Below are 53149 nucleotides of genomic sequence, written 5' to 3' on the forward strand. Positions count from 1 at the left end.
GCATTGTCGGGATCTTGTTTTTGGACCTCTAGAGCGTTTGCATTTTTATTTCTTTTATCGTGTCAAACCGCTTCCGTACTTTTATTTATTTGCTTCCGCACTTTTATTAATTGCAGGTCATTGTGGAGTTTGGAGATTAAAAAATATGAGATATTGTGTCATTTGCTTAAAAAAAAATATTGGCTTGGAGTCACGCATTTTATTGTAATAAAATATTAAGTTTTTCTTTATTTGTTTCAAGTTGTTAAAAATATTTTTAATTATGCTTCTTGTCCATTGATTGCTTCATGGTGCACGGCCAGTTATGCTCCCGGATTTGGGGCGTGACAACTGGTATGGCTCCTGTGGTTTTTTCTCGCGTTGAGATTTTTCATGTATATCTTGTATTCTTTCTTTTCTTGTTAGTTATGCAATATTTCTGTTTGCTTGCGATTTCTGTAATCCTAGTTTCCAAGATCCGTAGGACATTGTGAGTTGAACAAAGAGTTCAATTCCTAACAAATTCCCCTGCCTTGTAGCGACGACCCTTCCACTTGGCACTGTCGGACCACTCGAGTACTATGGTGGCGAACTCAATGGAGTTAACCAACTATTTCCTATTCTCCACTTGATATCGGTTTCCGAAAAGTATGACTCAAGCCCACTACTGATTGCCAAACAAAAAAAACTACCTGAGCAATTTTGGTGTACTTAAACATATATTAACAATAATTCTCAAACTGATTGGGCAAAAAGAAAATATATCATCTCATCTGTCTTAGCTAGATATCTCCCGTCTCCAAAATTCTGTCACATACCTCAGCACATTTTCAGCCATGAGATCGTGCTTAGAAATTCATACGTTTTTCATATTTGGATTATATGGCGTTAGTGCAAGTATTCATGCATTATAAGTCAGGTAGGCAACGACATTTCTTTGATAACAGGTGTTGGGGTCAACTTTCGCATACACCTCGATCAATCTCTGAAAGACCAATATCGCATTCACTAGTGCAGGCCATTTAGAGCCAGGGAAGGCAACGGGTAACGGAGGACCAAACGACATGATCCTATTGCTTGGCATCAAACTGAATGATATATAGCTCAACAATTAAGAAACTTACATCGATTCAGAGAAGAAATATCTGATTCTGAAGGCATAAATAGGCAACAACCCCACGCCTCCATTCGGAGAGCCTTCAATGCATCGTCCAAACTGTTGGAGTACCATTTTGCTATTAAGTCAGAGCAACCCCATTAAAATGTCTCTCCCCCCAAATCCGAATTTATTTTGGGTGTTCTTTTCGGAGGAAAATTTTGCATAAGTCCACTATAGCAATTTCAAAACCCCTCTAGTCAACTTCTAAGTTTCATAACCCCTTAAGTCCACTAGCCTACAAGAATACCAATATACCCCAATATATGTAGCCCTAATCACTATATGTAGCCCTATATATACCCCACTATATGTAGTTTCTTTTCCATTTCCTTCAAACGGGGAGAGAGAGAGAGAGAGAGAGAGAGAGAGAGAGAGAGAGAGAGAGAGAGAGAGAGAGAGCAGCGACAAATATCTCGTTGCAGCCTCCTGTCGTCGTTGCCATCGCCACCCACCTCTCGTCGCCGTCACGTCCCGTCCCTGCCGGTTCACTCCTCCTCCTCCTCACCTGGTCGTCGCGGGGCACTCCTCCTCCTCCTCGCCGCCCTTCGTTGCCATCCATGGCCGTTACCACCATGGCTGAGTTCCTGCCCTCCATCCCCACTACCACTGTCGCCGACACCTTCGTCATCATATATCTGTTCAAAACATCAGATGCCCTTTCAAATCGTAACAAATAACTCAATCTTCGTCACCTTGTGTCCCTCGGTATGGTTCTTTGCATTTGACGGGTTTATACACCAGTAAAAGCATAAGAATCCTTCTCTTCCTTTCTTTATCCTTCTCTGTGAAGGGTTATATATTCAGATCTGTTAAGGTTTTGTTTTTTGTACGTTTGTTTAGCTGTTGTTGGGTACCATATATGGTTATATGTTCAGATATGTTAGGATTTTTTTTTTATACTTTTGATTAGCTAATGTTGGGTAACATATATGGCTATATGTTCAGATTTGTTAGGCCGCTTCGCGGACTAATTCATATAAGGTTGTTTATGGTTATATATGGCTATGGTAACATATATGGTTATATATATAGTTATACATGGTTATGGTTGTATATTTATGTATATATAAATATATGGTTATATATTCAAGTCTATAAACGGTAGTCCAATTGCACTGAAACTGTTTTTTTGTTGGCTTTTGAATGTTTTTTGTACTTTTTTTTTTGTTGTTGTTGAGAAACATATATGGTTATATATTCAGGTCTATAAGCCGCTGTGCGGACCTATTCAATAACGTAAATTTAGTAGTTTATTAGTTTTTGTGTATAAATATATGTTAATTTATTTTGTACAGATAACCATATATCATGAGATATATAACATTTAGATTTTCGTTTAACAGCTGATATCATGAAACATATATGGTAATATACGAATTCTTGAATCTTTTTTTTAACATATAAAGCTATATGTTTCCATCTATTTAACTTTTTTCTTATATGTGCAGAAATGACAAATCCACAAGAAATAGGAGTATGGTTTCATGAAGTGCCTAATCCAATTTATTGCAAATTGGAGTATCACCACAATGACACCGTGATAATGGAGTTTAGGATGAACTCCAACCTCAGAAGAGCCTTCCACATCAAATCCTTCTACCAAAGGTACCTCATGACGTTGAAGAGCCACATTAGGATCGTTGATCCTGATAAGACAGTCAAGAACATTAGATTTAAAATTTTAATTTGGTTAAAGTCTTTTTGTGTAATTTTTTTGTCTTGTTTTCATATTGCTATTCAGAAAACTCTGAATCCGTTTTGTTGATCTATCGATCAAATTTATAACTACGTAGTTGAACAATAGCAGACACTGAATCCATTTTTATTTATTTATTTTGAACACAGATGTTTTGATTGGCGGATGTAATGGTTTCAATGATTGATACTTGTTAAAACTTGAACATATATATGCACAAGCATATAACCATATATATAACCATAGACAACCTTATATGAATTGGTCCGCGTAACGGCTTAACAGACCTAAACATATAATGTTATATGTGCAGCGACAGAGCGGGTGAGTGGTTTCAATAATTGTTACTTGTTAAAACTTGATCATATATATGCATAAACATATAACCATAATCATATATAACCATATATATATAACCATAGACAACCTTATATGAATTGGTTCGCGCAACGGCTTAACTCTTAAAAAGGAGAATATATAACGTTATATATAGTGTATCAAAAAAGGAGAATCTTCGATTGTTATATAACGTTATATAAGTACAACAACGTGATTGGCGTGATTTCAAATAGAGAGAGAGAGAGAGAGAGAGAGAGAGAGAGAGAGAGAGAGAGAGAGAGAGAGAGGCCCGTGATTGGCGTGATTTCAAAACTAGAAGGGATAATGGGCTAAATGGATAAGATTTGAATGGAAGAGTAATTATGTCAGGCATTAATTCTCTTTTTAATTGTAGAGGATTTTATGCCTTACCAAATACATATTAGTGGATTTAGTGGGTTAGATTTTTTATCAATGGACCTAGTGGGTTAAAAACATGCTATAGTGGACCCTGGGCCAATTTTTTATCTTTTCGGTGGGTAGGTGGAGATAGAAAGTGATTGATTTATCCCCAAATCTTGAGGTCTTGATATGATACTATGATACTAGTAGTAATTAAACCCTTTGGTTGGCTTTAATAGTTGATGTATCCATAATTAAATGGGCAGGCACAAGACTCATACTTATCGCGAAGTACAAATTCATTCCTTTTAATTAGCCCTCCTTGTTGTGGTTGGAATGACTATCAGGTCAGGAGTATCCGGGCTAGCTTACACGCACTGTGATTGAATCCGTTCCCGATTCTATCGCCATCCATGCCAAGTATAAAGAATTCACAAAAAATTACTTTCGTATGACCTGGCCTTAAGAGTAGAACCCTGGGCAATTATTTTGGGAGAAACATTCACCAACCATCCGGACTAACCCTCTGGTTTATGGATGCTTATTTAGCATCTGATACACAACACATCATGTTGTGAAATCGGTCATGTTACAGAGTAACCACAAACCTTGCTCCAGCTGTTAACTAATCAAAAGCTCTTGGTTGCGTGGAAATATAAATTTCCTAGGTTTGTTTTGGGGTATGTTGTAGACTAAATTTGGCAGCCACATCACTCTGGCCAATGGATGTGTATCAAAAAATAGATGCCTTTAATCCAATGGTTTTGATGTGAGATTGAGCCAAAATGGCACCAAACTGGTGCAACATTACTTTTCTTTTTTTCTTTTTTTACTTTTTAAGACCGTAACAAACCATAAAATGATTTTCGCAAACTTAAGGAAGAAAAGCCGTTTCTAGTGGTTCGTCCGGCTTGTGGATGACTACTCTGTACCCATGGGGCTCAGTGCTCTCTGATGTTTAGCCATTTTTTGCCCGCCAGATTCATAAACTTTCTCCATTTTGACAACAACAAAAAAAAAAAACTAAAGCAAGAAAAGAAATCCCTTAAAAGTTAAGAGTTCCTTTTCTTAACAAATCAGTGCCCACACAATGGATCATACTCATGTGCGTATTAACTGAAACTCCCAGCAAACTTCTTGACTCCAATCCCCACACTGAAAAACCCCACTCCTCCCAAGTACAAACTTTCAACAATATATATGTACATATCAGAAGGTTGAGAAAACAGAGGAGATGGCCAACACTAGTGCAACATTGTGGGTTATTTTAACTCAATTTCTTTTGCTAGTTTTTGTTAAAGGAAAAAAATAAGGTTCCAGCAATTATAGTGTTTGGAGACTCATCAGTTGATGCAGGAAACAACAACCAGATTCCAACCACTGCTAGGAGCAATTTTGAGCCTTAATTACGGCCGTGACTGCGACGGTGGCCGGCCGACGGGCCGTTTCTCCAATGACCGGATTCCGACTGATTTTATCTTGAGGCGCTTGGTCTTAGAACAATTGTGCCAGCCTATCTGGATCTTGCATACAGCATAAAGAATTTGGCGGTTGGAGTCACGTTTGCGTCAGCTGAAACTCGCTATAACAATGCAACTTCTGATGTGCTAGTGAGTTGCCAGTTATTTGAATCATATTGTTATTTGTAGCTTTTTATGTTCAGATTCCCATGTTTAAAAACCATGGTACTGGACTTCCACTTTTAAACTTTAGTATCATTGCCTTTTAGCAAATACAAAGTACCCACACAAGTAGTTTATTTTTTTATTCAAAAATAACACGTCTTTTCAGAGTGGGCTAATTTTTTGGGATGGGGGAAGTACTAAATTATGATCCTTTTATAACCTCGTACCCTTTGTTTTCAAGCCCATAATTGCTTATTATAAACATATCTTTAAACACCATGTACCTAATCCATTTGTACCATCTATATGCTTTCATTGCAGTCTGTTACACCCCTATGGAAGGAACTAGAGTACTACAAGGACTACCAAAAGAAATTGAAAGCCTATCTTGGTGAAGGCAAGGCCAAGCAAACCCTTGCTCAAGCACTATATGTGATGAGCTTAGGGACAAATGACTTCTTGGAAAACTACTACATACTCCCCGACAGGCGATCACAATATATATAACATCGATACCAAGTTTTCCTCATCGGAATCACCAAGAAATTTATCGAGAACCTCTATGGGTTGGGGGCTAGAAAAATATCCCTTGGCGGGCTTCCGCCAATGGGGTGTTTGCCGTTGGAGAGAACGACAAATTTCATGGGGGGAAATGAGTGTATGCAGAGTTACAACATTGTGGCTATGGCTTTTAATGCTAGGTTGACAAGTTCGGTGGCCTCTTCTTCTCCTGAGTTGTCTATTTTGGTTAGACAGGATAAGGAAAGGGCCCACATTCCACATTTCTCTCTTTTAAGTACTCTCAGTTTGTAGTTCTGTTGCTTCTCAGTTAATGAATTGATGTCCAAAAAAATACTCCTATATATACCAGAGTAAGTGAATATGAGTCTTTTCATGTTCCAATTTTACTTTGTCAAATTTAGATTCCTTACAAGGATTTGTGTTCTGTTTGTAAACTACTTTTCGAAACCATGGCTTGTCGTTGTGTACAGTTCAGATGGAAAAAGAAGGATCTCATGGAGGGAAAACATGTTGGGGGAAAATGGAAGGAAGAGAGAGAATAGTCAGGAAACAAAAATTGAAAGAAGGATCTCATGGCTTGTTGCATTGTCGTTTGCCTTGTGTCTCTAACCATTGAGAGCTGTTTTTTTTTTTGCTCGGCATATTCCCACTTCCCTTTATTTGAGATTTCCAAAAGGTGATATTTCACAACAAAAATGGGGAGAACCGCATCTATTCAAAGGAAATGTTTCGGCCTGCAGGAGAGGCATCTGACTTTCCTACTGACTGAATCACTTGAACCAGTTGAAGGAGGTTTCTACAGGAAGAGTTGGGACTCAGCGTCGGGGTGGGCGGGGGTTCATGACGAGTGGGCATGAGCTGTAACCAAACAAATGATGCAAGCTAGGTCTCAGTCAGGTGGTGCACTTTATACGTGATACAACTTTCCAATCTATCTACTCACTTACTAATCTATAGCACGACCAATCAATTGTCAATGCTTGTGATAAGTACGAGTGCACATCGTAGTCCCCTGCATTCTCGGTGAAAAGCAGAAATCGAATTCTCAACGAATTTCGGAAATATGAAGAGATTCCTGGATACTCGATAAGCAAGATAAGGTCTAAATGTTAGTGAAGGCGACCAAGCACAACAATGCCCTTGCAGATCATGCGTTAAAGACATCTGACTTTGGCAAGCTGAGGTTGGTTGTAGATCAGAGGGTGGTCCGAACGTGGAGGTGGGTTAGAGGAGAGGTTAGTACGAGCCCACCTATTTTCTGCTTTTCTTTCCAATAAGCGAGCATTCCGACCCAAATTCCAACACCTATGAGCATTCGCAATGTAATAATCAAAATCAAAAGTTTGCTAAAGTTAGCAATGTTTGCTCAAGAAGGTGCTCACATTGTAATAACCAAACTTAGCAACCTCTTAGCAATTGATCAAATTTTGGCCTTTAAATAATCAAAACTAACAACTTTTTGTCAATAATCAAATCTAATAGTCCTCACATTTTCTCAATCAAGTACACCCATCATTACACAAAACCTTCTCTCTCTCAACAATGTTTTAAAAAACTGTTATTTTGAAAAACTGTTTTCAAAAACCGTTTTTTCACCAAAAAAAAAATGATTTCTTTTTAAAAAAAAAACTAATATTTTTCACTAAACTCTTTTTTTTTAAATTATTATTTTTTCAAAAAACTATTCAAATTATTATCACAGTTTTTATTTTTTAGAATTTTGTAATTTGAAAAGGTGACGTGATAAGTTTTGGTTATCCAATTTTGATTATTACATTGTGGATCTCTACATTGCAAACCTTAACAATGTCTTAAATGAATAACCAAAAGGTGATGTGACAAATTTTGATTATTTAATTTTGATTATTACATTGTGAATGCTCTAAGAGGCCATAATGCGCAGATAAACAAATAAGACGCAAAAAAAGTGTAGCACAACTCCAATAAGGCCTAAAAACCTAAATACAAGGGGCAAAGCCCAACAAATAAGCCCAAAAGAACCCTAAGACGAAAATTGTAGACCCAATGCCAAAGCAGCCGCCGCGAAGTACCAAATCGTTGTGAACCAACCGTAAGCCACCGATCCCAAAAACGGTCAGATCCATCACCTGCCCCCGCCTAGCAACCAGCCATAGCAGACCACGCCATCATCGTTGCTGGAACCCGGGGAACTAACCCCTATTGCTGCCCCAGAACAACCGATGCCACCGCTGCTCCAAGCTGCCGCCACCACAAACCCCTCCAAAATCCACCACCTGCAAACAAAGATGCAGATCCCAACCCCCAACACCGTGCCACCAAAAACTACTGCTACCGCCGAATATCAAGCCTCCGAAACTCTTGCTGCTTCCCAAAAGCACTACAGATCCGGATCTGGATCCCCCACCACCGCTGCACCCAAAAAACCAGCACTGCTGCCACAAATCCACCATCAGCCACCAAAGAAAACCTGCAAAAACAAAAGCCAAAGCCCAGACAACAATAAAACCACCCCAACCGCCATGGACACTGTCGTCTCGCAAACAACTGACCTCCACCCAACCCAAACTCTGGCCACCACAACCAAGGAGGGAGAAGCAAACAAAAGTTGCGTGGTCATCCCTTCACTGTTAGGCATAAAACTGGAACCCCCCAAAGGAGGAGCCAGCGGGAGACCAAAGCCCCAAACAAATAGATCAAACACAGTCGCCAACAACACCGCATCGCCGTTAGGCATGAAGAAGGTCAACCCAAGAGAAGAAACCGGGCAATGAAAACAATAGGACCAAGAAGATCGAAATGGATGGAACGGCAGCAAGAGCGAGAAGGGAAGAGGAAGAGATGTTGCAATCTGGGGAAAGGGGGAGAGTTAGAAAGAGAAGAGAGGGAGAGTGAAGCCTTGGGGGAGGAGGAGGCGCCTCCCCCCCAAGTAGCAGAAACCTTAGCGGCAGTACCCAAACAAAAATCGCCTAGAGAGAGAGAGAAGGAGAGAATCTTGTTAACATCCTTCTTTATGATTCTGTTGCATGCGGTTATGTTCCATCAGAATGGTTCTGGACAATCATGCAATGTCGAACATGTTCCTGATGCCAACAGTCCTCAACAACAAAAATGGCGACGATATGATTGTATACCTGAGGAGTTGGTCAGCTGATGAGGTGAGGGTTTTAATTGCACTTGAAAGCAATAGTTTGTAGATAAGCTATACATGAACTGTTGCAATTTGATTTGATCCATAATGTGACGTTCGTTGTAAAAAGTCTAGTACTCCGTGTTTTTCATTACGACTCTCTCTCTCTCTCTCTCTCTCTCTCTCTCTCTCTCTCTGTATGTGTGTATTTACATTTATGTACTGTTCAATATCAATATATGCATAGCCGTATATATCAGCCTATCTTAGTTCCTAGATCCGGGCCAATATCGGCGTTCAGGTACTGCTGAATATTTTGTGATCATCAAAAGCTCAAACAAGAAATTTGGAACTTTCACATATGATGATTAACATGTGTTTGTCTACGTCCCTGACTTCATGTTTTTTTCATGGTGATTTCTGTATTTGCAGATTGATCGGATGTAGTTAAGCTACATGGAAAATGTTGGAGTTTCACAGTAGAGATCATTATGAGTCATTGGCGATGCACCTGGGCGTGTATGTTTTGGCAACTTTAGTTGTAGATGAGCCACATGGAGCTTTCTGAGAGCATTTTTTGTGTAGTTTGTTATGGTGATGCACAACTGCGGCTCGTGTGTGTTTTGACGACTTTAGTTGCGAATGTTTGAACTTGATTAATGCGATTGGGTATTAGTTTTTGAGAACCTAATTAATTAAACAATGCAACGTCCACTCGTTTTTGTAGCTCAATGCTTATATTACGGAATACTTTAGACTTGATATTTGACAGCTTCGGGATGTATTTTGTTGTGGGATCGATATGCATGCATACGTGAATGGATTTATATAAAATATGTTTTGTTTTAGTACACCACCAAATGGACTGAATTGGTGTATTTTGAGTTTGCCGAGGATACTACTTAAAGTCGTCGATATTATTACCGGTGGGATAAGACCGCCGCTTTTGTTTTATTGGCAGTTAACTACTGCCATTTTTGTTTCCCGACGGTTTATTCAACGGCGGTTACTGCCATTTTTGTTTCCCCGACAGTTTTTTCGACGGCAGGAGAGTTTTGTCGTCATTATCACCAGGAGTACTATTATCGGCGGTTTTGGGACTTTTTCCGGCAGGTTTTTAATGACCCTAAAGCCAAATTGTGGCATAGTGTTCCCGGAGTTGATTTATAAAAAGTTCCACAAAGAGAACCTAGAGGACCAAAACGAGACATTTTTCTTTGAACAACAAATTGTGACATTGTCCACCAATATTTTCACAACCCTCGAGCTCAATAAAAAGGTTCCATTTGTAACAAAAATGACTACAAAACAGCCGGGAGATGGTTTAGATAGATATCACGATTTATGAAAATCTAGTAATTATGTCCTACTGGAGTATAGAACAGTAAATGCGGCAATCATACTTGGGGAGTGATCAGGTAACATGGGTTCGAGTTCCTCTGGTGATGGATTGCAAATGGTTCTTTCTGATGGGCGTAGCAGTTTAATAATCTTTTCAGCAGCCACAATTTGTTCTTCTCGAAGAGCTTCATTCTCTGTTGATCCCTGCAGTATCATTACCAAGGAACAATTTAAGCTTATGAGTATTAGCCCCTTTGAAGTTTGAAGCAATGACCCCTCGATGCAAAATAAAACAAGTAATCATACTATATCATCTCATGCAAAGATTTCTAAAACCTTTGGGGTTTGGCATCTAATTAACTTCTTCAATGTGAAAACAGATGAAAGTCTATGGGCAAGTATGGCCAAGGAAACAAAAACTCTTTACATGAGCAATGATGCCAGTTTTGTAGGGGTACATGCTTGAAAGAGAGCTTCAGGAATTACAGATGAATCCAGAAGAATATTGGGAAGGGAGATGCATGGTACTTTTGTTTTATAGTGTATCAACCATTCAGTCAGAACATGGGCTCGATAAGCAACAACACAAGGCAACCGTGCAAGTTGCATCTCCACAGCCACTGTCCCAGAAGTACATAAAGCAACCTTGCTCGCCTGCATGCCATTAATTTAGCTATGTAAGAATCATGAGTTTTCACCTAGAACAATTCTACGGTTAATACATGTTAAATGCACTGTAATATATCCTTAAACACAAGCCTAACAGAGGATCCTAGCAGGGGCTTAACTTCTTATATTTATCGTCTATGCACATGAAAAAGAGTAGGCACCTAATGACAGAGTGTACACAGAAGGCCATGTCACATGAGAAACATCAGATAGTGGTACCAAAAAGGCGACAATCACCTAAACATCTAAACAAAGGTGATATGGACTAATAAGTACAAAAGAGTGAAATAAGATGGTATCCACATACCCTCGTAAACAAGTCTTTTTGGGGCCCAGTCATGCCCACTGGGACATGACCGATTACATGGAAAATTCAGAAGATCAAGTGTCATAAAAGAGCACCCACTCAAAATACGTACAGAACAAAATGGTTAAAACAAGGAACTCTTTTATTGTTACCAATGTGTCTGTCAGTCAATTTCTTTTTATCTGCAAACAGACTTAACACGAAAGGGTTTTGTCTGGCTTGGTCAAATAGTACCTAATTGAGTTGCAGTTAAGCTAAGTAACTCTCCAAAATCTGTGGGAATACGGGTCCCTCCAGCTCAATTAGAAGCTTTCATATCACTTGGCTTACACCTTTGGAGATTGGTTTATTTTTGGCATGATTCCTTTGCTTTTACCCATAATATTCCACAAGGACATGCATTTCATGCAATTAGTTGTTCCCCTGCTTCTGTTAGTCTAGATGTGATCGAAGCAGTTTCAAGTGCTCAAAAAATGAACCGAAACAAACATGGTTACCACAAGAAGTTATTTCCCTTCATTCTTACTCCGCATTATTATGGAATCTGTTTTATAAATACTCTCAAGAGTATCTTACTGTGCATTGTTACAGAATCTGTTTAATATGAAGTATGAACTATCAAGAGTGCATTGGCAAAAGAAGACAGAGATCTTACACTTAGCGCATCATACTTCATGTGAGGTGATCCTCCTGGAATCAGAATCACAGGTATAGGGCACTTATGAACAACTCTGTTGATATAGTCTTCTACGTGCTTATTATGTGCCACATGGATCACCATAATCAACTCTGAGAAACAGCCTTTTAATAGCTTCATTGCACTGAAGAAGATTGGAAGCATGCGGTTTACCTCTTGTAATCTGCTTCCAGGAAGCAAGGAAATAATTGTGGCCCCTTCAAAAGATAGAAAAAGAAAATCAGACAGACATAATGAGGTTCAAGTATTTATTGGATAAGCTACTACAGTAATTTTTTTTCCAATGGGAGACATTTCCTAAACAACACTTGTAAGAGTTGAAAATGGAGAAAGAACATAAACACACACCAAAAAGCGTGGGGAAAAAAAGGAAAAAAGAAAATAAAACTGGTGATGGTGGCCAAATTATTTTGCATAAAATCCACAGAGAAATATTGAGGATTACCAAAAATCCGGGCTTCGTACCAATAAGCTCTTCTGTGGAAGCCTTGGTACAGGGAAATATAAATTACGAGAAACACTGAAGCCTACGTCGGTGAAGTAGCCCACCTTTTAGAGAGAAATCTGAGAGTTGGCTCCCTTCCAAAAAAGGGATTAGAATTTCCTTACCTGAAGATATTTCATGTTTACTATGAAATTTGTCAGAACTTCCTTGCACCTTCCATCCTTTTTCTACATTATTCTTCCCCTGATGATGAAATCCATCCACAAATAAGTATTTGGACTACTATACAGGACATTAGGACAATGTCAACAGGACGGATATTAACATTAAAAAGCAAGTTAAATGACTGCACAATCCTGATCTCGTAATAAAGGAATCAAATTAACGAACATCAATAATTGTGATGTCAGAACATTGCAGAAGTACCAAATTCAACTCCAAAACATCTTCAAGTATGGGGTGGCCAACAAAGGTCGCAGCTAGTCCATTCAATCTGCAAACTTCTGCCTCAAAAGGTAGTATGCACAAGACATGATCCACGAACTCAGATAGCCCTTTGAGCCTTGCTTCACCCCCTTTCCATGCCCAAAAAGACAGCGCTACATAGTGAAAGTGTGGAGGACTAACCAATCCCTGCTGACTGTATTTAGCTGCAAAAAGCGTTTCCCAAATTTCCTACACCATGCTTTGGTATTCACAAGTGAAATCCTTATCACTCCTTTTCAAATCCAACAATTACATATAAAGTTACTGCGCAGCTGCTGTAGGAGACGAAAGGTGAACCCCTTGGAGTCCACAGTAACCACAACGTGAGGCCGGAACAAAAGGGCCGCCTGTGCTGTTTCCTTCAACTTAACCTGTCATTTCAAAAACCCCATGTAAGAATCAGGCATCAAGATTCCTATTTAGAGAACAAAAAACAAAAAATCAACATCCAAATATGGAAGCGCAGAAAATAGTACTCTCGCTCAGTACCCACTCTGAACTTGTTCAAATGCGGCAACAACTCCCAGATCCCCATTACCGCAATATCTTCCATTGGGAACAGAGATTTTAACCCTTGGTCGGACATCATGGACCTGAACAATGCGGCAAAATCAAACTAACATTAATAACTTCCAGTGCCTTCAAGCTTGAAAAAATGAAAATTCAAAAAGAACCCAGAAAGGAAATATGATCTAAATAGCTTAGCTCATGTAACAAACAGAGAGAGTCTTGCACATGATAGAAAAAAATATTTGGAGCTAAGAAAAAGGTGACGAAAACAAATTAAAATCTCAGAGCTCCTATATCCAAATGTTTGGGCCTTAAAAAAGGTCAAGCCTCCATCCACAATATAGAGACATAGACAGCGGTATGGACAAAACTGGAGTTTTAATTCCAAAAACAATGACAAACAGAATATCGATCCTGTTGAAGCAGTACTACTTTATAACAACAGTTATGGAAACAGACAAACCAGAGAAATAAATATTGGCAATTGGACATTCATATTCATGATATTATTGTCTCGGGCAATTAGAGAGCTAACCCGCCCACACCAGCAAAAAGGACAGGAAATGGAGAGAGCTTTCTCATAGAAGCCATGAGACAGGAACCGATAGTGTCCCCAGAAACCTCTCCTGCAACTACAAAGACCATGAGTTCCCCATCTTTAGCAGCCACATCTATTGCAGCTATGCTTGAAACTGAAACAGATCTTCTCATTACCAACAGGAAACCCAAATTCACACTCCTCTTTAGAGTGAAGACTGTTCTGAGCAACATTCCTAAGATTCCTGCACATAAGGACCACAAAAGACATGGTCGTGTTCACAACCTTCAAGTCCACCAGAATTTCATACACAAGACTCAGGGTAATCTAAATGCTACATTCTATCAAGCTATGTGTCACTTTTTGCACATAAACACGTGTATGTTTTAGCATCCGCCAATATGTACCATAATGAAACAAGGTATTGCCCAATGGGTAAGATTGTTTACGACTTGTGAATTTGCTTCCATTTGAATATTTATTATTCTTCATAAACCATGCGAGATTTACAAGGAGTCATAAGTGTCATTACTAGGAGTCTTTTTCTTATCATATTATTTTTTCATTCATTAAATATCTTAAGTAGTGGAGCTTAAATGAAATTGTGATTCGAGTTTTGTAAGGTCATTAAAATGGCGGCTCAAGGAAAAAAATGGCATTTTGTGTTTGAAACAAAACTAAATCTTTAGAAGATCTTTTCTCACTGTATATTATGTCTATGTGTGTACTGTGTTGCGTGTACTGATGGATCCAAGGGGTGTGTAAAGGACGATCGCATCTGCAGAAGAATTGGTACCTCCAACCCATAAGATACCCCACTCCCAAAGCTGGAATTTTGGATTGATTCGTACGAGTGGCATTGCGGTCTCTCTCTCTCTCTCTCTCTCTCTCTCTCTCTCTCTCTCTCTCTCTCTCTCTCTCAATGTACCCATTATGTGCTTAAACAAATGTTGATGGTGTGTTAACTAACTCTTTAACTACCTCTGTTTCTTTGAGATACAAAATGAAACGATCAGATTTTTAAATTCAGGTAGCCTATAAAAAAGCTAAAAAACACTACTGATTGGTCTAAGCCTACAACAATCATCAAAACCAAGAAAAACTAAAGAGTGCTAATGGGTAAAAATACTTCCTGATCAAGACCTAGGGCCCCTGAATGTATGATAGACTTGCGAAATCAAAATGGGAAATGATAATGTTTTATTGATAGAACTGCCCAGAATTACATGAGAAATGCAGGTTACAATGCTGGGCATCACACAACTCCCTCTCCCACTCAAACACATCAGCTACTATATATCAAACTAAGTTAACTAACCAACCGTAACTAATTCCCCTAAGACCCTAACTAACTTCTTAACAACCCTCAGCTCTTGGAAATTTGTTTGGTGGTACTGGGGCACCGCCGTATGGTTCCCCAGTACCTTTACTCACCACTCATTGCTGTGAGGTCCGGTAATAAGTATATAGGTCCCAAAAAAAATGTGTAGTGGATTAAGGCATTGAGGCAACACGTGGTGGTGCCGAAACCATTAATTACACCCGAAGCACCGTCCATTTAAAACCCAATTGTATTGTCCATTCTCAACTCCTTTCAATGCAAACTACTCCTGCATCTGCGTTAAGCCGATTCATCACACACAGAGAGAGAGAGAGAGAGAGAGAGAGAGAGAGAGAGAGAGAGAGAGAGAGAGAGAGAGAGAGAGAGAGAGAGAGAGAGAGAGAGAGAGAGGTACCTGCTCGATTTCCGATTTGGGCTGTTGATGATTACATTTTTTCTGAAGACTGTTGCTGATTAGTAATGACAGAGAAAACCGTAGATTGCGCAGTATATCCCCTGTTCGTATTGCGAATTCACAAAATTTGTTTTGAACAAGAGGTGGCGACAATTACATATGAAAACCCTAGAACTTGATCTTTGTCACAAATTACTTCCCTTAGTTGTACTTTTTCATTTCAAATACAACAGACTTTTAATCTAATAACATTGTCACCCCAACCTGTCCAACGAATCGGACATTTCACAGCGGGTCAAGAGCCCCTATGAGCACGCCTAGATGGTTGCTATGCTAGTCATCCCCTCCCACCCGTTTTGGTAACCAAAAATTAATAACAATGTCACCTTTGGTATATTATACTCAACTTCTCTACCATGGACTAATGTATTAACCCTTCGAAATTTTAAATTTTCATTTAACATATCATGTCACAACCCAACCATGTCTACTATATATAAAACCCAAATTCGAATTATAATATTTTCATGTGCTTAAATATGTGAAATCGAACTTAAACTAACTTTTTTTCGACTGAACACCAATGAAAAACTCCAATTACGACCCTCTCCACTGCTTACTGCCACAACCTCGCCTTCAAATATAAGATTAGAAAACCCCAAGCGTAGGGCTAGATCGTCGGTACCATAATAAACCGGTAAAACCGGAATCGTACCACAGGGAATCAGAGATAGCTTAATCAGATTGTAGATTTTATATGGTGGAATTCGGCATTTCAGACGGCAAACTTGGTTTTGCTTTAAACGGTGGAACTGATAATGAAAAAGACTAGAAAAATGGTTTGTACTTAGTTAAAACAAATGGCAAGGTCTAGGGGATTAAACTGCCCGATGACTTAGCCTATTTAACCATTTTTCCTAACAACTTAAGTTCAAGACATAGACAATCTTGAAACCAAAGCACTCAACGTTAAAAGCCGAGCATAATCATGGCTTTAGCTCGGAAAGGACTTAATCTCATTTTTGGAAGACATTTAAATCAAACGCCGGGAACGTTAAAAGCCCCAAGCCCCGTGTGCAAGCCGAAGGTTAAAACTCCGGGCAACACACGGTCAAAGAAGGTATTAACCTTTTGGTTTGGCCGAAAATTAGAGATTAAGCCTTCTCCTTACTAAAATCATGATCAAGTCAAAGAAAAACCATTAAAACAAGTAAGCCATAGGGAAGATATCACCCCATGACCAAGCCTAAGTGACTACTCCACCATTAAACAAGAGTAAAGCATGCTAGGAAATTGAGACATTAAATTTAACCGATAAAAGCAGAAATAAACCTGATATTAGTGAAGATCCAACAAGTAGCTACAACATTAACAAACGGAAAATTAATGTACGAACTAAACTTACTTGAGTTCTTAAGAAATTAAGCTTGAACAACAATGGAGTTCTCTCCTAGAGAGAGAACTAAAACTAGAACATAAAGTAGATACATACTAAGGGGGAGAGAGAGATGTATTTATACATCTCAGCCTCTCTCTCCATAAAATATCACAGAACTTGCCAAAAGTGGCAAGTATTCCATAAATTAAAAGTCAAAAAAGTAGCAAAAATCTATAGAAAAAGGTCACCTATCGATACGGTCAAAATACTTGTATCGATAGCGTGCTGCTATGGCACTTCTTCCAATCTCTCTGTTTCCTTATGGTATCGATACAACAAAAATGCTTGTATCGATACCACGCTATTATGGCAGATTTTGGTAGAATTTCAGAGGCTCACTCTGGACACTCCAGAACTCGGATTTTTGTGTTCTTTGGACCGTTGGAAATCTCGTTGAGTCTACTTTCTAACCCAAGTAGTTTGGATCCAAGATCATTTGTACATCAAAAGATATGGTGATTCTACCATCAGTTGGTCGGAAAAATGAATAATTTTGGAAAAATCTTCACATCTCCTTCAACTCCCTTGACCCTTGGGCGACCCGAGCAACCTCCAAACCATCCCTTCATGACCTTTTGGGTACCAAAACGGGGTGGCATGTGGCATTGAGCACTTGGTTGCATCCAGAGTATTCCTTGGCGTTCAAACGCGCCTTATTTATACGAATTACTTGAAACACACAAAAATCTACCTTACGTGCAATATCGCTATAAAAGGTAAATAAACGTAAGTTAAAACAACTTAAAACGGGACTAGTCGCACCAAATATCTACAATATTGGGTGCTCATCATCCATTCCTTTTGCATGATCCTCTTGTTCACTTTTCAACCATAGCACTAATGAAGTGATATACTATGTCACATATCTATCGAAGATGTTTTCTCTTTTTTACTTTTCAAAAATGCCCCTAACACTTGCATTTAATTCCTCCTCCATTCTACTTCCCACTGACGCAATAATACGGCCCCAACAAAAATGATTCAATAATACCCCTTCGAAAGATTTTGAGTAACTGACCCACCCCAAATGGAAAATAACACTTGCCTTCAGGCCTCGCGTGATAAAAGTATTAGAAGGGTGGGATTCGTAAGGAGATAGAATTAGGATTAGGATTGGGATTGGTAATGAGAAGGGATTGATAATGATTATGTTTGTTTGGGATGAGATTAGATGATGAGATTATTAATATCATGTTTGTTTCACATGGGATTGGATTGGATTGGATTGATTGTAAACATTTCCATTTTTACCCTTATGCAAAACTAAAGGATAACATATGATTAAAAAAAATTAAGTGTTTTAATTTTTAATCCATTTGAACCAGTGTGAAGATGTTATTTTGTTGATCATATTATTCTAAAGGGTCATAATTAAATTTTGTCTGCAAGGCTCTCATAGTTAAGTATTTGTTCTTTATTTGGTTCTATGTCTATCTAAAGGCTCGTACATGAGAACCCTAGAGCCAAAAATTAATTATGACTCTTTAGGATTAAATGATAAAAAAAAAAATCTTCGCACCCGTTCAAATAGATTAAAAATTGGAGCACTTAATTTTTTAATCATATTTTTAAATATATAAACAATAAAAAAAATTAAGTGCTCCAATTTTCAATCCGTTTGAACTGGTGCGAAGATTTTATGTTTTTGATCATTTTATTCTAAAGGATCATAATTAATTTTTGACTCTAAATCCCTCATATATGAGCCCTAAGATAGTCATAGAATCAAACAAAGAATAATTAGTTGAGAAAGTCATGGGTACTTTCGTCATTGTATTGGAAGGACTTCGGACAGGATTGATAATACTATGTCCCAGGAGGTATTAGTAAGCCATCTTAATCCTAGGACTCACAGTCTCATGGGTATGTTAGTCCGGCCATTGAGAGTGAAAGCAAACAAAGAATTAGTAATCCAATCCCATTAATAGTCCAATCCCATGGCTGGAGCCGATTATCAAATGGGGCCTCAAATCCTACAGCACTGTTTCTGTTGGGCACCGTTTTGGTGGGCTGTTGTTTCCAATCGACGCCCGTCACCAAAGCGAACCAACAACAACCTCCCAACTACTACACCTTTGAATTGAAGCAGTGAGTACGTTTCTCACTTCGACTTACTGCCTCCCCGTGACGCCCAGAATTTCTTCGTCTGCCATTGCCCACCGCCCAAAATCTCCTCTGCCGTAGCTTCTGCTTCCACGTGGTACGCATTTCCTAAGATTTCTCCTTCTATGTCAATTCAATTGTGCCCCAGAACATGAGACCAAGGAACTTTGTCGTAAAAAAATTCTTCACAAAACATTCGCCGAAGATTTACAATAACACCAGCCTCCACATATCGGTCCTGTTCCGGTGAGGGTGTGGAACTGTGGCTCTAACTGACATCTCTCTTGACATCATCGACGACCAACACTGCTCTTTCGCGTTCCCAATTTTAAAATTCCCAAAAATTCTGGCCCAAAAAAATCAGGTAGGATATGGACTATATCAGATGATAATGATAGTACCATATCAATTTATTTACATGATCGAACAAAACTTCTTCTATAGAGGCACTCTGTGATTCCTGCACATACTACTGCAAGTTAGGTGTTTGATGTAATGCCTCTATGAGGATTAGACCACAAGTTCCCGTAAAGTTGTGGGTATCTTCATGATAAGGTTATATGTTGTAATTATTAAGTAGGATGTCAATGGATTCTGCTCCTATTTCTTCCTACTCAATGAATGGGGAACCAAAAACTTCTGTCAAGTTTACCCATATTCAATGTGTTGTATCCTTAGTGTATCGATGCTTCTGGTCTGCGGCATGAGGGTGCATCATTATCTATCTCAAACTATCATGTAAATTAATTATCAAACCAGGCTATTTTGTTTGGCGAAAGCACTGAAATGTTCAAATTAAAGAATGTTGCAGCCTTACAAGTAGGATCTATAATTGTGTGTGTAGAGACCCGAAAAATCGTTAATTATTGGAATGTTTATTAAATGTCTAATTGGAAAAAAAATGTGGATTATTTGGTGGCTAATTAGATTGGGAGTTGAAGTAATAGAATGGAAACATGAGGGAGTGTGTGTGTGATAAAAAGATGTGGGAGTATATATATGGGGTGTGTGTATGTAGGAGATAAAAATATCTCCCAATCTCTCTCTCTCATCCGTTCTCTCTCTCTCTCTACCGGATTCTCTCTCTCTCTCTCCTCCTCTCACTCAAAACTCCACCCAATCTCTTAAGAACTTCAAGAATCAACCTCCCTCCGATCTTACATTCACGTTCTTAAGCTTGGAAATCCGTGGGTCAAGCTTGGAGAAGGGTTTTCTTTGATTTCGAAGTTCAAAAAGGCTAGGGCTTGCTCAAATCTCGTAGATTTTGGTGTTCGTCGCGAGGTAGGGACTTCTTTACCGCTTTTATGTGTTTATATGTTGATATGATGTGAGAATCGAGCCTTGATCGTCTCCCTTCGTTCGTTTCGAAAGCTGTCAAAATCTGCAGAAATCGCCCGAAATCGCGTAGGGATCGATCCCTAAACTTGGGGGATCGATCCCCCATTTCATTTCTGGTCTAGCAAGACCAGGGATCGATCCCTGGTGATGGGGGGATCGATCCCTCCCCTCTCTGGAATTTTCTGCTCGTCTTTCGGGTTTCAGCCCAACTTCAAATGGCCATAACTTTCTCGTCCGATGTCGGATTCATGCAAATTTTATATCGATTCGAAGGTATTGAAGTTAGCTTTTCATTTCCACCAAAATCATCTAAAGAATCTAAGTACATAGAAAGTTATGACTGTTAGAGTGAGGGTGTGTCAGTCTTCCCACATCCGTTGGCTACTCATTTGATTCTTGTTTTGTCATTATGACTTCCTATGATTAGTGGATGATATTCTTGACCCATTGTCCTTCCGTTAGTGAGGAACGAATAAGGAATTGCTTAGTTGAGATTTCGTGTATATACTTTCAATCGATTGGTGGCTCTTGCGAATGTTTATGCAATTTGTGATTGAATAATACTTGTGAACATTTGTGGCGTATTTGTAATATTGTTGGCATGCGTGACGTACTTTATGAATGAATGTGGAATTGGGATAGCCTTAACTTGTACATTGCGTGAAGGGATAGTTGTTTGGGTCGGTGGTCGAATTAGGAAGTCTCGTAACGCGAGGGGTGGTAATACGAAGACTGTGATGGTCTCGTAATGCAAGGGGTGGTAATATGGAGATCCTAGATGTTGGTGCACACCGTAATGCTAGGGGTGGTAATACAGTGACTCTTGTAGTGCTATACGGTAACGCAAGGGGTGGAAATACCGATGGCGGAGATTAGTGATAGAGAGTCGTGTCGAATCGTGGAGTTGCTCGAGTCTTATGAATAATGTGGTTGATTGGTGATAGTGGCAAGTCTTAAAATGGTTGTTATGAATGATTGGCATCCCTTTGAAATGATTCCTATCTATCGATTGAGTTATACCTTTATGTTTTCATCTCTCTGCACTCGTCTCCATGTTTGCACATAAAATTTGTAAAGATTTTCCTACTGGGCTAGTGTAGCTCAACCTAATCTTTCTTTTCAGGTTCAAAAGCTGGTTAGTAGCTCGCATGCATTGTATGCTTGGAAGTGAAAGACATTTTGGAAGCTATTTGTATTGAGTCACTTAATCATTTGTAATTGACTTTCTTCAGATAAATATGGGTTTGTAACTATTCATTCAAGAATTTTCTTTTAACTAAACTGTTTGTAACTTAACCACTGGTTTGTATTCGTTTTAAGCTTATTTGGGCCGAAGTGCCAATGTTGTATTTCCTTAAATTTGGGGACATGTTTGTAAAATTAAATAGGTGGGAACTCTTTTGGGATATTATCAATGATATGCGAGGATATTTTATAGAAACGGAGTATTTATTCATGTTGAAAATCGAGGGCGTGACAGTGTGGAACTGTTTGCCGATTTAGAGAAATCAAATTAGGGAAAGATTGTTATATGATCTAAGATTCTAAACAAGCACATTGACTCATCGGTTCGACTTCAGATTTCTCTTTCAATGTATACGTAATTCTGATGCGGCCATGGTTTAATTTTTTGAAGCTTTGGTTTTTTTTGGAAAAGCATCATCGGACTTTTCTTGGTCGGATCGAGGAGGCACATATTTGTTGAAATAGGTCTAGCCACAATTCAGTTATCTGTTTAATGGGCTATTTCGTGGCTCATGGTATTAGGGTGCGTCAATATATACTTGAAACTACTGTGTAAGTTATCAATCTTGAATATTTCCTTTGGGCAAGCCACTCAAATTTCAAAACCAAAGAATATTTTATCGTCGGAAGTTTTGCCTTATATTTTGATTCTCTGGTAAAATTTTCAAAAGTTTATAATTATGTGGTTCAGACTTTTTGGTTGCTGCAGAAGAATCAAATTGGTTGAAGATATTTAGGTCTGAATAAGCACATAGACTTTTGGTTCTACTTCAAATTTATTCTTATAGTAATTACTTCTGATCCGGCCTTGAATTGTTTTGTTAAGCTTTATTGGTTTACTAGCAAAGCCTCATCGATCTGGTTTTTCTTTGTCGGAAGAGGTACAGTTTTCTTTGTAGTGGCTTATTATTACTTTTCTTTCCCTATTATATCTTGAACTAAGTACTATTGATTGTGTTTTGATTACTCCATATATGTTGATTCTTTCTTTGCCTTTTTCTCTCTCCTGTACTCTTCTATCCTACGTCGCATCTTCATCTGTGTTGGTTAATATAATGAAAAACACAATAATAGGGAAAAAATTAAGCTAGACTCAAAAATTTCCCCTCTTATTTGTTGGGTTAGAAGAGTGGGAATGTTTATAGATATAACCAGGGAAAAAAACATTTTTGGTTGGTTAACTTGACTGCATATCAATAATTTCATTTTTCAATCCTTCTCTTTTCTTTGTTTAGTGTGTATCATCTGTCTTCCGTGATTTACTTTTCTGTTTTTTCTCATTCTTTGGAATTCATTTTTTGGATCATAGCCTCCATCCATTGATGAATAATTTCTAGAATGAAGCTAGACATTGAGATATACAGGGTAATGGAATGAAATATCTTTTTATTTTTATTTTTTTGGGTTTGGCATGAAGAATAATTGCTTTAGCTGTGTACCTTTAGTTTATTTTATGCAGACCTTTTTAAGGACTATGATTATATTCACGACTATATTAAGGACACTATTCAAACGCAACGTGCTTAGAATTGAAGACTTGCTAGTTTGACCGCACAGATTCGAGATTCAAGAATTGAGGTTTCTTTACTCTTTTTGGAAGAAAAAATGCTTTGAGTATTTTTTTTTTTGTTGCCAATATTGTATACATCAGCGTGGGGGGTTAGTGGGGGAAGTTAGTGAGTTAGTCCACGGGGGGTTCAGAGACTATCCATAGCTTTGAACCCACAAACCGCCCACAGCGGGGCTCGAACCCTAGTCTCTCACAAGGGAGAGCCAGGAGTTACCAACTGGGCTACAAGCCCATTGGTAAAATTGGGATGCATGTAAAATTGGAAGGTTAGTGTCGTACTAATGAGGTTTGGTGGTTCTTGAGAGTATATTTTTGGTAGGAGAGAAGCTTTGGCATTCATGGTGCTCACAACAAAGTTCTTGTTGGCAGATGCATTAGGTGCCTGTAAATATAAGCCATGGAAGGAAGAAAGGCTTTCTATTGCAATGGAATTTGAAGTTGCTTTCTTTTGAAGTTTCTTGTCGACAGACGTGTAATTTTCGGATTAAACACTACAAGAAAAATGAAAATTGGTGACGAAAAAGTGGCGACGAAATTTAATTTCGTCACTGAATGAGTATATTTGGCGACGAAAAAATAAATTCGTCACTGTTTTGACAACTTCCGTGACAAAATAATTTCATCATCAATTATACCTGTTTAACGACGAAAAAAATATTTTTGTCACCAAAGGTTCTCATTTGGCGACGAAATACATTTTTTGTCACTGAAAGCTTAATAAAGGTGACAAAATTATTTTTCGTCGCCAAAGATAATCATTTGGTGACAAAATATATATTTCGTCACCAAATGAGACCAATTTAGTAACGAAATATTTTTTTCGTCACCAAATGCTTAACTTTAGTGACGAAAAATAATTTTGTCACCATTATAACACTTTTAGCGACGAAAAATATATTTCGTCGGCAAATGGGTACATTTCGTGACGAAATTTATGAATTGCGCTTTGTCACTAAATGTATTTCGGACATAACTCTTTACTAAAAATTCTGATTGAAATAATTCAAATTGGGTTTGAACAATAACTCAATTGCCTACAACTTTCATGTTTATCAAAATTGCTAATTTTAATGTTTAAAGGTTCAACATTACATTCGAAATATATTTTCATGTTAAACATATATGTTATATATTAGATATTTCAAATATTTACTGAAAAGTGTGTGTGGTGTAGTTGGTTAGAGCTTGCGCGAAAAACTTAAGTGACTGGGGTTCGAAACCCAGTAAGAGTAAGAAAGAAGGATTTTTTTTCCATATGAAAACGTCTTTTGCAACGAAAAATTTCGTCACCGATTTCTTATATTAGTGACGAAATTTTTTGTCATTGTTGAGACCCATTATTCGTCGCCAAAAAAAATAATTGATGACAAAAAATTTCGTCGTCAAAAAGCACAATAAGTGATGAAAAAATTTTCGTCACAAATTATTCACTTTTTGGTGACGAAATATTTCGTCACCAAAAGGCAATATAGGTGACGAAAAGTAGATTTCGTCACCAGGTAGGAATCCTCGACAACCTTTAGTCGACAAATTAGTTTTCGTCACCTATATTATTTGTGACGAAAAACATGCAATTTGTGACGATTTTCAGTCGTCACCCAATCCAAATTTTCTTGTAGTGAAAAATGAAGTGCGCTTTTTAGGAATTTTTCACATAAAATTAAAGACAAGATATCTGGTACAAAAAAACTCGAAAATCCAATAATGAAAACAACTTTTTTTTTTAATCCGAAATTATGCATCTTTTCATTGGGAACCATCAAAATGGGATGAAGGGAGTACATTGGATGAAACCACAAGTCACCACTTGCTTTTGCTGATCCAATTGAAAAATCCTTTAGACACTAAATTAAAGTAGTTGACTATATTATGCTCATAAGTTTTTCTCAAAGTAGAAATCCTTCTAACGAGAAGATCTCCACCTGCAAAGCACGTGCTATTTACTAGTGATAAAAAAAAAATGATACGACTGAGTAAAACATGTTAGAGCTTAAGTACTATTTTTGGACTAATGGTCGGCATCTGGTGTATATCGTGGACAACAATCATGAAGGTTTAACGATGGCAGCCAACATCAATAAACACAAAAAACAAGAAATCGATTCTGGTACGTAATAGGCGCATACAAGGACTCTGATAGCAGATCATTACGATTTGTGATAGTGACATAACAAAAAACGTTAGGGTGACAACAAAATTAAGAATAGATCGAAACCTAAATCAATATAGCACCGATAAAGACAAACTAAAAATGAAATAATGTGGTGCAAATAGTAATAGTTTGGGGTGACCTTCAATATGCCAAACCAATGAAAGGGTAATTTGATGGCTATTACAATATGGTTGGAGTGGATCGGACTGCGTTCAGTTTTACATTTTCTCTAGATCATAAGAGGTGACAATGCATAGGTATAAAATTAATTTGGTCGAAACTTTCATTGATTAACCATTTCTTTTAATTACAAATTAGAAACATTAGGTTGATTTAACTCATTGTGCAGGCACATATATACATGGATTATAAATTTACTCGCGCGTGTGTATATACCAATCTTTTTCAAGAAATAACTTGATCACCATCTTGTGTTTATCATTACGAAATAGCCTAAGACAAACCATATAACAAGATCCCAGAACGACTAATTTGTTTCTGATGTCTTGTTCTTGTATATTTACAGAAGAAAAAAAAGCTTACGATGACTTAATTAATCTCAATACGGATGTCATAGACTGCTAATTAGGATAACACTGAAATCTTAACTGGAGATGTGATAAAAGCCGACGGAAGAATCTCGAGTGTTCAAAATGCAAAAGAACTTGTGAAGTACACTGAATTTATGAGTTGCTAGAATATTTTAATTTCAAGTATCCAGCAGAAATATGAATCGATCTACTACGTACTATCAGGAGAAGAAAGGGGATTCAACTACGTACTATTATATTTTTCTTACAAAATGGATATATTTAGAGAACATAACGGTACGATGGAGAGAATACGCATTCCATCCTTTGCAAATATGGGGCCATAAGGCCTTTTCCATGGCATTTCATATGGAGAGTGATTTATCCACTGTTTTATTTATTTATTTTATTATGTCTATATACTATTTTTTGTATTTTAGTGTTGAAAGTGCATGTAATTTTTTTTTGCTAAAAGACGAAATAAATAATATGAATATTAAAAAAAGGAGCGTGAAAATTATTTCCCAGTCATATTTGTTCAAACAAATTCTTGAGAGATTTGTAAGGGGCTGACAAATCGACGGCCACTAATATAATGGCCCACCGGTGGCAAAATTTTTGAAAATTCTTGGTAAATCCCAAAATTTTTGTGACTTGAATTGTGGAAATTTTGTTTCTGAAAACTGTTAATAATGACAGCCTCTTTAGCACATTTCTGGAAATTACAATATCACATTCGTCCCACTCTCTCAAACTCAACTTTGTGGGTTTCGAAAGACTCCCAAATACTATTACTTCCAACCGTGTGAAATCAATTTGGTTTAACATCAACAGAAAAGTGATCAAGCTAATTCTTAACTAATATTTTCTCAATACGATGTCTATAAAATAAACTAGTACTTGTTAAGGAAATATAGTCCCACATTATTTGAGAGTGAAATGAGTAATCACTTAATAATACTTGAGAGGGCAACATGAGACTCTATTTCCTTAACACTACTCAGAACAATGCTTTAGAACTTTGTTAGAACCTACAAAATTGAGTTTGGAGGAACTTTGAGAGATAGGGGTAGGGAAGTAAATGCCAAAACCAATGTCCTCTTCTTCAACCCCACAGAATTTAAGGGTGAGTTTCCCAAACGGGCTGGCCATGGCCCCAACAAATTAATATGGATTCTGAGATATGTCTTTCTCTTCACATATATCAACTTTTGGGACTAAAGGTATTTTTTTCAGGAATCAAAGTAGCTATAATAATGTCGATAAGACTTTGCAAGTTGCTCCAATTAATGAGACGACTAGAATTATGTGGTTGGACTCAAACCACACACCAACATATAGCCCAGGGTATCATGTTCCTGCTTATATGTATAAGGTCGAACATAATTGAGAACTCAAACCACACACCAACATGAGTCTCGTAACCAAATCTCTCTCAGTTTCTCTCCTACCCTTATTTCTCTCTCTCATCCCATTGCTTCAAATCAAAGCCCTTGTCCTTGACGCTACAACATCCCTTAGTCTTGTTAACACTATTAATGTTGCTGGCAACGAGACCGATTTTCATGCATTATTGGCCTTCAAGTCAAACATTTTCCCAGAATATCAGGAGGCCTTGAGCTCATGGAATGAATCTCTCCATTTCTGTCACTGGGAAGGTGTCAGATGCAGTCGCCGACACGGAAGAGTCACCGTAATAGACCTTAGGTCCAGAGGTCTAACAGGCTCTTTGTCTCCTTACGTTGGAAACCTTAGCTTTCTCCGGGATCTTAGCCTCAGAAACAACACTTTTACAGGTGCAATTCCAACTGAATTAGGCAATCTTTTCAGGTTACAGAAACTAGATCTCACACGTAACGATTTTGAAGGAAAAATTCCAACAAGCCTATCTCGTTGCTCCAATCTTAGCGACCTTAGGGTAGGCAGAAACAAGCTAGTTGGAGAGTTCCCAAAAGAACTTACTCATTCAATGCCGAGACTCGTATCTCTCGACGTTGCTGAGAACAATTTGTCCGGAGGAATTCCTCCGTCCATTGGGAATCTTACTTCTCTGGTAAACTTTGTAGCCTCTTACAATCTATTTGGAGGAAGTATTCCAAATGCTTTGGGTCAATTGAGAAACCTAGAGGTACTTCGATTGGGTACAACTCAAATTTCAGGTACCATCCCTGCTTCCTTATACAATCTATCATCGCTAGTTTGGTTAACCTTGGCTGGTAATCGACTTCGCGGTAATCTTTCGCCAATGTTTGGTTTCATGTTCCGTCACCTAGAGGTCCTTCAGCTATACGACAACCAATTTAATGGCCCAATTCCGCTTTCAATATCCAACTCTTCCCAGTTGGAACAACTCGAATTGCAAAAAAACCAATTCAGTAGAAAAGTAAGAAATGATTTCGGAAACTTAAAAAATCTCCATTTCATAAATCTAGGTTTTAACAATTTTGAGACCAAGGGATCTGATGGACTAGCCTTTCTTAGTTCTTTGACCAATTGTAGCGATTTGCTTGTGGTAGTTTTGGAGAATAGCACGTTTGGAGGGGTATTACCGGACTCTGTGGGCAATCTATCAACCTCTGTCCGTTTGTTGGCACTAGGTCTAAATCAATTGTATGGATCTATTCCTTCAGCAATAGGGAACCTAGTGGGTCTTGAAATCTTAGCTCTGAATAATAACCTACTCACAGGCCCGATTCCCGATAGCATAGGTCATCTTCGTAAGTTGCAACGGTTGGGCTTTGAAAGCAACAAATTGTGTGGTCAAATTCCAGACTCAATTGGAAATTTGTCATTGCTGATTAATCTTTACTTGGAGAAAAACAGATTAGAGGGGGCCATAACCTTGAATCTTGGCAAATGTCGGAATTTGTTAGAGTTGACACTATCTGATAATAACCTCAATGGGAGCATACCAGGACAACTTTTGACGGTGTCTTCTCTATCAATTAGATTGGATCTAGCTCGCAACCGTTTGTCTGGATCCTTGCCAATTGAGGTTGGAAACCTCAAAAATTTAGTAGAAATCGATATCTCCGAGAATGGTTTGACTGGTGAAATTCCTAGCTCTCTTGGTAGCTGTAGTAGCCTTGAAAACCTATATTTGCATCAAAATTTCTTTCAAGGATCTATTCCTTCCTCAATGAAATCCTTGAGAGGTATTCAGAATTTGGACCTTTCCGACAACAACTTGTCCGGTCAAATTCCGAGATTTTTAGGCACATTTGACCTGAAGAACCTCAATTTGTCTTTCAATAATTTCGAAGGAGAGTTACCAATGGAGGGTATTTTTACAAATACAAGTGCAATATCAGTTGCCGGTAACTATAGGCTTTGTGGTGGCATTTCCGAACTACGACTACCTCGGTGCACCACGAAAAGATCAAGAAATAAGAAGTTTCTTTCTTGGACGTTAGGAATCACGGTAGCTTCGATACTTGTTGGTGTAACCGTAGTGTTTTCTTTCATCATATGTTTGTTCAAGAAGAAAAGAAAGACCAAACCTACAGTTTCTTTGTTGAAAGATCCATTCTTGAAATTCTCTTATGGAGAACTTCTCAAAGCAACTGAAGGTTTCGCTTCGACGAATCTGCTTGGTTTTGGTAGTTTCAGCCGTGTGTATAAAGGTGTTATTGAACAAAACGGGGAGTTAGTTGTTGCGGTCAAAGTACTTGACCTTCAAACTTGTGGCGCTACCAAGAGTTTCGTGGCAGAGTGCGAAGCCTTAAGGAATATTCGACACCGAAACTTGGTTTCGATCATAACTTCGTGTTCTAGCATGGATTTTCAAGGTAATGACTTTAAAGCTCTAGTTTACGAGTTCATGCCGAATGGAAGTCTAGATAAATGGTTGCATGTTATTCCTGAAGAAAATAATGGAGAACGTGAGTTCGTGGGACTCAATCTTCTACAAAGAGTAGACATTGCCATAGACGTGGCTTGTGCACTCGATTATCTTCATCACCAATGCGAAAGGCCAATTATTCACCGCGATTTAAAGCCGAGTAATATCCTTCTTGATGATGACATGGTTGCCCATGTTGGAGATTTCGGTCTAGCTAGATTTCGTGCAGAGCTCAACACTCGAAGTACTAGTAGTTCAACTGCAATAAGGGGAACTATTGGATATGCAGCTCCAGGTAACACCAAATTTCAGCAAAAGGGTAGTTAGTTAGACACCATGAAAATGTTACATGGGTTGTGATTTGTCCATGTCATTCATGCTATTGAATTTCGTATTCTCTCATCATGAAACAAATCATAGTCAATTGTTTAGAATGAGTTGATTTTTTTCCGGAAACTCTTAAAACATATTTTAAACAAATTGATCGGCTCCGATCATTTAGTTTTGTGTCAAGTTTTGTGTGAGGGGAACCGGCTCTTACATATTAGTGTAGATGTACTAGTTTTATATTAGAAAACTCACAAGGTGTATTGAAGCAAGTTTTCTCTTTCTTTTCGTATTGCTTTTGTTATCCAAAAATGTATCCTTTGCAGTTAAAAGTTTCAATGTTAACAATTGCAGAGTACGGTCTGGGAAGCGAGATGTCAACTAGTGGAGATGTTTATAGTTATGGGATCTTGTTGTTGGAGATGATAACAAGGAAGAGACCTACTGACAAAATGTTTGAGGCAGACCTTAATCTTCATAACTTTGCAAGGATTGCCTTGCCTCAACGTGTGATGGAAATTGTAGACCCTATGCTCTTAACCGAGGAGACATATGGTAGCAAAATAATGGAAAATCTGATCTCCCTAATCAAGATAGGACTGGCATGCTCTACAGAGTCCCCAAAAGACCGAATGAACATAAATACTGCACTCCATGAGCTTTATCTGGTCAAGAATAATATTTTGAAGGTAAGCAGTTGAAGATCTTACTCAATATTTTGTAAATTCGTTCTTTTATGATTTTCTCCTTTTCTCTGATGTGGAATCAATACTCCATGGTTTTGTTTTTCTAGGCCAACATTGATAGTTAGACATTGTTGATAATTCAGTGTATCCGAGGCAGCATACGCACTGTGAGGACTCGATCCGCATTTGGATTGATTAGATTAGTAACCGAGTTGTTTTAGTTACTTACAAAGGATAAGCATTAGTTTTTAAATTCATTCAATATTTGTAAATTCGTTCTTTTATGGTTTTGAACCTTCTCCTTTTCTTTGATATCGGCTTCAATCCTCCATGGTTTTATTTTTCTAGGGCAACATTGATAGCTAGACATTATTGATAACTCAGGGTGTCCGAGCCAACATACGCACTATGAGGACCTGACTTGTGTTTGGACTGATTAAATTAGTAACCTAGTTGTTTTAATTAGTTAGAGAGGTTAAGCATTATATGTCTTTGGTACATTTTGATATTTTGTAGTTTTGTCAACTACTCCCGCCAAGTCTAGGAGGAACCAAATCATATCGTAAACTAGTACTATAGCCCTCCCTTTTCCATCAAATCCCTCCCCTACGTGAACTCCTACTCACCAAAACTTTCCCCAACTTATTTTATATTTGGGCGGAGAGAGAGAGAGAGGGGGGGAAAACAAAGTATCTTTGTTCTTCGAAATTTCAACCTCAATCTTGTGTTTGTCATCATATATTATTATATTGTGATGCCTCAATATCTATCTTTGAGTAAACTTTAGACTTAGCTTGAAAACCCCCATTTATGGTGTCATTTTTTCCCCTCTCTGTTTGAAGACCAGAACCAGTCTGGACGACTGGTACACCTCCGGCGATCAGTAATCTTCTGAAAATTCCCTAGGACTCTAGAAAACTTTTTTTTGGATGATTCTTTGGCCAAAAGTTTCGTTTTTGAATCTACTATGTAGGAAAAATATGAACAGTGAATAACACTTAGAATCTGCACCTCGAATTCATCCGTTTTCCATCCTGGTCCAGTTCTGACCACATTTGGTGTGTTGAGTTTTCACTCTATATACTTCTCGGCATTTCTAGCCTTTGAGTTCTCCACAACTTGTCTTCCTAACATCTTTGTCTATGTCCCTGCAATATTACATAAATTTCTAAGTTAAATGAATATGGGTTTTCATCGGTTTCCGGGACTGCCCTGCCTAGAAACGATACTGTATAGCTCAAGCCTAACACGTTATTGATCTTGTCACTTAACGTACATGTGTGATGTATCATAACCTTGATAGGTTTGGTTTGATGTGTTTAGGTCCAAACATCGGGGACCCATAGCTCGCAAGTTTGACAAATTTGCTCGGCACGCTCTCGGTGAGTCTTGTATATGCCTTACTTGAATTTTCGGATGAGAAGCATGCGTGCTTTGTTTTGGCTTAACGGTAGAACTTATTGTTTGACATGTGCTACTATGTTGCAAATATGGTGTGTACAAGGATTTCGAACCACGTGAAGAAAAAAAAGAAACGCATGCTATCTTTTAAAATTGCCCACGATTTTTATGAAAACGGATAATTTGGGATTCATAACTATTAATGACATGTGGTTTGAATGGTGTCTGGCAGCTAGCGGAAGTGAATAGTGAGGCAAAGTAATAAGGGGATCATAGGCAGATGATTGTGGCGTGACGTTACACCAAATATTTATATTTAGTGTGGCTCCTTAACTACTAGTGCCTGTTGAACAATTTTGCGTAGAAGTTGTTAATGAGATGGAACACTTGACATGTGATTGTCGTGAATAGGCCTAGTTGAGCCATTATTTGCTGAATGAAATGTTTGCAACATGGGCCTTAAATGTTGGATATAAATATTTGCATTTTGAGAAATGAATACGTTGACTTATAAATTCATGGAAACTAGTAAGATTTGTCACACACTAGCCTAGTACTTAAGACGTCGTTGTATAAAACGTTGCAGGTAATTTATGACTTTGTGGAACATGCTTGATGGCCGAAGAAGCCTGGATGTTGTTGTTTTGTTTCCATTATGTAGTAGGATTGTGTTTACTTATAACTCAGACTTGTATCTTTTGTTGACGGTTACTGGACTTGTGGCCAGAACAGTGGTTATGCTTATGTTTAATTCAGGATGTTTGTAATAACTTCAACCTATCTTACACTTAGATCTTGTTAATTTATCACGCTTCGCATTTTCTATTATACCTGAGTTTTTTTTTTTATTTTTTTATTTATAGATTCAAGAGCAGAAAATCCCTAAACTATTTAATTAGCAAGCCTTAGTGAGTTAACCTCATTAGCCGGTCATGACACATGTATTTTTGGGTTGGGTCGTGACACGGACACTTCGATTAAGCAGGGAGACCAAATCCATCATCCATTCGACAATGTTGGAAGAAAGCAAGAATCGAATCACCTTGGCAATGCCCAACATGACCTTGCAACATTAACTATTTACATCAGTGCAAGTAAACTCTAGAAGACCAATACCAGGTTCATTAGCGCGGGTCATATCAAGCCAGTGAAGGCAACGGGTAATGCAGGATCAAATGACATGATTCTAGCTAGTTCTTGGCACCTTCAGATTTTGATTATATTGCGTTAGTGCAATTATTCGAGTGTTGTGAGTCATGTAGGTGACATGATTTCTTTTTTGATCACTTAGGGAGTTGCGGTCAATTTATGCTCATCTCGACTAATCTTTGAAATACCAATAACACCGTTAGCCAGCCCCCTGGCCATTCAAAACCGGGGAAGGCGGTGGGCCAGTGGCCTTTCTTTGGGTCAGGCATGACCAAATGAGATGATTCTATTGCTTGGGAACAAGTGAATGATTTATATCTCCATTATCAAGAAACATTCAGGGGATTCAGAGAAGAAATATCTGAAGGCAAAAGAGGCAACAACCCCACGCCTCCATTTCCGCTGGAGAGCTTTCAATGCATTGTTGAAAACTGTTACTACCATTTTTGCTTAGCCAGAGCAACCCCAATAAAATGTCTCCCCCAAATCCTGATTTATTTGGTATGGTAGTGATTAAACCCTTTGTCGAGGGCCTCGAGGCTTTGATATTTGGAGTACAATTTGATGAATTGTATCTCCATCTGATTTCAATTGCCTTTCCGAACCCAACTACTTTCATCATTCGCGTTGATGAGAGGGAGGGGAGGGGGCCGGCCTTGCAGGATAGTGACAGGGAGGTTTAGCCGAGAATTTTGGTTTATAACGCAACGGAAAAAAATATCTCAATAAAAAGGGGTGTACACAGTCCGAATTTGTCCGGTTCTCTAGAAAACCAGTAACCGGACCATTTCAAACGGCTCTAGAAATTTGGAAACCAGAACCTAACCAATATATGAGTGGAACCTAACCAGAACCAAACCGCAAAACCGGTCCAGTTTTGGTTCGGTTCCGGTTCCGATTCTATCCAATTAGCATCCAAATCTATCTTCGGTGTGTGAGAAAGAGAGACGTGAGATTAAAATTATAAAGACTAATCCATTAAATAAGGTTGCAAAGAATTGAAAGAATAGGAAGGTAATCTATTAGAATAAAAAAAGAAGAAAGAAAATAAAAACTTTCCTAACAAATGAGATTTCAACTCTAAATAAAGTAAGTTTAGAGAGAAAGAGATTAACCTACCAAAGTATACACATATTTATTTTTATATAATTATATGTATATATATATATATATATATATATATATATATATATATATATATTAGTTTTGAACGATCCGGTCCGGTTCTAACCACGGTTCTTTAATAGAGAACCAGTAACCGAACCAAAATTAACAGTTCTTATTTTTTTGGAACCATAACCTGACCGTAGAACCATAGAACCAGACCTAATAGAACGGTTCGGTTCGGATCGGACCGGTTTTACGGTTCAGACGATTTTCTTGAACACCCCCAGATACCCCGGCCACTAGGAGAAGTGAATAGTGACGTGAAGTAATAAGAAGGGAACATAGCTAGTCAGATGATTGTGGGTGATGTCACGCCAAATATTTATATTCAGGGTGGCTCCCTAACTACATTGAACATTTTGCGTATAACTCGTTAATGAGATGGAACACTTGACACGTGATTGTCATGAATGGGCCTAGTTGAGACGTTATTTGCTAAATAAAATGTTTGCAACATGAATCTAAAATGTAGGATAACTCAGACTTGTATCTTTTATTGAATGTCTTGTTCAACGTTTAAAAATCCTATCTTCGATGGAATTCAAACTGTGTAGTAAATTTTGACTTTCGATTTATTTCTCCTTGCTAGAGAAGCATATATAGCTAGAAACATTGTTGGTAAGAAACTAATCGTTTTCTCACATTCGGGTGAGAAAGGAGAAGGAGCCAATCAAAAATATATAATTTTTGTACTTTTCTCTTTATTTCTCACCAAATTACTAAATCTTAATGAGTGAATTGGCAAGAAATTCTAATCTTTTAATTTGTTTCTGTTCCATCAAATTCAAAGAGCCTGGAACGACTTTTAGCCCTTAGGTAGCATTTGCCGCGAAAATTCTTAGGCCATTAAATGATGTCACCAGCAGTGACCATCTGACCATCTTGTACCGTCAAATTTAAAACAAGAGCACAGCATAACGAACTTGAAATAGGCATCTCCACTAAGAGGCCATGATAGTGTTGATTTCAGTTGGTCTACCGTGCTATTTTAGTCATTAGCATTATCTCAGATAATTTCAAACATCTTATTATGTAGCGGGAGACATATACTATTGTACTAGTTAATGGGGTAGGTGCGTAAAATTATATTCTCCTTTACCCACAAAGGATCAACGTTATTGGGTTCGATTTGTTTTCGATTTGACCTCACTAATCAGTGGTGGTGTAGAATCTCCCAAGTGGTTCCACTTATTAGTTTAGGTCAAATTCAAAAAAATCCAACCCAATAACTTTGATCAGATGTGGGTGAGAGGGAAGACATTGACCGCGGTGCGGCGGTGGCTATGGGTGGGTAGTTGTAGCAACGACTAGCCATTAATATATATCATGGCCCGAGGGGCGACCAGATTTGTGAAAATTCTTGATGCAAATATGCAATATTCTCAAGGTGTCTTTGACAAGAACTATGAAGAACTCCAATGTCTGAAGCACTGTCACATTGTGCTCCAGAGACTTTTTCCATCGTACATGGTGTGTGGGTTCTAAGAGCTTTTAATAATCACTCATTTTATACACTTTTTTTTGACAATATTAATGGTATCCCCATCCAACTCTTTCAAACTCGCTTTTGTAAAATTACAAGATCACCCCATCCCACTCTTTCAAACTCGCTTTTGTAGGTTTAATAAGAGTCCCCTGCCAGCCGTCATTGTAATTTTATCACAGACGGATCTCCATAGACTTTAAAAACTAAGTTGTACCACAAAGTAGAAAATAGAAAACGGCAACAGATCACCCAAAATTGACTTGCTCTTACATTAATTTAGAAGAGACCCATATACTTAGAGACTACAGTTCAAACTCACTTCAGTTCAATTTATTATGAAATCACATAACATGACTTTAAGGACTTACTGGTGGATGACTGAGAAAATTGCCATCTACTCTAACAATGTCCCCCTTTTGCATTTCCTACTCGACTCCTAATAACTTTTAACACGGACAAAGCCAAGTCTGAACAGGATGTTCATACAAATCTGGAACAAACTAGTGCTCCATGAGCTGAATGGACAAGATTCTTGGAGGGACATAATTGAATATGTCTTTCTCTGACTGAGGGAACTAGCAATCGAAGTGGCAAACAAATAACTAGGGTATCAATAATGTACGACGTCCCCTAGAAGCTAGAAACTCTGGTGTGCCGTCTAAGTCAGTTGTTTCTAAAATCACTTGACTTGACTTTAAGGATTACCAGTGGTGTATAATCGCCGATATTGACCGTGGAGGGGTCGAAGCAATTGATGCAAATTGTAGTGGGCTGTTAGAGGTAAGCAGACGACAACGATGGAGGAAGGGAGGGAGAGAGTTGGCATAGGGGGAAGGGAAATTATAGGATAGTGATAGCTAGAAGGACCGCACCGTAAGAAAAATAAGGAATCCCTTATATGATTCAAATGAGGACCTCTTAAAATGCGAACTCCCCTTGTCCAGTCGAATTTTGATAATCCGAACCGTTCAATGTGTTCAGAATGTGATTTTAAGGGTACACACGAGAAATTGGCAAAAAAAAAAAGACCGGAAAGAACTTGATTTGAGCAATTTTTTATTAAACCATTAAATAAGGATGAGTTTCCCAAATGGGCTGACCCCAACAAATACCGATCACGGGTCATTTTCGTTTAGGAATGAAAGTAGCTTATTTCAATGACGTGTAGCCCGGGGTATTTTGTGAAACTCAACCTAATTTTCCTTTGATAATTTCACATACCAAATACCGCATGTACTACTAGAAACGTTAAAGGTTGATTTAACTCATTATGCAGGCACATATACACATGGATTATAAATTTACTCGTGTGTGTGTATACCAATATATTTTTCAAGAAATAAACGGATCCCACTAAAACTAATTTGTTTCTGATGTCAGGTTCTTGTATATTTACGGAAGAAAAAGAAGCTTATGATGACTTAATTAATCTCAATACGGATGTCATAGACCACTACTTAGGATAACACTGAAATCTTAATTAACTGGAGAAGTGATAAAAGCCGACGGAAGAATCTCGAGTGTTCGAAATGCAAAAAAACTTGAGAAGAACACAAAATTTATGAGTTGCTAGAATATTTTAATTTCAAGTATCTAGCCGAAATATGCATGAATCGATCTACTACGTACGTACTATCAGGAGGAGAAAGGGGATTCTACAACGTACTATTACATTTTTCTTACAAAATGAATATATTTAGAGAACATAACGGTACGATGTAGAGAATACGCATTCCAAGCTTTACAAATATATATGGGGCCATAAGGACTTTTTGATGGTATTTCATATGGGATGTGTTTATTTCTTGAAAAATATACTGGTATACACACATACACAAGTAAATTTATAATCCATGTGTATATATAAGTGCCTACATAATGAGTTAAATCAAGGGTAAATTTCAGAGACACCCCTTGTTCTTTGCCCGTTTTCAATTACACCCCCTCTACTTCATTTTTAAACACTCACACCCCTTGTACTTCAAACTAGTTTGAAACTGTTAGCAATTCTGCCAAATGTAACGGAAAAGCAGCTAAAGGTGTGTTGGTGGGAACTTTTCCCCCTAAAACATATTTTATATGACTAATTTGACCTTAAAACCATTTACCTCCTATGAATTCAATTCCTAGACCTCTACCATCACTTGCTTCTGATTACCTTACATTCGTCCTATCAACCAACAATCTCTTAAACCTCTGCCAATTAGAACAAATCCACGCTCAATTGCTCACCAATGGATGTCTCAGTTCCACTCCCCTCCTCACCTTCCTCACACCTATTACCGTACCCACAAAACTAATTACCCATTGCTTTTCTTGCAAAATATAGCAAAACCCTACAACCCTTTCTTACGGAAATCCATGGTTCAACTCTCGTTTATAATCTGAAAATTGCCTAGATTTTCTGAGTTTGTACAATGGGCTAAGAGAGAATTATTTGTTTCCTACTAATAGTACAGTCTCTTTGATATTTCGGTCATTTGTTGATCTATGTGCAACTCATTTAGGGGAATCGTTCCGTTGTCAGTTACTAAAAAAGGGTATTCGCTTTGACGTGGTTTTGCAAACTGGGTTGGTTGATTTCTATGCAAAGGCGGGGGATTTGAGGTCAGCAGAAAAGGTGTTTGATGAAATGACTGAAAGAGATTTTATGGCAAACAATGTGATGCTATCGAGATACAGTAAGCATGGGTTTGTCGAGGAGGCACGGAGGTTGTTTGATAGTATGCAATACAAGAGCAAGATTCTTGTTCTTGGAATTCAATGATCACTTGCTATTGTAAGTTGGGTCAACTCGATTTTGCCCGTTTGATATTCGACCGCAGTCTTGTCAAAAGATGTGGTCTCATGGAATGCCATAATTGATGGATATTGTAAATTGGGGCAGCTAATAAATGCTAAGAAATTGTTTGTTCGGATGGGTTGGGTAAAAAATTTTGTTACATGGAATATCTTTATTGTTGGGTATATTCCATCGAGAGAATTTGGCAGAGCAATGCGTGCTTTTTACAAAAGCAGGCTGAGAATGTGAAGACGACAGAGGTAACAATAGTGTGAACTTTTACTGGAAGTTAATAACTCAATTGATTCTGTTGCGAGTGGAAAGCATCTGTTACTGTTGAAAGAATATATATGGTACTGTTGTCGTCGTAAACAGAGTAGTGGGAGAAGATTTAGAATTGGGTTAGAGAAAACGGGGGTGTGGGTCACCAAGAGAGAGAGAGAGAAGAAAGAAAAGAAGAAGGAGGACGGGAATACGATTGGGTATTTCAATCTTTTTGTTGCATTTGAAGTATATGGGGTGTGAGTGTTTAAAAATAAAGTGAAGGGGGTATAGTTGAAAAATGACACTACTACAAAATGGTATAAAGATCACGGTCCAAAAACAAAAAAGATCTTACTTTTTGAAAAAGCGTAATAAAATGTTATGGACTATAGTTTTAGGGTGCCGCTATTCGCAACCCTTTATTTTCTCCCGTAGCCCATTGCATTTCGGTAAATGATTGTTGAAAATCATAAATAACATTTCGGTAAATTGCTGTTGAAAACAAGATTATATTTCGGTAACTACATGTCGAAAATATGTTCAACTTTCGGTAAACAACTGCCGAACATGCATTTTTGGTAAACATCTGTTGAAAAAAATATTATATTTCGGTAATTGGATGCTGAAAATATATCTCAATTTCGGTAACTAACTGTCGAGTATAATTGAAAATTTTTAACGGGCTATGGGAGTAAATAGAGGGCTGCGAATAGCAGCGCCCTAGTTTTAATCTCAGTTATATGAAAAAATTGAGATGAAAAGATTTTTTAATCTCAGTAATCTAAAAAGTGAGATTGTAACTTAAAGAATAAATCTCATTTTCGAAAAACTGAGATTATTTATGAAAGAATATATCTCGTTTCGGAAAAAATTGAGATAAAAAGATTTTTTACTCTCAGTAATATAAAAGTGAGATTGTAACTTAAAGAATAGATCTCATTTTTTAAAAACTGAGATTGTATTTGAAAGAATATATCTCATTTAGGAAAAACTGAGATAAAAAGAACCTTTAATCTCAGTCATCTAAAAACTGAGATCGTAATTTAGAGAATACATCACATTTTTTTTTATTTGGATTGAGATGAAAACTCTTGAATAGGAAAAGTTGAAGACCGCTTACCCCTTAATAGACTCCGCGCGCGATACAACTAAATAAATGTCACGATCGACTTCCAAAATTCTGTCCTCTATTCTCGTTCGTCTCTCTCACTCTCAACCATTCTACAAAAAAGATTTCATCGACAAATGGGGCACATTCGGCAATGAAAATATATTTCGTTGCTTAATCGGTACCTTTGATGACAAAATTTATAAAAGTTGCGTTTTGTCGCCAAATGTATTTTGAGTATAACTCTATACTCAGAATTCCGATTGAGATAATTTAAATTGAGTTTGAACAATAACACAAAGGGCTACAACTTTCATGTTTATCAAAATTGCTAATTTGAACAAGGCTAGCCCCAAGGACGATTTTCCCCTGCCTCATATCGATGTACTGGTTGATAATACGGCGGGCCATGCCCTGCTTTCGTTCATGGATGGTTTCTCCGGATATAACCAGATTCTTATGGCGCCAGAAGACCATGAGAAGACGACTTTCATCACCGAATGGGGGACTTATTGTTACTTGGTCATGCCGTTTGATTTGAAAAATGCTGGTCCCACCTACCAGAGAGCCGCTACGACCATTCTGCACGACATGATGCACAAAGAAGTTGAGGTCTACGTGGACGACATGATTGCTAAGTCAAAAACTCGGGAAGGGCATGTTCCTGTATTGAGGAAGTTTTTCGAGAGGCTCCGAAAGTTCCGCATGCGTCTCAATCCATTAAAGGTTCAAAGTGACGTTCGAAATATATTTTAATGTTAAACGCATATGTTATATATTAAATATTTCAATTATATGTTGAAAAGTGTGTGTGGTGCAGTTGGTTTGAATCTTCTATGTAGAACTCAGGAGACTTGGATTCAAAACCCCACAAGAGAAATAGAGTGGGATTTTTTCCCTTAGAAAATTGCCACTTTTAACTTCGGTTTTTCCAAAAACTGAGACTATTTCTCTCTAAACAACCACGGTTCACTACAAGAAAAATTGCATTGGGTGACGAATGAAAATCGTCACAAATTGTATGTTTTTCGTCACAAATAATATAGGTGACGAAAAAAAAATTGTCGACTAAAGGTTGTCGAGGATTCCTACCTAGTGACGAAATCTATTTTTCGTCACCTATAGTGGCTTTTGGCGACGAAAAATTTCGTCACGGAAAAATGACTTGGTGATGAAATTTTCTTCGTCACCTATTGTGCTTTTTTGACGACAAAAAATTTCGTCACAAATTATTCCCTTTGGCTCATCAAAGATGGCCCATCGATGACGAAATTTTTTGTCACAAAAGACATACTTATATGTAAAAAAAATCTCACTTTCTTGCTCCAATTGTGTTTCGAACCCGAGTCTCCTGGGTTTTGCACGCAAGCTTTAACCAACTACACCACACAAACTTTTCAGCATATGTTTGAAATATCTAATATATAACACATATATTAAACATTAAAATATATTTCGAACGGCATTTTGAACCATTAAACATTAAAATTAACAATTTTGATAAACATTAAAGTAGTAGCTCTTTATGTTATTGTTCAAATCCAATTTAAATTATCTCAATCGGAGTTTTGAGCAAAGAGTTATGCCAGAAATATATTTGGTGACAAAGCGTAATTCATAAATTTCGTTATCAAAGGATAAATTTTTCGTCACTGAAAACGTAAAAAGAAGACGAAAATATTTTTCGTCGCCAAATTGGTTCATTTGGCGACAAAATATTTTTTTCGTCACCGAATAGTTATCTTTGGCGACAAAAAATAATTTCGTCTCCTTTTTTACTCTTTTAGAGATGAAAATTTTATTTTGTCACCAAATAAGTGCCTTTGGTGACAAAAATGTCTTTTTCGTCGCTAAATAGTTATAATCGGTGACGAAATAATTTAATTAGCTGAAGTTGTCAAAACAATGACGAATTTATTTTTTCATCGCCAAATATACCCATTTAGTGACGAAATTAAATTTTGTCACCACTTTTTCGTCACTAAACATACTTTTTCTTGTAGTGGTTTTATAATAAAACTGAGATGTAAAGTTGTTAAAGGTCACGGTTTTATTATTTTTAATCACAATTTTTACTTTTTAGTCACTGTTTTAATGAGTTTTAATCACAGTTTTTATCACATGGTTAAAAGATATGAACTTTTAGTTACACCTTGATAGACCACGGTTTTGAATGCGAGATTAAAAGTGAAAGATCACACCAAATGACCGAAATCTTTATCTATTTTTGTAATAGTGTGAGCAAAGTACAAGAGGTGTTTCTAAAATTTACCCTCAAATCAACCTTTAACGTTTCTAATTTGTAAAAGGAAATGGTTAATCAATTAATGTTTCAACCAAAATTTATCTCTAAGAGAGAGAGAGAGAGAGAGAGAGAGATGCTTTCTTATAAAATCCATCAGATTTTTAGGATTTAAAAAATAATACCCATGAAATCACGCATAGCTAGGAATAATATCCCTGAAATCATACATAGGGTTTTAGTCCCAAAATCCTTTGCTATATATATGGGGGCAAATCTGGGTTTACGAAAAAAAATCAGGATGTATACTTAATCATTCAAAACGGCGAGGATGAAAACATAAGTCAACAAGATGCGGAGGATGAATATTTAAGTCTACTGAGAATTTGTAGGCTATCATGGTAAAAATGCACATCATAATCCATTCTTCTGGTTATATGCCCAAACATTATTCCATTGGAATATCAATATTTATGCGCATATAATCCAAACACTTCAAAATATTCGGATCATAATCCAAAAATTGCAATTCAAAGAATCAAAATCTAGCAAACATCGGCTTCCAAAGAAAGGGCAAGTCTCCGGTTGAGACTAGGGTTGTAAATGAACTAAGCCATTTGCAAACTGTTCGAGGCTCGGTTCGGCAAGAGTTTGCTTGAGTTCGATTCATCTGCTAAACGAACTGAACCTGAACCTCAATTCTAGGCTCGTTCCATAAATGAGCCGAACCTGAGCCTAACAGTATTCGGTTCGGTTGGGCTCGTGAACTTATACTTAAATTTAATTAATAATTCAATAAGGGTCTATTTGTAAATATAAAAAATTTTAAAGTTGTATATATAATTTAATACTTGTTTTTCTCCTAAATTCTATACGATCAATGAAAGAGTTTAGGTTCGTTTGAGTTTAATAAGTCGAGCTAAACCAAACCCGAGTCTTGACAAGCTCAATTCGAGCTTAGATTTGGCTCGGCTTGATTTGTTTGAGTTTAACGAGCCAAACTCGAGCAAGATGTTTACGTTCGAATCGAACTCGAGCAAAAATAGTACCTTAATGACCCAACCGAGCCGAACCCTAGCCTTGAAAAATTTTAACTAGCCGAACTCGAACCAAGTTGTTCAGGCTCGAATATATCGAACTCGAGCTAAACTAGTACTTTAATGAACCCAAGCCGAACTTAACAGAGTTCAATGAGTTCGGCTTGATTCGATTCATTTACAACCCCGGTTGAGACTGTCGGTTCGAACCACCTATCCTATGACACGAGTCCGTCAACCGAGAAGTTGGCTATCATGGAATAGAGTACAGCATATTCAAAAAACAGAATAGAGTCCGGGATTCTCCTTCCTCATTATTCATAAATGCCTTCACGCTCCAGTGGGAAAAACAAAGCCAACTCTCTCTTTTTTGGGTAAGAAAGCAAAGTTAACTTTATTAAAGTAAATTTTTCGGATGTGACGAGAAATTTTTTAGTGTCGGGTGAGTAGCAGGTGATGCCCGCTCAACGCATCTGGATCGTTCATTTCAATTTTGGACAGTTTGAATTTGGAGAAAGAAAAAGGATAGAGAAAGACGAGAGAGAGTGATAGAGTGAGAGGAGAGAGAGTTTCGATTTGGGTCATTTAACACACTTTTGGATGACCTGAATGGACTGCTCGGACATCACGTGAGCGTGTGATACCCATTCGGCACCCAAAAATTTCTCGGATGTGACGTAAAGTGGGAAATTATTGGAAGTCTATGAGGTCCCGTTCCAAAAACTTTCTTAAAAAATAACAGATTATTTTACATTTTCAAACTCAAAAATAATATAAATGAAAAATAATTTTTTAATTTTTTTTGTATCGTTCAAAACAAATAAGATTCATATTACATATTTTAAAATTTTAATAAGCCTATAATTTTTGAGCTTGAAATTACTTCTTAAAAAATATTGTAATGACTTTTTTTTTGGTTTTTGGAAGGCTCTGTTTCTTCTCCGCAGGAAAAGTTAGCTAGGGAAGCATAAAGAAAGTGTTTGACACGGGTACGTTCTGGATTCTCTTTCTGAATTACTCTGTACTTGAGAAAGTGTTTGACACGGTTTCTGAGAATGTATTTTGAGAAAAGAAATTGATTTTGTCATTCTCATTTTAGCTACTAGCACCTCACTTTTTGTTTTGATCATGTAAAATTATAAAATAAAAAATAAAGTGTCACTGGCTAAAAATAGAATGCCAAAATCACATTCCGTTGAAAAATTCTTTTTAATTTTATTTTCTAATCATTATATTATTTTTTCAATTATTACTTTTATTTTTTTCTTTTATCTCTCTACTTATTACCCATCTTTCTAATCAATACCATATTTCTCTTTTTACTTACTACCAAAACTAAAATATTCAAAACTACCAAATGAACAAAGCCACCTCCAGCCTGCCCTTTCAAAACTCAATTTTGTGGGTCTTATAGGAGTCCCAAAATATTGACCCGAACTGTTTATGCCTTGTTCGATTTTAGTTTCTGACGCCTAGGGAAAAAAAACATTTCAACGGTAGAAGTTTTATAGGACATCGATTGGAAACCGAAGTTCTGATGTTTTTTTTTTAGATGACAAATGTGAGTAGACATAACTTGTATAATTTTGATTAAAAAAAAACACGACCTGTTTTTTTTCAGATGACAAATGTGAGTAGACATATCTTGTATAATTGATTAAAAAAAAAACACGATCCGTTCGCATGTCTATCCAACTCCAATCAAGTTAATCTTTTGCAATGACATTGTTTTCGCATCATCTATAAAATGAACGTTTCGGATTAATGAAATTTTAATACTTTTGGGACCTCGAAAATTAAGTTTAGATGGGTATTGTGAGATGGGATACAGAGGTGAGCTGCTCCATTCTAAATAAAGCCAATGAGTGTCTTCTTCTTCAACCCCACATTTCAGGCGGGGACGGATCCATGAATAGTTTAGTGTGAGCGTCTTATTATCTGTTCCACTAATAATTTTTTTCACTTTTTTTCTTCTTTTTTTTTTGTCTTTATTTGAATTTTTTTTTTGCATTTATTACTTTTGTGCCTTACTTTTTTAGTTTTATCTGAAAACTAAATTTTTTCAAACTTTTATCTAAATATTTTGAATAAGAATCACTTTTAAGTTAAAAAGGTAACTTTTTTATTTTTTTTATTTTACTTAAAAGTGGTCCTTATTCAAAATATTTGGGTAAAAGTTAAAAAAAATTCCTTTTTCGATTCGTCTAGTCTAGACGAATCAATAAATCACAAAAGTTCGGTACAAAACTAACAAACGGGAAAAAAATTCAGATAAGGACAAAACTAAAACTTTTTTCTAAAATTATAACGGTCTTGCTATTGTCAGCCCACTGGGCTGACAATAAACACACTAGAAGATAAGGAAAACACGTATTTTTGTGTACCTTTTATACCCTTTAATACACATTTACACACTCACTATTGTCAGCCCATTGGGCTGATTTTAGAATTTTCCAAATTATAATGGCAAAAATTAATTTTTCTAGTTAAGCACAATAAGATTGTACACAATTTAAGGGATGCATTACAAATTACAAAAATTTGTAACATATGCTTTCAATTAAATTATGTAAAAATGAGTATAAAATCTCAGACAAAATTTTTAAAGTATGTTTTGCACGGACATCAACAAGTTTTAGAATGATCGAGATAGTTTTATTAATGATATTATTTTAAATATTGATAATAAAGAATCATTCTAAATAGCCAAATTGTTCGAAAATCAACAAATACGGTATAAAAACACCATATGACAAAATTGTAACATAAAACTAATTCAATTATGTATATTTGCAAAATATATGCAATTGTATGTGTACGAATAGTAGCAAACTGTCATGATCATACAAAAACTGCTATTTACACCGACCGGAGCATACCGACGGTGTACCGACGGCCGCGCGCGGCCATCTCCGGCCACCGGACGGCCGATCCGAGCCGTCCAAAAATTTTAAAATAAAAAAACCGAGAGGCCCGGCGCGGGAATCAACGGCATCCGATGTGTGTAGGGTGCTTGATCTAAACACTTTTTTTTGTGTATATAGAGACGGCCGCGCGCGACCGTCGGTACGATTTCCTTACAAAAATGGTCGGTACATATAGGATTTTCCATACAATACAAAAATATACTACTTGTAAAGATTGTTACAAACCTAGTTAAAAGCTCCTGCTGTTAAGCATGCAGTACAAAAAACTGGTCCTCACTCTTTATTTTGAATCGGCCCCCCACGTGCCCAATGTCAGTCCGTGCCTAGCTGTTTCCAGAACCCATGTCCTAATATGAAGACTTGCAAACAAAAAGACTTGGACCAATTAGATAGATATCATGTGGGTTGAACAATTGGATCTTCATGACTTCATGTTACATGTATTAGTACGTAGTTCAAACATAATTGAGAACTCAAGTTAAACCACACAACACGAAGATGAGTAGTCTAGTAACCAAATCTCTCTCCATTGTTCTTCTACCCTTATTTCTCCTTCTCATCCCATTGCTTCAAATCAATCCCCTCGCCTGTGCCACAACATCATCACTTAGTCTTGTTAACACCATTAATGTTGCTAGCAACCAGACGGATTTCCTTACATTATTGGCCTTCAAGTCCAATATTCTCCCAGACACTACAAGAAAATTGTTCTATAGCAACGATCGAAAGCGTTGCCAAAAAACCCAAAAATCGTTGGTAGAGACCCGTTTAGGCTATACCAACGGTTCGGCCAAACCGTTGCAATATATCCATTGCTATAGAGGTATAGCAACGGTTTTGACGAGCGTTGGTACAGATTTTTTTTTTACCAACGGTTTCATTAGCACCGTTGCTAAAGGCAATTTTCATTTTTTTAAAAACCAACCACTGTGTGACGTAAGCCTCCACGTGGCGCTGACGTGGCAGCCACATGTCGCCCGCGTGGCGCTCGTGGCAGCCTACGTGGCGCTGAAGTGGCAGCCCGCATGATGCCCACATGGCGCCCGCGTGGCGGGCGAAATATTCTTGCTCCTCCTGAGAATCGAACCTCAGACCTCGTGTGTGCACGCGCGTGCGCGGACCAACTGTGCTAGCCTATAACTTGTGAAAAATCATACACCTTTTAATATTTATACTATACTAACCGGTTTTTTTTTAATTCTTTTTTTTAAAATCCGGTTTCTACTAACGGTTAATAAAAACCGATGCTATAGACCAGTTTATAGTAACAGTTATTGAAAACTGTTGCTAAAGGTCAGTTTTTAGCAACGGTTAATGAAAACCGTTGCTATAGTCCAGTTTTAGCAACGGTTAATGAAAACCGTTTCTATAGTGTTGTAATCTACTAACGGTCACATGAAAACCGTTGCTATAGTCCTGTTTCTAGTAACGTTTTATAAACCGTTACTATACACCATCTATACCAACGGTTTTTTTAACTGTTGCTAAAAAACCGTTGGGAGATCCTAAATTTCTTGTAGTGAGAATATCAACAGGCATTGAGCTCATGGAATGAATCTCTCCATTTCTGTCACTGGGAAGGTGTCAAATGCGGTCGCCGACATGAACGAGTCACCGTTATAGACCTCACGTCCAAAGGTTTAATGGGTTCTTTGTCTCCTTACATCGGAAACCTCAGTTTTCTCCGGGAGCTTAGCCTCTTTAACAACACTCTTACAGGTGAAATTCCAACTGAACTCGGTAATCTTTTCAGGTTACAGAAACTAAATCTGGGTATTAATGGTTTTAAAGGGAAAATTCCACCACGCCTATCTAGTTGCTCCAATCTTAGGGACCTTAGGGTAGGCAAAAACAAGCTAGTTGGAGGGTTCCCGAAAGAACTTGCTTATTCAATGCCTAGACTCATATCACTCTACGTTAATGACAACAATTTGACTGGAGGGATTCCCCCATCGATTGGGAATCTTTCTTCTCTGGTGAACTTTAATGCCTCTTACAATCCATTGGGAGGAAGTATTCCAAATGCTTTGGGTGAATTGAAAAATTTAAGAGCACTTTGGCTGCGTTTCAATCAAATTTCAGGTACCATCCCTCCTTCCTTATACAACCTATCATTGCTAATGACATTATCAGTGCCTGGAAATCGAATTGGGGGTAGTCTTCCTCAGACATTTGGTTTCAAGTTCCCTCACCTTCAGTTCCTTCGGTTATATTACAACCAATTTGATGGTCCAATTCCGCTTTCAATAGCCAACTGTTCGCAGTTGATACAACTGGAATTGGATCATAACAGTTTCAATGGAAAAGTAAGAAACGATTTCGGACACTTACAAAATCTCGTGTGGATAAGTATAGGTCATAACAATTTTGAGACTAAGGAATCAGATGGACTTGCCTTTCTTAGTTCTTTGACCAATTGTAGCGGCTTGGGGGTGGTAATTTTGGAGAACGGCCAATTCAGAGGGGTATTACCAGACTCTGTGGGCAATCTATCTATCTCTTACTTGGCACTAGGTCTAAATCAGTTGTACGGATCTATTCCTTCAACATTAGGAAACCTTGTGAATATTGGAACCTTAGCTATGAATAATAACCAATTCACAAGCCCGATTCCCGATAACATAGGTTATCTTTATAAGTTGCAAAGGTTTTCAATTTCTCAGAATAGTATCTCGGGTAAAATTCCGGACTCTATCGGGAATTTGCCTTTGATGAATGATCTTTACTTGGACCAAAATGGACTAGAGGGGACCATATATACCCTCAAGTCTTGGCAACTGTCGCAATTTGTTACTGTTGGGAATGCCTTGTATTCTTTAGTCCCACATTGGTTAATTATGTTGTTCCCGTTTTTGTAGCCTATTATAAATAAGGCTTTTGAGGTACTTCTAGAAATAATCTTTTGGGCTTTCATATTGTGGCCTTTCTAGAGTTACGGATTATAGCCGGCTCTTTGTATCTCTTCTTCACGTTGGTTAGTGAATCCTCTCTCTCCTCGCCCGTGGACGTACCTATCTTGGGGAACCACGTATATCTTGTGTCTTTGTGATTTCTTGTTTAGTTTTCAATTTCTCGTTCTTAGCTTGCATTCATAGCGTTCGTTACAACAAACTGGTATCAAAGCCTTAGGTTGCAAAAACTAGGGTTTCGTTTCCGATTGTGGCTATGGCGGCTAAATTTGAGATTGCGAAGTTTGATGGGCAGAGCAGCAGTTTCAGTCTTTGGAGAGTAAAGATGAAGGCTCTGCTAACCCAACAAGGATTGCACAAGGTTTTGCTAGGCAAGACTAGTTCTGGAATCAAAGAGGAAGATTGGGATGATACGGATGCCAAAGCTCTGAGTTCTATTCAGTTGAGTCTGGCAGATGACGTTCTTCGCGAGGTGGAAGAAGAAACTTCAGCAGCAGGAATTTGGCTGAAGTTGGAAGGCATATATATGACGAAGTCGCTCACCAACAGGTTATATCTCAAACAACGTCTTTATACGTTTCGTATGCGAGAAGGTATACCTGTTAAAGATCATTTAGACGAGTTCAACCGTATTATTATGGATCTGAAAAATATTGATAGTAAAATTGAGGATGAGGACCAAGCCCTAATTTTGCTATGTTCTTTACCACTTTCGTATGAGCACTTTGTTACAACCCTATTGTATGGCAAAGACACGATATCCATGGAGGATGTTAAGGCCAGCCTATATTCGAAAGAATTGAGGAAAAAAGTGTCAGGTGAGGGTGATGCACATGCGGAGGGTTTGTTTGTTAGGGGAAGAACAACAGAAAGGGTGGAGTCGAGTAATAGGGGAAGATCCAGATCATCAGGTAAGAAGAAGGGAAAGTGCAATTATTGCAAGAAACCCGGGCACTGGAAAAGTGACTGTTTAAAACTCAAGGAGAAGGAAAAAGAAGACCAGAAAGGGGGTAAAGTAATTGCTGGAATTGCTGAAAGTTCAGATGAGTCAGATAATGTGTTATCAGTTACAGAGGGCGATTCTCGCTCTAATACCGAGTGGGTTCTAGATTCTGGATGTTCATACCATATGTGTCCGCATAGAGAGTGGTTTTCTACTTATGAGGCGGTCAATGGTGGTACAGTTTTGATGGGCAACAACATGGCCTGTAAGACTATTGGTTCAGGAACGATTCAGCTTAGGATGCATGACGGTATTGTTAGGACTTTATCTGAGGTTCGACATGTTCCGGATTTGAAGAAAAATCTTATATCCCTGGGTGCTCTTGATTCTCATGGTTGCAAATTCCTCGGTGAATGTGGAGTTTTGAAAGTCTCAAGGGGTGCATTAGTACTGATGAAGGGTCAAAAGCGTGGTAACCTTTATACACTCCAGGGCAGTACAGTTTTAGGTGCTGCAGCAACGGTTGCTTCATCCAAGGTTTCAGATTCAGACTTGACTCGTTTGTGGCATATGCGCCTTGGGCATATGAGCGAGAGGGGGATGACAGTTTTGAGCAAACAGGGTTTGCTATGTGGCCAGAAAATTGAGAAACTGGATTTCTGTGAGCATTGTGTCTACGGCAAGCAGTGCAGGGTAAAATTCAGTACAGCTGTTCATCGCACCAAAGGCACGGTGGATTATTTTCACTCGGATCTTTGGGGTCCCGCAGAGGTAACTTCTAAAGGTGGTTTTCGATATTTTATGAGTATTATCGATGATTTCTCTCGTAAAGTTTGGGTGTATATGTTGAAACATAAGAGTGACGCCTTTAATACATTCAAACAGTTTAAAACTTTGATTGAGAATCAGACTGGTAAGAAAATAAAACGTTTGAGAACTGATAATGGTATGGAGTTTTGTCTTGGCGAGTTTGATAGATTTTGCAGTGATGAGGGCATTGTGAGGCATCACACAGTGAGAAAAACCCCTCAGCAAAATGGTGTGGCTGAACGAATGAACATGACTCTTTTGGAGAAGGCACGTTGTATGTTGTCCAATTCCGGATTGGGCAAAGAATTTTGGGCTGAAGCCGTTTCCACAACATGCTATTTGGTGAACAGGTCTCCGTCGACTGCTATTGAGTGTAAGACTCCGTTTGAGGTATGGTCAGGTCATCCGGCTGATTATTCCGTGTTGCGTGTTTTTGGGTGTCCAGCTTACGCTCATGTGAATGAGGGTAAATTGGAGCCACGGGCCAAGAAGTGTATTTTCTTGGGTTATGCAGCAGGTGTCAAAGGGTACAGGTTGTGGTGCTCTGATGATTTGAAGTTTTTGATCAGTAGGGATGTGACTTTTGATGAAAATTATCTGATTAAGGGGTCTAAGCAGGTTGATGATACAGTTCAAGAACATAGTGTTCCAAAGCAGGTGGAGTTTTTGGGTGAATCTTCCGACTCAGGGAAGAAGCACATTGAGAAGCCAATTGAAGAGGAGTTCAAGAGTTCAGACACAGAGGTTGATGCATTAGTTGAGCAACCACGCACTATTGCTAAAGATAGGCCAAGGAGGGAGATTCGGCCTCCTGAAAGGTATTCGGCTTATTCTGAGATGGTGGCCTATGCTTTATCAGTTGCTGAAACAGTTGAGTATGAGGAGCCTTCAAGCTATACGGAAGCTATTTTGAGCGCTGAGTCTGCACAGTGGTTTGTTGCTATGAATGAGGAGATTGAGTCTCTTCAGAAGAATCAGACATGGGAGTTAGTAGAACCGCTGAAAGGGAAGAGGATTGTTGGATGCAAGTGGATCTTCAAGCGCAAACCAGGTATTCCAGGGGTAGAAGACGCTCGGTTTAAAGCTCGGCTAGTGGCGAAAGGATACAGCCAGAAAGAGGGTGTTGACTACAATGAGGTATTTTCACCAGTTGTAAAACATAGTTCCATTCGCACTTTACTTGCTATTGTTGCATGTTATGATCTTGAGTTAGAGCAACTTGATGTCAAAACTGCGTTTTTGCATGGCGAGCTTGAGGAACAGATTTATATGCGTCAGCCTGAGGGATTTGTTGTTTCTGGTAAGGAGGATCACGTTTGTTTACTTCGTAAGTCTTTGTATGGCCTCAAACAATCCCCTAGGCAGTGGTATAAGCGGTTTGATACTTTTATGATAAGCCAGTCATATTCTAGGAGTGAGTATGACAGTTGTGTGTATTTTCGAAAACTTCCAGATGGTTCATTTGTTTATCTACTGTTGTATGTTGATGATATGCTTATTGCTGCCAAGAGTGTGTCAGAAATCAACAGGTTGAAACAACAGTTAGGTGGTGAATTTGAGATGAAAGATTTGGGTGCAGCAAAACGTATTTTGGGTATGGAGATTTGCAGAGATCGAGTAGCTGGCAAACTATTTTTGAATCAGAAGTCTTATGTTCTTAAAGTGCTTGAGCGCTTTGCTATGCAGAACTCGAAGCCAGTCAGTACCCCTTTGGCAGCACACTTTCAACTTTCAGCTGAGTTGTCACCACAGTCGGAGGATGAGGAGAAGTATATGTCTCAGGTTCCATATTCGTGCGCAGTTGGGAGCCTTATGTACGCCATGGTATGTACTCGTCCTGATATTTCACATGCAGTTAGTGTCGTTAGTCGTTATATGGGGCGTCCAGGAAAGGCACATTGGGAGGCTGTGAAATGGATACTACGGTATTTGTGCGGAAATGCAGGTGTTGGTCTATTGTTTGGGATTGTCAATTCTGGTGATCATGCTGTTGGTTATGTTGATTCGGATTTTGCCGGTGACCACGATAAGAGGAGGTCTCTGACAGGTTATGTCTTTACTCTGTCCGGAAGTGCCATTAGTTGGAAAGCTACTTTACAGGCTACAGTTGCGCTGTCTACAACAGAAGCGGAGTATATGGCCATTGCTGAAGCTG

At 38.0% G+C, this 53149-nt stretch overlaps 3 protein-coding genes and 1 pseudogene across 3 annotated transcripts in view; 3 read left to right on the forward strand and 1 right to left on the reverse strand.

The window, feature by feature from the left end:
- The first annotated feature begins 4788 nt into the window (after positions 1 to 4788).
- LOC131323603 (GDSL esterase/lipase At2g04570-like) lies at positions 4789 to 6279 on the forward strand (annotated as a pseudogene).
- Positions 6280 to 10078: 3799 nt separating this feature from the next.
- Positions 10079 to 15688, reverse strand: LOC131322977 (probable lipid-A-disaccharide synthase, mitochondrial). Its single transcript, XM_058354587.1, has 9 exons — positions 15540 to 15688; positions 13801 to 14047; positions 13249 to 13348; positions 13021 to 13126; positions 12696 to 12919; positions 12374 to 12512; positions 11783 to 12021; positions 10579 to 10805; positions 10079 to 10355 (listed from the first exon to the last, which is right to left on the reverse strand). The coding sequence occupies exons 2-9, from the start codon at positions 14034 to 14036 to the stop codon at positions 10208 to 10210; spliced, it is 1419 nt and encodes a 472-aa protein (XP_058210570.1). The 5' UTR covers positions 14037 to 14047; positions 15540 to 15688; the 3' UTR covers positions 10079 to 10207.
- An 11613-nt stretch (positions 15689 to 27301) lies between these two features.
- LOC131322971 (receptor kinase-like protein Xa21) lies at positions 27302 to 32970 on the forward strand. The gene is made up of 4 exons (XM_058354584.1): positions 27302 to 30051; positions 30438 to 30772; positions 32093 to 32151; positions 32757 to 32970. Exons 1-3 carry the CDS (start codon positions 27327 to 27329, stop codon positions 32126 to 32128), a joined length of 3096 nt encoding a protein of 1031 aa, XP_058210567.1. The 5' UTR covers positions 27302 to 27326; the 3' UTR covers positions 32129 to 32151; positions 32757 to 32970.
- Positions 32971 to 52961: 19991 nt separating this feature from the next.
- LOC131322978 (probable LRR receptor-like serine/threonine-protein kinase At3g47570) overlaps positions 52962 to 53149 on the forward strand; it is a 6252-nt gene continuing 6064 nt past the window's right edge. Inside the window, exon 1 of the mRNA XM_058354589.1 lies at positions 52962 to 53149. This exon is cut by the window's right edge and continues 2027 nt beyond it. The gene's annotated coding sequence lies outside the window, so the exon portion shown is untranslated.

Source organism: Rhododendron vialii, chromosome 4a, assembly GCF_030253575.1.
Source record: "Rhododendron vialii isolate Sample 1 chromosome 4a, ASM3025357v1".
Lineage (NCBI taxonomy): Eukaryota > Viridiplantae > Streptophyta > Magnoliopsida > Ericales > Ericaceae > Rhododendron > Rhododendron vialii.

Bases quoted from the DNA above. Each gene is read 5' to 3' on its own strand.
- LOC131322971 (XM_058354584.1), top strand. From the start codon at position 27,327: ATGAGTCTCGTAACCAAATCTCTCTCAGTTTCTCTCCTACCCTTATTT. The intron at 30,052-30,437 runs GTAACACCAAAT...TAACAATTGCAG, and splicing joins TATTGGATATGCAGCTCCAG to AGTACGGTCTGGGAAGCGAG. The intron at 30,773-32,092 runs GTAAGCAGTTGA...TGATGTGTTTAG, and splicing joins TCAAGAATAATATTTTGAAG to GTCCAAACATCGGGGACCCA.
- LOC131322977 (XM_058354587.1), bottom strand. From the start codon at position 14,036: ATGTTGCTCAGAACAGTCTTCACTCTAAAGAGGAGTGTGAATTTGGGT. The intron at 13,127-13,248 runs GTGGGTACTGAG...TTGAAATGACAG, and splicing joins CGCATTTGAACAAGTTCAGA to GTTAAGTTGAAGGAAACAGC. The intron at 10,806-11,782 runs GTAAGATCTCTG...AATGGCATGCAG, and splicing joins TGAAGTATGATGCGCTAAGT to GCGAGCAAGGTTGCTTTATG.